Raw genomic sequence first — 72,089 nt, forward strand, 5'->3', positions numbered from 1 at the left:
TTCTAAAACTTGGCAAACTTAATTATCGAACTAATATAATGTGATTCGACAATTAAATAAATAGAATTTATAATATATGAAAACTGAAAAGTCATTTGATCGTAAGATAATCACACCCTAGTGTAAATATATTGCCCTTCTATATATAGAAAAATTCTAACATTCACTTATTTGAATAAATGTTAACAACCTTTTAACTAGAAAAAAAAAATTCCTTTTTATCTTTATTGTATAAGTCCAAATGTGCAATGACAAGTCTAAATTAGTCATTTTAAAGAAACTACTATATAATTTTAAGAAAAATAAAGTTGTTGTTTTTACATTATTAAATTGATAAAAAAATATTTGTCTTAATTAAAAAATATTTTTTTATTATTTAGTGTGTTTAATAAATTTCTAATAATAAAAATAAATTATTAAAAAAATAAAAAATTGAGAAGTTATAATTTATATTTTTTAAAATATTTTTTTAAAAAATTTTTTTTTATCTAATAAATAAATAAATAAATATTTTTATCTTATTTTATCCAAACACAGTTGATAAATAAATAAATTTTTTACATGAAATATCCAAATATAAAATTATTTTTATTTTTATAAAAAATTTTTTTAAAAACAGATTACTAAAAAAAATATTTTCTAAAAATAATGTCCAAATAAACTCATAATCTCCTTCATAATAGTTGCTATTAGAATAATAGTTTTCATCTTTATTAGAACTCCCTAGCGATCTATTGTAAAATAATAAAATTCATATAATAAATTGATAAAAATATATTTTATTCTATATTAAAAATAATTATAATACCGACCTTATCAAAAAATAAATAAAAAATAATAAAAATATTTATTTATAATTAAAAGAATGATATAGTATTTTCATATAAAATGTCACCGAAAAGAGGATTGTTCTTTTCAAACTATTATTTATTATTTTTCTCTAAAATTTGATGATGGTCTTGTAATTAAATTTAAAAACAATTAAATACAATAATTTATTATTATATTTGGAAGTTATTGATGAAATTAGCATCTTATATCTATAAGAAGAGGGAAAAATTGTCTTCCTGTGAATTGAGGTAGTAGGACGGGTATATTTCAATATTTTGTTCTTTACATCTGTCTATAATTTTAACTATATGTTTCATTATCTATTTTATTGCTGATATTTTATATATTATTCTAAATCTATACTAGTAGATATCTTAGGTAGCGTTTGTTTTCGAAGACAGGACACAAAGACATGAACAGTACATGTTTAAAATATGTTTGGAAGCAGAGACATGGACACGGAACACATTGTCTCCGAGACCGTTTTTCATATTTTTGTGTCCACTCTTTTACGAAGGACAATGATGGACACGGAAATTGGAAGAGTGGACACAGACCTTTTTATAAATTTTATTTTTCTTTTTGTCCATAGATATTTTTTATTATTCCACTATTATCCCTTCTTATTTTTCCTATAATTAGTCTTAAAATTTTTGAAAGATAAATATTATTAAAGGTAAAATTGATCTTTTAAAATGTTAAAAAATAATTTATAAGTTATAAAATTAATTTTATATAATTTAAAGAAAAATCAGTTTTTAGATAAAAAAATTGTTTTTTAAATAAAAATAAATTTTTATGTGAAAAACTTTTTTTTCATGTAAAAACGGATTTTTTTTAAAACTGATTTTTTATTTAAAATTAATTTGCTTATTAACCTAAACAAATTTTTTTATTAATCAGATCTATTTTTTTATTAATCTTAACTATATGTATTCTTACATATTAATAATAAATTTAAAAATAAAATAAATATATTTATAATTTTTATTTTAATATAAATACCATTATATATTTTTTTATTAAAATTTTTGGTCTCTTCAAATATTTTTTCAAGTTTCATCTGTACTCTTTTACCTACTCTCATTTTTTATTAAATTAGTTTGTATTTGATGTAAAAAATTTAGAATCATATGGTTATTTTAGTCATTTCATATAATATTTTAGTCTTATCCATGTGTATCCAAACATAATAATGGACATTACATTAGTGTCTTGTACATCGTATCCAAACACAATACACAAATAATTAACGTTATTACATTATAAATTCTAATTAATTTTAAAAAATATTTGAATTCATGTGAGTATGATAGACAGGTAGAATTAGAGTTCGAGTTGTATATCATTTGTATTATATATTATTAATAATTGAAAAAATCTGCTGTTGGGACTTTGTTTTTTTTTTGGTGGCTGGTTGTTGGGACTAGCTAAGCGATTCAGGTTGGCACAAATTGCTAATAGTTTATAAATTGAATACTAATGAGTAATGAATAATGTTAGAATTTTTTAACTAACATCGGTTAATTTTCTTAAAATTATTTTATTTATTATAAATTCTAAATTTTAAATTATAAATCTTTCATATTTTAAATTAAAAATATTAAACTAAAATTAATTAATATTAATTAAGTAAAAGTTAATTTTCTTCTCATCATCATCGTTAAAATATATTAATCCCGGTAGAGTTGTCGGGTGACACGTTAAAAGGTGCTTTATAAGACCCAATTATTATTAGAGTTTAGTTATATATTTAAATATTTTTATTAATTAAATTTAATTAAATTGATTGAAATTTAATAAAAATTATTTATACAAAGTATACATTTTTTTTGGTATATATATATTTTTTATTTTTTATTTTTTGATTTACTACAACATTTTAGGTTTAGAATCATAATTTTTTTGTTAAGGCAAAAAAACATGATTATAAACCTTTTATGGTCATAATTTTTCTTTCTTTTTTCGCTTTTATTCTTCTTCAAAGAATTTGTATTGGATGACTCTGATGCAGGTTGTGAGATGGATCGAAGATTTGCGGGTCGAAACGGCAGCCGGATCGTCTGACATGGAACAATGGAGGGTGATACATGCAAAGACACTCTGACGCTCAAGTCAAATTGGATCTAAGAAGTGTAGAGTGTGGAATGAATGACATCCTTGAGGGAGCCTGGGGCTCCCCTTTATATAGGTGTAGGTGATTTATCTTATCTTATCTTGTTTAACCAAGATAAGGGAGATACTCGAATTTGAATGTTGGTTAGAGGATCTAGTAGGTCGGTTTTGGGCCTTCTAGAAGAAGGAAGCGGTCCAACCCAGAAATCCAGGTTCGGAGGCTGTTTTGGGTGGGGGATCCGAAGGTCGGATCCGTAACAGTTGCCTCCGCAGCGGAAAAGCGAGCGAGATCAGTCTTCATCGCTGGAGGACTTGGGTTTTGCCGTTTGTGGCTCTATTTGGTGCTAACCCGGATAGGGTTCAGTGCCCAGGAGGTCGTTCTGCAGGTTCGTCTGGAGAGGGGCCGATGAAACGAGTCCGTGTGGGAGCAGGCGTCTTTTTGGGGACGTCATTCTCAGAGTTCGTGCTGGCTTGGGCTTTTCGTATTCCTATGTCTGTTGTGCTCTCCGAAGGATTTGTCAATTACGTTTTTAGAGGGTGCATTTATTGCGAAGGAACATTTGGACTGCTTTTTCGCTTCTGCCCCTCTACCTTTGTTGGTTTCTGATGGCACTTTTGGTTTTATGCCTTTTGCAACCGTTTTGATTTTCACTTATCTTTCTTCCCTCGTTTGCTTCATTTCTGGTGCACTCTCTGTTCTGTATTTTCTCTGCTCTTTCTGCTTCATATCTTCCCTTCTTCCCTTATTCATTTTGGTCTTTTTGCCCCACGCTCTGTGCTGTTTCCTACTTCAGTTTTTTCACTCGTGCTTGGCTTTATCAGGTTGGTGCTCTTCTCTTTTTCCTTATTCCCTGTTTGTTTCTGTTTCGCTTGTATGTGTTGGGGCTGTGTTTGCTTTTTTGTTTTCACTATTTGATATTGTGTTTCGGATAGGGGTAGTGGGTTTGTTTTGGAGGGGATGAGCACCACTGTGTTGTAGGCGTAGGACGTGGTGGATAGTAGTATTTGGTCATAGTTTTTTCTACCGTTTTCTGCCATGTAGCTTTGGTAGGCTGATGGTGGTGCTCTCTCCTGTTTTAGACGTGTCTCGGCGGAGGACTGAGGGTGTGGGTGCTCTGGTGGTTCCGATCGGGGAACGCCGTCTCGAATGATGGAGGAGGATCTTCAGCGGCTCCACGACAAAGGGGCTGTATGAGGGGGTGGTGATGCCGAGCATCAGTACAAGCTCGCCCGCCCCGGGGTTGACGAGAGGGTTTGCTACCTAAACCTCGACTCGCCGGCCGTCCCGAACTAGATGTGGGTTTATGAGCCGATGTATACTCGGCTTGGCGTGCGACTCCCTTTTTCGCCCTTTGTTCAGGCGTTGTTGAGCCAGTGTACCATGGCGCCATCTCTGCTTCATCCGAATAGTTGGGCGGCAATTCGCACTTTTGAGCTTGTGTGTGAGTATCTGGAGCTTCCGCCTTCAATTAACGTCTTCCTTTTTCTCTTTCTGTGCACTCTACCAACCAAAGATGTAGAGCATAAGAAGGGATATATGTCGTTTAGGGCTCAGTTTCACCGACGCATATTCGATTTATATGAGGATTCCTTTCATGGTTTTAAGAGAGAATATTTTAAGGTGCGTCCTACTCGGGAGCATCATCCCTTCTAGTTGTCGATAGAGGGGGACCGTCGGTTCCCGACATATTGGAATTTTGGTGCTGGGCCATCATATCTAACAAGGGTTACTTATGAAGGGTTGTCCCCGGAGGATAAAGACATCACTGGTGTCCTTTGGCACCTTTTTAGGGAACGTCCTTTGAATCCCCAGGACGTCATGGGAGACCCTGTGGCTTGTCGGACTTTCATCGGTGTGTGTTTTGTTATTCTTTTTGTTTTCCTTGTCTTCTTGATTTAGATACTTATGCTTTTATTCCTTTTTTCAGTTGAAATGGCCGATGGTTTGAGTACTCTGGCGAGGCTGAAAGCCGCCATGGATCAGAAGGTGGCGTCGGCAGCCTCTCCCTCTACCCCTTCATCCCATCCTGTCGAGGATTCTCGGGCCGTTTCTCAGGAGCTGGCCTTGGCTGGGGTTGGGGTTGGGGTCCCTGCTTCTCCGGGTTCGGTGGCTCTGGCTGGTGATGAAGAGGTAGTCATGGTTTCGGCTGCCGATGCTTCCCGAAAGCAGAAGAGGCCGGAGGAGGTTAGTTGTGAAAATTTAGAGGAGGAAGGTTCGGTGCCTTCTGTGATGAAACAGAGTTTTGACACTTCGGCCTTCATTGATCAGCACCTCATGCCCGGCACTGGGGATTTTTCCCATGACTGCAACGTGGCCTTCCAGGCGAAGTCGGTGTATCATGCCCTCCTACATTCTACTATGATAGTTCGGAAGGTTGGTCCTGTGATGGCCCAGGAGGTTCTTCTGGACAAGAAGCTGCGTCATTCTTAGGCCAAGGTGACCAAGATCATGAAGCAGCTTGAGCGGCGAAGACGGCTAGGGAGAAGGCTGTTAAGGCCTTCGAGGATGCTGGAGCTGAGCTGCTCCATTTATTCAAGGTCGAGACTTTGCTTTTGTCCCAGCTGGGGAAACGAAGCCGGGCGTCGGATACCGAGTCTCGAGTTGCCGTGCTTCTTGCCGAGGTGGATACCTTGAAGGCTGAGGTGGCCTCTTTGAAGGCTGAAGTAGAGGGAATAAAGCAGGAGAAGGGGGAGCTGTTGGCCGATGTGAAGAATGCGATCTCTACCACCAAGAAGACAATAAAGGCTCAGACTCTGGTTCTTATGCCAGATGTGGATGTGTCTGTGATGGGGGCGTTCAAGACCATCCGAGATGGCCATATTGTTGATATAGAATAGGGTTTTTATGACTTGTTTTGTAAACTTTACTTTTGCTTTGTGGTTGGCCTCTTGGCCGTGTTTGTGACTTAGATATTTGGATCTTTATGACTATTTTATGGTCTGGTCGTCCAGGCCATTCGTCATTTTAAGCCGTTATTTGACTTTATTTGGTGTTAGGATTGTTTGGACCGTTTTTCCTGAGTCGTTTCTTGACTCGAAGTTTTGTATGTAGACCGTTAGGGTCTTTCATCGGGTCGCTTAATCATGTTTTCGTGGATATCCGTATGTTTGGGCCTCGGAGGTGATCGGTCCCCGGTGGTTGTCGCGCGTTTCTTGCTGTTTCAGGAAGGGCAATAATTTTTGAAATAGAAAAAAGATAGGAAATGGAACTTTATTAAGATATTGGGCCTCATTAAAACCCTATGACGTGGGCAGAAAAGAGTACCCAAAAATAGTACCTAAATAAATAAGGAAAAATAAGAAACATAAACAAATCACCTCCTATCTTAAGACAGAGGGTGCTACTAAGTGTAGTATCACCATATGTTGGCGGCGTTCCAGGTTCTCGGTATCTCAACTCCGTTAAGTTGTTCGAGCTTGTAGGCTCCTTTTTCGATTATCGCCTTGATTGTATAGGGGTCTTTCCAGTTATGGGTGAGTTTTCCTTTCCCGGAGGTAGGGGCGCCGACGTCGTTTCATCGTAAGACGAGGTCATCGGGTCTGAAATCCCATCGAATTATGCCGCGATTTCTTAAGGCTAGCTCTTGTAGGTGGGTTATGCACCCGACCTCATTCGTGAGGTCTCATTCCGCGTCCTCGTCATTCCCCCGACGGTTCTTCTTGTATTAAGGTCACCGACCTCTACTAGGATGATGGCTTCGAAGCCGCAGGTTAGCCGGAATGGGGTTTCCCCAGTGAAGGTTTGGGGGTGGTTCGGTATGACCAGAGGACAGATCCGAGCTCGTCAGCCTAGAGTCTTTTGGCTTCGTCGAGCCATTTTTTGAGGCCCTTCACTATCATCTTATTGGCCCATCTGACCTGTCCGTTTGTTTCTGGGTGTTCCACGGAGCTAAAGCAGAGAGATATGCGCAGTCCCTCTAAGAATTCTTTGAATCCTTTGTCGGTGAATTGGGTTCCGTTATCTGAGATTACAGCCTCGGGGATCCCAAACTGGGTTACTATGTGTTTCTAGAAGAACTTCTGGCATTGGTTGCCATGATGGAGGCCAAGGGTTCAGCCTCAATCCATTTGGTGTAGTAGTCGATGGCGATGATGAGATATCGGAGTTGCCCTGGAGCCGTGGAAAAAGGGCCGACGAGGTCGATGCCCCATGTCCCGAAGGACCGATCTACCGTTATGGTGTTGAGTTGGTGTGGGGCAGCTTGGTGGAAGTTGGAATGCATCTGACATTTGCTACAGCTTTTTACCAATTACAGGGAGTTTCCAATGATAGAGGGTCAAAAGTACCCTGCTCGGATGACTTTTTGGGCCAGGGTTTTGCCTCCAATGTAGTGGCCGCAACATCCTTCGTGAATCTCACAAAGTATGTAGTCCGTGTCGCCGGGCTCGACGCATTTGAGGAGGAGTTGCGAGAATTCGTGCTTGTAGAGCTGTCCCACAATTGTAGTGTAGTTGGTGGCTTCCCGTTTCAATCATTTTGTTTCCCTGGGGTCCTTAGGTAACACTCCATTTAAGAGGTATTGAAGGATAGGGCTGGTTCATGACCCTTGGTTTAAAATGGGTAGTCGAGACTGATATGGATGGTGTTCTGACGACTTCCTGGATCAACGATCGGTTCTCTTTGCCTGGTTTAGTGCTAGCTAGTTTCGAGAGTAAGTCCGCCCTTGCATTCCATTCCATGGGAACGTGTTGGATGGTTACTTGCTCGAATTCCTTTGTCAACTACTTTACCTTGGTTAGGTATTGTAGCAGGGGGTCTCGTGCTTGGTAATCCCCGTTGATTTGGGAGCTGACTACCTGGGAGTCGCTACAAATCTCTAATGCCTTTGCTCCGACTTCTTTGGCTAACGTTAGTTCGGTTAGGAGGGCCTCATATTTGGCTTGGTTGTTTGATATCGGGAACTCGTATCGAATGGACTGTTCGATGACAATTCTGTTCTTATTTTCCAGATCACTCCAGCCCCTCCCGAGTTGATGTTGGACGATCCATCCACGTGTAGTTTCCAGATTTTTGCTGCGGAACTTCCTGGGGTCATCTCGGTGATGAAGTCTGCCATGACTTGTGCTTTGATCGCGTTTTGGGGCTCAAAATCGGTCTGGAATTAGGATAGTTCGACAGACCATGACAGCATTCTTTCTGCTAGATCTGGTTTTTGCAGTACTTGTCTGACCGTCTGGTCGGTTCGGACCGTAATGGGTTGAGCCTGGAAGTATTGTCAATGGCGTTGGGAGGCTGTGAGCAGTGCGAAAGCAAGTTTTTTTAGCTGGGGGTAATGTATCTCTGTGTTTTGGAGGAGTCTGCTTATGAAATAGATGGGTAACTGTGTTCGTCTGCTTGGACGAGTGCTATAGCTAGGGTTTCTTCTGTTATGGATAAGTATAGGTAGAGAGTTTCTCTCGTTTTGGGTTTGGAGAGAATAGGGGGTTCTGCCAGTACTTTTTTGAAGTGTTGGAATGCTTTATCGCATTCCGCCTCCCATTTGAAGAGGATCCCTTTCTTCACGAGTTTGAAGAAGGGGATGGCCTTTTGGGTCGAAGCGTTGAGGAAGCGGGACAGGGCGGCCAGCCGGCCGGTCAATTTTTGAACGTCTTTGAGGTTTTCTGGGTTGTTCATATCAAGGATGCCCTTGCATTTTTTGGGGTTTGCTTTGACCCCACACTGGGTGATGATGAATCCTAGGAATCTCCCGGCTTCCATTCCGAAGGCGTACTTTGTCGGGTTGAGGCACATTCGGTGTTTCCTTAGGGTGTTCAATACTAGTTCAAGATCGCTGATGAGTTGTACGCCAGATTGGATTTTGGCGAGCATATCATCTATGTAGACTTCTAACTTAGTTCCGAATAAGTCCTGGAATATTTTGTTAACAAGCATCTGGTAGGTGGCTCCTGTATTCTTTTATCCAAAAGGCATGATCGTGTAACTGTACGTGCCGTCGGGAGTTATGAAGGTCGGTTTGACCTCGTCGGGCTGGTGCATGGGTATTTGATTATACTAGGAGTAAGCATCCATGAAACTGTGCTTTTGGTGCCCCGATGCGGTGTCGACGAGTCCGTCGATGTTCGGAAGGGGAAATGTGTCCTTGTGGCAGGCTTTGTTCAAGTCTGTGTAATCGACGCACATTCGCCATTTTCTGTTTTCTTTCTTGACTAATACGATGTTAGCTAGCCAGGTCATGTAGGGTAACTCTCGGATAAAGTCGGCTTCAAGGAGGGCTTTAACTTGTTTCTTGATCTCGGCTGCTCGGTCTGGGGACATTTTTTTTGTCTTATTTGGGTTACAGGCTTGGCCTTCGGGTCCACGGCTAATCGGTGAGACATCAGGTCAGGATTTATGCCCGGCATGTCAGCAGGGGTGAATGCGAATAAGTCTTTGCTCTGTTTAAGGAGGTCTATTAGATCTTCTTTTAGGTTGTAGGGAAGATTTCTGTTGATGAACGTGTATTCGTCCTTGGTTTGTGTTCATACCCTGGGTCACGCTGTCCGATCCGGGATGTTCTACAGACAAAGCGACCGACCTCTTCAGGTCAGGACGACCCGACCTTTTCTCAAAGAGCTCGGCCAAGTCACCAGGAAAGCCCAAGGAAGGGTCCTAAAGGAGGGCCGCGTATCAAAGCCCAAGGTAGTCCGAGCCTGCAGGGAGAAGAGCAGTTCCCTTGAAGATAAAGATGACCTCACTCAAAAGATAAAGATAAGATAAGATAACTAACTTATCTTATCTAAGAAGGTCACTCTATACTATTATAAATATGCTGGAGCACCCAAGTATAACTCATACTCTGATTCTACTAAAAACCTGCTTAATACCCTTGCTAACTTAAGCATCGGAGTCTCTTGCAGGTACCCCCACCCTCCGGTAATGAAGGATCAACACCACCACCAAGTCCAACAAGTCGAACATAACAGCTCCGATCAGTACAGAAGATCTCTTCTGGGATCGACCTACAGTTTTAGGTAACCCTCGGAACATTGGCGCTGTTGCCGGGGACCCTGGAAGTCATCCCATCATCATGGCGGATGACCTCGACGACAACCACAATTCAGATCTAGAGGATAGAACGCCGCACAAAAATGCAGACACTACACCAAAGGATACTTCTCAACTTAACAACAAAAAGAATTTCCCAAACGTGGGAGCCATGGAGGCACTTCAAGACCGTTTGAAACAACTTGAAGAAGAAGCCCTACGTCAACGAGAGGCTGAGAAAGACCTACAAAAAGAAATAAAACGACGCCGGGAATTGGAGGATAAACTCCTAAAACTTGAAGCCGATCTCAAGACCAAAGCCAATTGATTCTCTCATGAGGATAGCTCCCGCAAAGAACAAGATCAATTCACCAAGGAGATCATGAAGACCAAGATCCCAAAAGACTTTAAACTCTCGGACATGACTTTGTACGACGGCTCTACAGATCCCGGCCATCATCTCAGCAACTTCAGAAGTAGAATGTACCTCACCGATGCCTCAGATGCAGTTCGTTGCAAAGCCTTTCCGACTACTTTAACAAAGACGGCAATTAGATGGTTCGACAATCTACCTCCTAGGTCCATCTCGAGTTTCGACGACTTGGCCAAAAAAATTTTGGCCAGATTCTCCATCCAAAAAGACAAAGATAAACACGCTCCAAGTCTATTAAGAATCAGGCAAGAAGAATGGAAAACTCTCCGCAACTACATGGAAAGATTCAATAAAATGTGCCTGGACATACAGAACTTACCAACAGAGGCCGCTATTATGGGCCTCATCAATGGCTTGCGAGAAGGACCTTTTAGTCAATCTATATCGAAAAACACCCCACATCTCTGAACGAAGTGCAAGAACGAGCAGAGAAGTACATCAACATAGAGGAAAACTCCCGACTAGGAGAGACCTTGAAATCCGGATTCGCCTCCCGGGATAAGGACAAAGAACCCAAAAAGAAGGAAGATCGACATGGAGAAAAAATAAAAAATACCACAATTACACCCCCCTTTGGGTGTCTCTTGTGGATGTCTTCAGAGAGGTTTGCAACACTGAAAAAATACCCCCAGTTCGACCACTCAAAGGCAAAAAAGGAGGAGGAAATTGGGCTGAATATTGTGAATATCATCGGATCCGCGGGCATTCTACCAATGAGTGTTTCGATTTAAAAAATGTCATGGAAAAACTAGTAAGAGAGGGAAAGCTAGATTGGTATCTGGCCACCCGTGACGATGAGCTAAGAATAAAAAGAAGAGCAGAAGATGTTGGACAAACCGAGCGATCACCTTGTACACTAGAAAGACATGTCCACATGATACATGGCGGATTTGCAGGGGGAGGAATCTCCAAATCATCTTCCAAAAGACATCTCAAAGACGTATATCATGTCGAAGGGAAGGAGGAGGCACCCAATATCCCCCGCATTTACTTTCACCAAAGAAGACGCATCCGGCATCATATCAGGACACGATAATCCATGGTCATCACTGTTATACTGGCAAACGCAAATCTCCACTGCACACTGATAGACTAGGGGAGCTCCGTCGACATCCTTTTCAAAACTGCCTTTGACAAGCTCGGCTTGGAAGAAAAAGAACTCAGAGCATATCCGAACAGCCTGTTCGGACTAGGAGATAACCCGGTTCAACCGCTGGGATATATCTCGCTACACACAACTTTCGGAAAAAGAAACCAGTTAAGAACACTTAAGATAGATTACATCATAGTCGACGGGGGATAGCTACGATAAAAGCAGATCAGAAGATGGCGTGTCGCTGTTACAACAAAAGTCTAAACCTCAGAGGCAAATGAGAAGAATTCCACACAATCGAACTCGGTGGATTTCAGAGGCGGGAAGAACTCCGCCCACAACCTGAAGGTGAAATAGAGAAAGTCCAGATCGGGGATACCCCGGACCAAACGACCAATATCGGTACACTCCTAAAAGGAGACATAAAAGAATCACTCATACAGTTCCTGCGAGATAACGTTGACCTCTTTGCGTGGAAGGCTGCAGACATGCCAGGCATAGATACCAAGTTAATGTGCCACAAGCTAGCAGTCTACCCAGGATCCCAGCCAGTGCAACAGAGGCGTAGAAAGCTCGGACCAGAACGCTCTCAAGCTATGGAAGAGCAGGTACAAGCTCTACTGGAGGCAGGATTCATAAGAGAAGTCAAATATCCACTATGGCTTGCTAACGTCGTCTTGGTGAAAAAATCAAACGGGAATTGGCGAATGTGCACCGACTACACCGATCTCAACAAAGCCTGCCCAAAAGATCCTTATCCACTCCCAAGCATCGACGCACTGGTCGATGCCTCCTCCGGATATAAATACCTCTCATTTATGGACGCATACTCAGGATACAACCAAATCCCAATGTACCCACTCGACCAAGAAAAAACTTCATTCTTAACCCCAAAGGCAAACTACTGCTACATCGTCATGCCCTTCGGTCTTAAAAATGCGGGAGCTACTTATCAGAGATTAATGAATAAGGTTTTTTCGGATCACATCGGAAAAATCATGGAAGTCTACGTGGACGACATGCTAATAAAGACACAAAATAAAGAGATGTTATTGTCTGATCTGACCCAAGTATTCGACGTTATAAGATGGCATGGCATGCGACTCAATCCCGCAAAATGCACCTTCGCAGTAGAAGCTGGCAAATTCTTGGGTTTTATGATCACACATAGAGGAATCGAGGCAAACCTGGATAAATGCCGGGCCATACTCGACATGAAAAGTCTGACTTGTGTCAAAGAGGTACAACAACTCAACAGGAGGTTGGCAGCCTTGTCCAGATTCCTAGCCGGATCAGCAATAAGATCTCTCCCATTCTATGCCACTCTAAGGAAGGGAAATGAGTTTGAATGGACAACGGAGTGCGAGCAAGCCTTCCAAGATTTCAAAAGATTCATGGGACAGCCACCTATATTAACTCGGCCACGGGAAGGAGAACCACTCATATTGTACCTCGCGGTAGGTAGTCGGGCAGTAGCCTCAGCACTAGTCCGAGAATATGACAGCGGGTTACAACCCGTATACTTCATCAATAAAGCATTACAAAGATCCGAGCTGAACTACCAAAAAATAGAAAAGTTTGCTTATGCTCTCATACTAACATCACGAAGACTTCGCCCATACTTCCAGACCCACACCATTAGAGTTCGGACCAACCAGCCCATAAAAGGGATATTATAGAAAATAGACCTGGCGGGCAGAATCTTGCAATGGGCAGTCGAGTTGTCTAAATTTGATCTTCAATACAAAGCTCGGATAGCCATCAAATCACAATACCTGGCCGACTTCATTGCAAAATTTACAGACACACCGGAAATCCCCACAGAATGGAATCTCTACATGGACGGTTCCTCAAATAAAATTGGAAGCGGCGCGGGTGTGATAATTGAAAGCGACCAGGAAACCCAAATCAAACTCTCCCTCAAATTTGGGTTCCCTGCCTCAAACAACCAAGCGGAATATGAGGCATTACTAGCTAGTTTGAAGTTGGCTAAGGAGGTTGGAGCTCAAAAGCTTATCAACTTCAGCGACTCACAGATAGTCACTTCACAAATAGCAGGAAGCTACCAAGCCAAAGATCCCACCATGAAAAAGTACTTGGACAAAACCAGGGAACAGCTCAGACAATTCAGAGAATATGAGGTCCGTCACATACCCCGAGAACAGAATGCCTGAGCCGACGCACTCTCAAAACTAGCCAGTACCAAACCAGGGGGCAACAATAGAAGCCTCATCCAAGAAATCCTGTAGAACCCATCAATCTCAGAAGGAGAAAAAATCCTGGCCATAACAGGTTAAGATCAAGGATGGATGACTCCCATAATTAACTACCTCAAAGCAGAAGCACTCCTTACAGAGAAAAAGGAGGCAAAGAGGTTGAAACGGGAGGCACAATACTACACTATTATAAACAATACTCTATACAAAAGAGGGATTTCAATACCATTATTAAAATGCGTGCCGACTTCCCATACAACGAAAGTTCTAGAAGAAGTACACAGTGGCATTTGTGGCAATCACCTCGGAGCGCAGGCACTCACCAAAAAAGTACTTCGGGCAGGATTTTATTGGCCAACTCTACAAAAGGAAGCCATAGAATTCGTAAAGACATGTTCATCATGTCAGAAACATGCCAAATTTCACATCGCCCCACCAGAGGAGCTCATCAGCGTAACCTCACCTTGGCCATTCACAAAATGGGGACTCGATCTTCTCGGACCCTTTCCTTAAGGATTGGGACAAGTCAAATTCCTCATAGTGGGAATAGACTACTTCACAAAGTGGATCGAGGTAGAACCCTTAGCTAACGCCACTGCTCAAAGAAGTCGAAAATTCCTATATAGAAACATTGTCACAAGGTTCGGGGTTCCATATTCCATCACCACAGACAATAGTACCCAGTTCACAGATGCAGGCTTCAGAAAGCTAGCGGCCGACTTGAATATAAAACAACAATTCACCTCCGTAGAACATCTCCAAGCCAATGGATAAGTTGAAGCTGCCAACAAAGTCATACTGGCTGGACTGAAGTGGAGATTATAGGATGCAAAGGGAGCCTAGGCCGAGGAGCTCCCACAAGTCTTATGGGCATATCGAACAACGCCACATTCCACCACAAAAGAATCACCCTTCCGATTAGTGTATGGAATGGAGGCAATGGTCCCAGTGGAGATTGAAGAAAGGTCGCCTAGAGTGATCCACTATAGCGAAGAAGCCAACTCCCAACTTCAAAGGGAAGAGCTCGACCTACTTTCGGAAGTCCGAGAAAGAGCTTGACCTACTTTCGGAAGTCTGAGAAAGAGCTCAGATTAGGGAGGAGGCATTAAAATGACGAATGGCTTCCAGATACAATCAAAAGGTAATACAGCGGACTTTTGCTGAGGACGACCTCATTCTAATTCGAAATGACATCGGAACAACTCAACCTGGAGAAGGAAAGCTGGCAGCAAACTGGAAAGGACCCTACCGAGTCATAGAAGTACTTGGGGAAGGGCTACTACAGACTGTCCGAACTCGATGGGCGAGAGCTTCCTAGGTCATGGCACGCCTGCAACCTAAGAAGGTACTATAGTTAGGAATGATAAAGGATCTTGGGATAAGGCGCACTCTTTTTCCTGAAAAGGTTTTTTAACAAGGCGCCGAGCCCAGACCTACAAATCACCCGACTTAGGGAATTAACCCCCCGCATGTATATATTTTCATTTTCTTTTGAAATAAAATCTGTTTAGATCTTCTACAAAAGCTCAAGCCGCATTAATCTGAAACATTCATCGTCCGATTATAAAGCTACAGATCGGCAGAAAGTGAAAATCAAATTCACTACGCGATCATGATAAAGACCAAAGATGAAAACCAAATTCATTAAAAGGTCAACCAAACGAGGGTTAAAACCAAATATCTATAAAATTGGCAAAGATGAAAACAGAATAATGCAAGAAGTTATAGAAAGTGATCCATAGAAAGGACCTGACGAGGTCCTAATAAAATGGATTTCTATAAAATAACTTAAAGACCGGCTGACATAAAGAAGTCAGACCAGTCACAATAACCGATGTTATAAGTAAAGCCCTAGAAAGAGGTCTGGCCAGCCCTATAAAAGAGGATTACTATAACTTAGAAGAGCCCGACATGATGAAGTCGGACTCCCACGAACAAGTTATAAAAGTAATCCCTGAAAGAGACCTAAACAAGGTCCAAGAAAGAGGATTACAAAAATAACTTAGAAGAGCCCAACACGATGAAGTCAGACTCCCACGAACAAGTTATAAAAGTAATCCCTAAAAGTGACCTAAACAAGGTCCAAGAAAGAGGATTACAAAAATAACTTAGAAGAGCCCGACATGATGAAGCCGGACTCCCACTAACAAGTTATAAAAGTAATCATTGAAAGAGACCTAAACAAGGTCCAAGAAAGAGGATTACAAAAATAACTTAGAAGAGCCCGACATGATGAAGTCGGACTCCCACGAACAAGTTATAAAAGTAATCCCTGAAAGAGACCTAAACAAGGTCCAAGAAAGAGGATTACAAAAATAAAGGAGCCTGACATGATGAAGTCGGACTCCCATGAACAAGTTATAAAAGTAATCCCTGAAAGAGACTTAAACAAGGTCCAAGAAAGAGGATTACAAAAATAACTTAGAAGAGCCCGACATGATGAAGTCGGACTCCCACAAACAAGTTATAAAAGTAATACCTGAAAGAGACCTAAACAAGGTCCAAGAAAGAGGATTACAAAAATAACTTAGAAGAGCCTGACATGATGAAGTCGGACTCCCACGAACAAGTTATAAAAGTAATCCCTGAAAGAGACCTAAACAAGGTCCAAGAAAGAGGATTACAAAAATAACTTAGAAGAGCCCGACATGATGAAGTCGGACTCCCACAAACAAGTTATAAAAGTAATCCCTGAAAGAGACCTAAACAAGGTCCAAGAAAGAGGATTACAAAAATAACTTAGAAGATCCCGACATGATGAAGTCGGACTCCCACAAACAAGTTATAAAAGTAATCATTGAAAGAGACTAAAACAAGGTCCAAGAAAGAGGATTACAAAAATAACTTGGAAAAAATTGAACACAATGAAGTCGGCCTCCCGAAAACCTTAACGTTATAAAAGAAATAGCTGCAAGCTAAAGAGAGAAGGCTGACATGCAAGTTGGACCCAACCTCAAAGAGTCAATCCACAAGTATAAAATACAAAGGCAATCCAAAGAGGTCAACAAGGCACCAACACTCCCAAAAGAACCTGAAAAGATACCAGACAAGTACGGACAAGCATATTACGGAAAAAGCATAGGATCTAATAATAACAAACTCAAGAGGCTACCAATGTCAGCCCCAAGAGCTTGGAAACTACTTTGTTTTTCAAAATAAAGTTGCTAAACAAGCAACTAAAGTAGCAGAAAGTCAGAACTACCAGTCACAAAATATAAAACGTTCAAAAGCCCACAAGCCAGGCCAACTAAACAAAACATCCAGAATAATCATTGAGGACCCAAAGACCTCCCAGCAGCATCAACACCAGGTGAAGGAGGACGAGTCTGGATAGGCACCGCATCCACCATCCCGTCATCTCGACAAGATTTGACAATCAGGTTCTGACTCAGGATGACCAACCTCGGCTGTAGAAGGTAAAGAAGTCGGTGCAACAGAGGTCTTTATGGAAGGCATTGAAGGAAGGACGACATCATCATCATCAAGGTCATCAGGGATGATTTTACTATCTCTCACAACGTTGTCCAAACTGAAGAGAGTAAGGTCGAGCTCGGGTGCCAGAATTCGAACCTGCTCCTTCAGGTTCTCATAAGCAGCATTTACACTGCCTACAAGGTGACCTTGAAGCTCAGCATAATCAGCTCGAGCAAACTCTAGATCATCACCGAGACGCATCATCTCTCTATAAGTCATGATATAGCTATCCTTGTGCTTCAATGCCGTATCCTCAGCCAATCTCACAGAAGCCGCCAAGGCAAGAGAGCTCACCTTTTTGTCCTCCAACTCCTTCTCCAGCTTGGTCACTTTTACCTCAAGTTCCTCCTTTAGACTCTTTATCCGATCAAACTCCGACTTAGCCTCCTCCATAAAAGCTTTCATAGCATGAATGGGAAGATCTTGGGTAGTCCGATATAAAGCCGCGCCCATATGCGCCATCTTGACACTGCTCCGAGTAATGAAGTCCAAATGGCGAAGAAGAGAAACATCGTCAGTAGGCATGGTACCATAAGGACCGATCTGCTGGTCCACAAACTCGACGGCGTCAAAATCAAGAGCATCAAGGTTAAAAGGCTCCGCAATTTTTTGCTTTTTCGGAGGAGGAGCGCCGGTGGAAGAAGAGGTAGCAACGAAAGTTTGTGAAGGATCGGCCAAATGAACCCGGGAAGTAGGGATCATCCTCCTCGGTCCAGGAGAGCTCGGGACAGATGGCATCGACAAAACCTGGGAGGACCCTTCTCCGACCACCTTGGCCGGGACGTTTTGAGCCGCGGTAGCCTTCTTCGCCTTCTTAAAGGCCTTCAGCGAGTCATTATTCTTCGACATCTCTGAAAAATAAAAAATACAACATTTTACAAAGCCAGAAAAAAAAGCAGAAAACAAAACAAATGGGGACACGGTTTATAATACCCAGCACGGTACGGATCAAGGATGGATCCCCCAAAAATTTCTTGGTCTCAAGATGGGGAGGTTCCCCCCAGATATCCTCCAAAACAGCTACAAAAGCCTGCTCAACTCCGTCCAATATTTCCCAGGTATATCTAGACACCACTACATTCCTCTGCCATTTCAAAGGGAAACGAGGCTCGCCATTCTCATCCAAAAAGAAGGGATGAGCTCCTTCAACAGCTCGGATCTTGAAAAAGTAATTCTTAAAATCTCGGAAAAACTCATCATACATGGAAAAACCCTTATGTCCCTGGGCCGACCTAAAAGAAATCCAAGAAGCTTTCTTTTTGGTAGTTCCAAGCTTGGTCAACATAAACAGATACAGGAAAAGAGTTAAAGAGGGCGTAACACCAAATTAATGACAAACCAGCTGAAAAATCTTAATAAAACCCCAGGAATTTGGATGAAGCTGAGATGGGGCTACATTACAAGACCACAATAGGTCGGTCTCAAAAGAGGTAAAAGGAAGGGTAATGTTCATCTGGCTAAAAAAGAAATCATATGCATAAAACTCATAGGTGCATTCTTGATTCTCACTACTACATATTTGATGGTGTTTCCTAAGCTCCACACAGAATTCCGAGTTAGCTAGAGAGACACATAGCAACACAAGGGAGTCCAACCAGTCGGACATCCCCTCAAGAACCTTAGAAGACGCCTCGACAATATTTTTGCGAGAAGACATGGCCAACTAATCCTACAAACAAAGAAAAAGAAACGGATTACTAACCCAAAAACAAGCTCAGGCAATATGGAAGCAACTCGGACAACATAACTTCGAGCACACAAACAGTAAAAGGAAGACCCCGGGACACACACCGATGTCCAGGGGCATCCTTTGGAGGCAGCAACAGAGTAAAGGCTCAGAAAAAATCAAAGGAAAGTCATCAAAAAATCATCATCTATATCAAAGAAAAAACCATCAACAAAGACAAAGTCATCAATGGAGCAAACAAAGTTATCAAAGGAGCAACCTTTTCAAAACAACAGTACGGAAATCAACGACAGCATACGAAGCCCTAAAAAAAGCCAAAACCAGAAAAAATCACCCAAAGCATACATAAGGACGAAAGAAGACCAGAAAACATGCATCACAGCAATAAACCAAGCACGGTAATAAGGAAAGGGTTCAAGCTTTCCAAACGTACAAAATTAGAGCTCCATCAAAGAATCAAATACAAAACAGAAAAAATAAACGGTGAAAAGAAAGCAAAACCAACCTGAAAAAAGGAGAAAGAACCCTGGAGAAGGACGGAAGCCGGAGCAAAGAAATCTTCCCTTGAGCAAAGGCACAAGACACAGCGTCGAAAAAAAGACAAGCTTCGGGTGAAACTGAAGAATGAAGAAAAGAGGGAAGTTACGGAAAAGAGAACCGTTTCTTGAGAACAAATTCAAAATAAAGCCAAGAGAAACGGAGCATCAAAAACCAATTAATGAGGGCATTAAAACCCTCGCGCATTTCCAAGGCTAGGACGCTAATGCAAAAGCGCGCGCTTTCAAAGGAAAAAGCGTTCCACATTCAAGAAAAGAACTCCACAGAGATAAAATCGACAAAATACTCGAGTTCGGCTTCGCCCGAGAAGGTTCGAAGTCCTAAGACTAAGGCACGACCTCCAAAAGAAAGACCGAGCTCGAGCAGGGGCACTGTTCATACCCTGGGTCGCCCTGTCCGACTCGGGATGTTCTACAGACAAAGTGACCGACCTCTTCAGGTTAGGACAACCCGACCTCTTCTCAAAGAGCTCGGCCAAGTCACCAGGAAAGCCCAAGGAAGGGCCCTAAAGGAGGGACGCGTACCAAAGCCCAAGGCAGTCCAAGCCTGCAGGGAGAAGAGCGGTTCCCTTGAAGATAAAGATGACCTCACTCAAAAGATAAAGATAAGATAAGATAACTAACTTATCTTATCTAAGAAGGTCACTCTACACTATTATAAATACGCTGGAGCACCCAGGTATAACTTATACTCTGATTCTACTAAAAACCTACTTAATACCCTTGCTAACTTAAGTATCGGAGTCCCTTGCAGGTACCCCTACCCTCCGGTAACGAAAGATCAACACCACCACCAAGTCCAACAAGTCGGACATAACAGCTCCGACTAGTACAGAAGATCTCGTCCGAGATCGACCTACAGTTTCAGGTAACCCTCGGAACAGTTTGTCCTATATGTAGTTTTTCCATGTCCCCTTCCATTTCTGGTATGGGCTGGGCGTCCTGTCGTGTATTGAGGTTGGCGAGAAAAATGCCAACTGTGTCTCTTGATTTCTTTTAGAGGGCCAAGTTGGTGTTGTCGCATTCCACTGCGATTTTTTGGTCTCCGTGGATTGTTCCAATAGTGCCATCATCAGCTTGGAATTTCATGAGGAGGAATTTTTTGAAAATTAACGGTGGAGAGGTCATTGACCGTTTTTCTTCTGAGGATGATGTTGTAAGCGGTGGAATCCTTGAGCACTACGAACTCGGAGAGGACCGTCTTCCTCTGGCGCCCGATTCCATAATGAGTGGGAGGATTATAGAACCGTCTAGTTTGAGAAAGTTATCTCCGAGTCCGGCTACTTCGTTGTGGTAGGTTTGTAGGTTCTCGTTTCGGAGTCCGAGTTTGTTGAAAGCTCCCCTCAAGAGGATGTTGGAATCTGCTCCGGTGTCGACCAGTATTCTTTTGATCAGTCCTGTCCCGACATTCGCGGAGATGACAAACGGGGTGTTTTCTGCCGAGGTTCCGTGTTGGCAGTCCTCGGGGGAAAACGTAATTGCTTTTGTGGCAGTGGGAGTCAGGGCTTGGTTCCTAACGGCCAGGATTTTTAAATCCTTTTTCAATGCTGATTTTGATTTTTTGGTGCGTCTTTCCTGGTGATGACGTTTACGACTACGGTGGGGTCTGTTTCTGGGCTCTCCTGAGGTGCTTGTCATTGCGTCCTTCGGTTGCGTCCTTCATGCTCTGGTGATCTGTCCCTTTCTGCGCGCTTCGGTTCTCTAATGAATTTGGTGAACTCAGGGAGCTTGCCGTTTCAGATGGCTTGCTCGAGGGCATCCTTTAGGTCGAAACTATCTTGTGTTTTGTGCCCATACCCCCTGTGATAGTCTCAATATAAGCTCTTGTTACCGCATGTCCTTTCCTTAAGCTGTCGGGCCTTTGAGAGGATACCTCGTTTTGCTATTTGATGGTAAATCTCAGTTATGGGGGATGGCAAGGGGCTGTAACTTGAAACTTTTCGATTATGGGGGTCGGTTGGTGTTTGCTGGTTTGGAGTGTTCCTTTTGACTTTCTCACGGTGGGAGGTTGTGATAAGGTGCCGTGTTGCCGTTCTGCAATTTGTTGGCGGCTACGACTTGGCTCACCTCTTCATCGTTTATGTATTCGCTTGCGACGCTCTGAATCTCGTGCATGGTCCAAAGCGGCTTGGCAGTGAGATGTTTTCGGTAGTCTTCGTTCATGAGACTGTTGGTTAGACAGAGAGTTCCAACTGAATCTGTTATTCCGTCGACCGTTAGGCACTCGTCATTGAACCTATCTAGGTATTTCCTCGTGGATTTGTCCAGTCTTTGGGTGAGCTTCAGCAAGCTGATGGGGTGTTTGGCTTTGGTGATTCTGGTGGTGAACTGGGCCATAAACTTTTTCGAGATGTCGTGAAAGCTGGCTTTGGAGCCGTTTGGGAGGGCATTGAACCATTTGATTGCAGGTCCGGCTAGGGTCTGGGAAGGCCCTTCATCGAACCGCGTCGGCGGCCCCTTCTAGGTTCATCCTGGCCTCGAAGGCCATTAGGTGTTCCTGGGGATCCTTGGTTCTGTCGTATTTCATGTCCACTGCGATCATGTCTTTTGCTGTGTCGTAATTCGGGCGACCTAGTGTATCTGGTCTCGCGGTGGGATTGGGTTTTGGAAGTCGCGTGGCTTTCGTGTTTCGCGTGATATCATTCTTTGGTTGCAATTCGGCCCTCAAGGTATTGCATTCAGAGGCAGAGATCTTGGATTATCTAGACTGCCTTTTCTCCCAGGCTGTCAGGGGCTCGGACTTCAGGCTATGGACGATTGTCCCCTTTTGATTGCTGCTAAGGCGGAGTCGGTTGACGAACGACACTTGTTACTCTGCAGTGAGCCAATGTACTTGAAGTCTCCAGTACGGGTTGTGAGATGGATCAAGGACCTGCAGGTCGAAACGGCGGCTGAATTGTCTGACTTGGAGCAATGGAGGGTGGTACCTGCAAAGACAATCTGACGCTCAAGTCATAATAGATCTAAGAGGTGTAGAGTGTGGAATGAATGACATCCCTGGGGGGCCTGGGGCTCCCCTTTATATAGGTGTAGGTAATTTATCTTATCTTATCTTGTTTAACTAAGATAAGGGAGATATTCGAATTTGAATATTGGTTAGAGGATCTAGTAGGCCGATTTGGGGCCTTCTTGAGGAAGGAAGCAGTCTGACCCAAAAATCCGGGTTCAGAAGCAGTTCCGGTTGGGGGATCCGAAGGTCGAATTCGTAACAGAATGAAAACAAGGAAAAATATGTGAAAGTGAAACAAGAAGAAACGGATAAAGAAAAAAAAAGTTGACGATGATAAAGAAGAAGAAAATAGGGGAGTTTTGAATTGTGCATAATTTATCAGAAAAATAACACCAAAATTTTTTAAGTTTGACATAATAAATTTCTAAATTTTGACATCAAAATTTCTTAACAGCGACGCAAAATTTTTTTTAACTAATTAAAAGCTATCAGAAACAAAAATAGCATCGAAAATTTTCAACTATGACACTGAAATTTCTCCTAATATATCTTTTTTTCGACTTATTTTTCTTTCTCCCAACTTGGGGTGGAAAAAGGCCAGGCGGCCTGCCAAGGGCCTGCAGCCTGGCCTATGTTTGGCCTGGCCTGTCCTGACCTGTTATAAAATAGGCACATGCTCAGACTCTTTTAAAAGCCTTAATTTGTTAATAGGTCAGACCCAAGCTCACTAATTAGCCTTATTGGCTTGTCGGGCCTGTTAAAATATAATTAAATATATAAATAATTTGTTATTATTAACAAAATTATGAGATATTTTAAATTTATTATATTTTATTATAAATATTTTTGTATATTTTAAATACTTTATAAGATTAAAAATTCTTATAAATATTAAATATGATATATTACATATAAATATTTTTATTAAAAAATAATTTTATTTAAATAATATTTTTATTTTTGTAAAAAAAAATTATCAGGCTTTTTAACAGGTTTCAAGTCAGGCCAGGCTGAATAACAAGTCAGGCCTAGTATTTTATAAAGAGCCTATAACAGACTGCAGACCAGACTCAAGCCAATTAACTGCATGACATACCAGGCCTATTAAGAACAAAGCTTGATCTGACTTGGCCTGTTTTCACCCCTACTCCCAATATGTCCTTCTTTTTTATGTTTTGTTTTTGATACAAATTTTTTTTTCCTTATTGTCTTATACTTTACTTCAAAAATGAGAATTTTATCTAGATAATTTGTTTTATAATTAAATTGTATATTCTTAAATTCTAAACAATAAACTGTCTTATAACGTTGAGATCAATTCAAATTATTTGTTTATCGTAGTAAAATTTGTATTTTATATAAAAAATTTCAATGTTATTTTTATTTTATTTTTGTTTTATATTAAAAATTTTGGTATTATATATATATATATATTTTATCATCATTTTTTGTATTTTTTTTATAATATTTTAAAAAATACACAAATAAATAAATAAATAATAAATAAAAAAAACATATAAAAAGAAAAAAAATAATGCTAATGATGACGATGCAACAATAATGACGAAGGAGGAGAAAAAAAATTATAATAAAAAAATTAACTGAAAAAAAAAGAAAGAGAGAACAAACGAATAAAAGTATAAAACAAAATACAAATATATTATAATTTAATTAAAATTTTGGATGTTATTAAATTGATAAAAAATATTATTTTTTTATTTTTTAATGTATTTAATAAATTTTTAATAGTAAAAGTAATAATATTAAAAAAATTTAAAAGAATTATTTTTGAGAAATTATTATTTATATCTTTTTAAAAAAATTAAAAAAAATATTTTTTACATAATAAATTAATAAAATATATTTTTATATTGTTTTGTCCAAATATATTTGACAAATAAAAGAATTTTTTGTATAAAATATTCAAATATAAAAATATTTTTATTTTTTTATAAATTTTTTAAAAAAATAAATAATTTTTTTAAAATTTATCCGAAGAAACTGTAAATAATTAATTATCTGTTATTATTATTATTATTATTATTATTATTATTATTATTATTATTATTATTATTGCACGATATTTTGTGGGGTTTAGGTGAGTGTCCAAAATAGAATTTGGAGAGGATTGCGATGGATGGGTTACGTTTGATCATGACACGTTATCATTTTTTTTGTACCTTTTAAAAGATAATCTGCCGGATATTTTGTACTTTTTGAATTAATTTGTTTGTGCTCTTTTTGGTGATTTTGTATCTATTATGATAATTTTGTTGTGCCAACAATAATTGTGATATTGTGATCGACAAATAATGGATAATTTATATTTTCTTAATTGATTTCTCTGTTTTAACATGATCTGTAGCTTTTTAAACATTTCAAGTTCTCCTTTCTCACTTCACTTATTTACAAATGTACTATGAATTTGTTTTATTTTAAGTTAGATTATTATCTTTCTTATATCATTTAATTTTTTTTGGGGGAGGGGGGGATAATCAACATAAACATGTAATTTTATAACTTTTTAAATGGTTGGATATATAATTTTTTTATTGACTGATTGTTAAATTATTTTATTATTTTTTAATAAAATTAATAATACATTGGATATTATTATTATTATTATTATTCTCTAAATTTTTGTTTTGGTACTTGCGGATATATGTTAGATATGCACTATAAAAAAGTGCAAACTACTGTCGGAACTATTGTTGAATGACAACGGATAGTAATAATCCTATCGGTAAATAGTTTCTATTAGATTTTTAGACTCCGACACTAATTACCATGGGATACTTATTTACATGGATGAATCTAAAAGATGATTATCATTAAAAAAAATATGACGATAATCTTTATAGCTATATTACATATATAAGTTTTTTTGGCTTACAAGTTTTATAAATTGGTTTAAATCTAATAAAATACACGCGTATTACACTTCCCACACTCGAGCGTAGGTACACGTGCGTTACTCAACTGTTTCATGTTTTCAAAGTGCGCTACGCACCATTATGAATGACTCTTCCTATTCATCCTCAATCAAAATCCCAACCCTCGAGATTGAAGCCACATTCAAAACCAACTGCAATTGTGAAGAAACTGTCAAACTCCTCGCAAAAACTAGAAGAAATCAAGAAGAAAACATCCAAATCTACATAAAAAAACACCAAAAAAAACGAAAAAACATCATTGAAGGTACTGTTTCAATGTTTTTCTAGGTTTTTCAGATTTTTATTTCTCATTTCGAGACGAAGCATTATATCGTCGTATTTCTCTTTCTGTTTCACTGTTCATGGTTTAGGTTTGATGTTACTGTTCTGATGAAATAGTTCAAGTCGTTTGCGCTGTTTTACATACTTCTAGTGAATGGTTTAACGTGTATTTTCGTCTATTTTTGTGCATATTTTGTGCGTGTTTGCATGTTTTAGAAGTGAGTTTGTATACATATAAACTCTGTATTGTATTTCTAGTGAAATCATTTTTGGATGTATATGGCAAATTTTTGGGTGTATATGTCCGAATTCTAATGTGACTGGCGCTTCTAGTGGCATTTTGAACTTAAATATCATTCTGAACTCATATAACGTCATGTAATAAAAAATAAAAGAGGTGTATGAAACTGATATATATATTAAGACTATTAAACTGTAACTGGTGCTGTTGTACCTTTGCATGACCTTGTAGTATCATTGTATGCAAGTTTGGTTGATTTGAATAGCATTTTTAACTCATTTAATTTCGTGTAATCAAAAAAATAATAAATGTGTATAGGACTGTATTTGGGTGTAGGTGGTTGGTATTTGGGTATAGTTGGTTGGTATTTGGGTGTATGTGTCTGTTACTTGCCTGGTATTTTTATCCATTGACAGTATTTCTTCTTCTTTACAGTAAGATATATATATATATATCTTAGAACAAATCAATTATTCCTAATGTAAATATGCCTTATTTAAGTAATTCTCATTTTGCTTTGTTTACAGCAAACCAATGACTTGAAATGTGCCACAAGACTATTGAGCGAAAAGTTTGAAAAGATACCATTGTTCGCGAATTAGGATTTGGTGGCCTCATACACATCCCACCAATGAATGTGCCACACAAACTGTTAAAGGAGTTGGCTAACTTCTTTAATTTGGACAAAAATAAACTGGACACAAGCTATGGTTCGATTAAAGTTAAACCCAAAACAATAGGGACTGCTCTTGGCATCAATGCATCAGGTAACTAATTCCACAAAACCTCTATACTTGCATTCTCTTTAATATCTTATTCTTATCTCATGTAATCAAGTAATAAATTTAGGTGTAAATGAGTGATGTTTGGGTGTATTTTAAGTGATTTAGAGTGTAAATTATTTTTTTTTATAGGAGATCTATTTTCCGATAAAGTGAGTTTTAAGGATCTTTCTGAGGAGAACAAAGTCATTTTCAGAAGATTCCAGGAAAAGACATTAACGAATTTGACTGATGAGATGATGAATATCGGTGTTGACAATGACGAAGATCGCCGGATATTTAAGAGGATTTTCATACTCTATATCCAGATGGCGTTCTTGTTTCCAACAACGATAAACAAAGTATCTCCTTTCCACTTAGCTCCAATTTTTCAGATGGACAACATAACTGAGGGCAATTGGGGCATCCATGTGCTCGATTTCATTGTGAAAGGCATAAGCAATTACCATTTGAAAAAGAAAAAATTGATTGACGGATGCTTCTATGCCTTGATGATAATCTATTTCCATCTAACAAAACACGCAAACAAGAAGGCAGAAGCAATCCCTAGGCCTCCCTGGGTTAACAACTGGAATAGAGACTGATGGTTCTAAGGATCAGAGCAGAGATTGATGGTCATATGGTAAGTGGACAGAATACTCCTCTCTAATTTGGGTATATTTAGCTAATAGTTGGGTGTATATGAATATTATTTGGGTGTATCTCATCTGAATTGATGCGTAGCTAATATTTGGGTGTATATGAATATTATTTGGGTGTATCTCATTTGAATTGATGTGTAATTGGTTTTAAATATTTTAAATGTTTCAGGGTATTGTCAAAACGGCGAAAGTGAAAAAGAAGTTGCAGGAAATGGAAGAAAAAGAAAAGAAAGAAAAAAAAGAAAAAGACAAAAAAGAAGAAGGCAACTGAATCCGAGAGTGATTTTTCGGAGAGTAAACCTGATTTTTTCTCTGAGTCTGAGTCTGAACAAAACTCAGAAGAAACAACAAAAAGAACAAAACAACCCAGCAAAACATCTAAAAAGTAAGTAATATTTTTGGGTATATTTTGTCATTTTTAGGGTAATTTTTTTCTAACAATTGTTTGCCCTCCAGAATTGTATCCAGAAAAAAGAAGCAGATTTTGTAGAATTCCACTATAGAAACTGAAAGTGAATCCGATAATGAGTAAGATTCTGAAATTATTATTGCATCACTTTATTTTCTGTTTATTATTTGAATAGTTCAATTTTATTAACAGAGTGTTTCTCATTAACTTTCAGAAGTGAAGAACCATCACCAATAAAAAAAACAAAGAAAAAAATTCAAACTACACCCAAAAAAGTATGCACTGCTTTCGATAGTATTTTATCATCAATTTTTTTGTGTTTTTCTTATTCATACTTTTTTATTTCCAGGACACAATCCAAAAAGAGAAAGCACATTATTGAGGATTCGTCTTCTGAAGAATAATTTCAATTCTATGATGGGTAAGATACTTTGTAAAGCTATCTTAGCGTTTATCATCAAAATTATATTTGTTAACATGTTCTTTTGCATGTACTATCAGATTTGAACTTGAAACTGAATTATTACAAGAATTCTTAAGAGAATAAAAAAGAAGAAAACCAATGAAAAGGCTGCTGCACAGGGATTTGTTATATTTGGGTGTATATTACCGATTTTATAGTGTTTTGGTTACTGATAATTGTTTTTGGTTTTTCAGGAAGAAGGAAGCTCAGCTGTGATCAACGGAAGGTGACTATGACTCATCCAAAACGTAAGAACCTTTATTTCATAGAATCTTGATATCCTGATTTAACTATATAGTATTTTTACTGAATGATGTTTATTCTATGCTTAGAATGCCGGAGGTGAACTTAGGAAGCGAAAGTGATCCTTTGTTTCAAGGACAAACGGATCAAAACAGCATAAACAACCATAGCATGTAATTTCTATTTCTAATACCAGTTGCTTAATTCTTTTTTTACCATCTACTTTTAGTTCTGTATATATTTTTTTAGAAAAAAAGCCCTTTAATATTTTATTCAAGAAAAAAAAAAGACAAAAAAAAAGAAAAATCTGCAAGTATGTAAGTTCTTAAAAAACAAAGCCTGTGTTTCTTTTCAATGCTTCATGTGTATTTTGACTTTATTTGGGTGGATTTCAGGTTGAGTCTGGTAGAAGAATCTGCCAGTGACTCAGCTCAACAAAAGATGATGGTTGTTCGGATGGAGACACATTCGCAATCCGAACCGCTTTCAACGTGAGTTTTACAACTAAATTTCAACCTTCTGATCAACTAATTTAATTGGCTTTCTTAACTTTTTATTTTTATCTTGTTTAAAGTTCCGATTCAAGTATGCATGCCTCGGTCCCAGACAATAGCACAAATCCCTGTGCCAGCAATTGAACCATTCCCCTCAAAGTCTCCCAGCGACAAAATTAATGAAGAAAGAACTAAAAAGTAAGGAATAATATTCAGGTGTATTTGGTTATTATTTGGGTGTATTATTTTCTTATTTGGGTGTATATCTTCAGAATTAATCTGTCACTAGTTTTTTATAATTTGATTTGTTTTTTCTAACCCTGCAGCACTCCCAACCCCAAAAACTTGATGAAAGCACACCTACGGTGCCACCAGCTCTATCTAAAGTGTAAGTTCAGCACAATATAACTCTATTTCGATATCATTCGTCTATTCTTATTCTTATAGTATCTTATATGTCAACACGCAGTAATACAACCCTAAAGCCACTGTTGCTGCACTGATGATGATGGCTCGCAAAGCATCCTACGTACCTAAAGAACTTCCAATGCCATCATTCAGCCTTGGCTTCACTGATTCAAGTCAAGAAGAAACACTGAGCCAAGAGAGGGAACCAGAATCTCAAAAGGGGAAAAGTCCTAAAACACAAAAACTAATCGAACAATTAGAAGAGCTGGTGGAAAAAATTGCAAACAGTGGGGTAAAGACAACACTGGATTTTGCAGAGGGTAAAAGTCCACCCCCATCGAACAGCAGTCTGTTGGACAAATTTTTGAAACTCTTGCAAGGAGCAAGAAATGTCGGGGGATATGAAAGAAAAGTGCTACCTATGGGCCACACGTGTAAAGACATACGGAGATGGAACCACTAATGAGTATGATCCGGTGTGCACCCTGAATGCCCAAGAACTATTGATATTGTCAAAAGTCCACTTTGCATCTCTAAAGGCTGCTACATATATCGAAGCTGAGGTAATATTAGAATAAGATTAATGATTTTATCATGAAATATGACTGCAATGTTGATTGATGTAAATTGATTTGGGTTTTTTTTCTAGATTGTCAATGCTATGTGTCTGATACTGAACAGACGAAATATTAAAAGATTTGAAGAAGAAATTTACTGTCTCCCCCCTAATATTGTGGTAAGGTGTACTGTAATAAAATTTGGGTGTATTTGTGTAATCTTTTGGGTGTATTAAATATTTCTTTTGGTGTTTCACAAATGCTGCAGAACATGACCATTAAAAATCATGCAGTTGGAGACTTCTTACAGCTTAAATCCAAAAAGCCATTTATAGTCGAAGACTATCCAATGTTTATACTCTTTTTGAACCTCAAAAAATTAGCATCACATCCATATGTAAGTTTTCGTTTCTAAAATTTCTTATCATAATTCTTTGGTTATGTGCCAATAAAACTAAAATACTGTTTAATTTGGACATGCTTCAGATTTTATATACTTGATCCATATCACAAGACGTGTCCCTCCGAACCTAGAATGAAGCTAAATAAATTTGTTGTAAGTTATTTCTGTGTTTTGTGTTTTAATATTTGGGTGTATTTCAGTTCAAAATAAAGTATAGTTTGTGATCTTTTGGGTGTATTCATTTATTAGATTTATTATTTCTTATATTTTTCTTTATTTTTTTGTATTTAGGGGTATGTAATTTCTAAAATGAGGGTATATGCCGGGGGCACCTCTCAGAAAAAAGATCGTGAAATTGAACCACCATACATTGGCATCTCAGGCCAAAAAACAAAGCATAAATCTTTCACTTTGGGAATTGTGTTTTCCCTTACTGTCCTATATTAAATTGCTAATTTATTTTTTATTTTTCAGCTATTATTGTGCTGTTTATGTATGAAATGGCTTGAAATAATTCATCCCGAAAATATTAAAAAGGAGAAGTATGAATGGGACAATTGGACTCAGGTAATTGTGTTTAAAACAATATAAGTCTCTATTACTTTACTAATTAACAGAGTTGATTAAAAAAGAATATTCTTTTAAACTGTAGGTGGAGGTGGACCACTTTAGAGTAGAATTTACTTCCCAGATTCTATTTCATGAGATGAATCGAGACAGAGATGAAGCCATTAGAGGAAGTGAAAGAGTGAGATTGTCCAAGCCATCTTCACTATTGTTGAGTCCATATTGTCAGATAGATTCATATGAACACTTCTTGTAAATTTTATGAATATTTAATCCAGTTTTATTATAATTTTTTTACATAAATAAACTGTCTGTGCTGTATTCAAAAGCTCTAAATTACAGGTTCAAAAAAAAATAAAGGAAAATAACACCAAACCTAATACGCCCAATTACTTTAATAATACACCCAAAAATAACCGGTATACATCCAAAATGAGTCCTCGCATATTTTAATTGAAAAACTAACAAAGATGTATGGGAATTCAGAAATTTAAATTGTTAACTTCTTTAGGATTTGATTGTATCTGTATAGTAAATTTAAAACAAACAAATATATACAAAACACTAATTTCTAACATAAATAGCAGCATCTGAAAAAAAATATAAAAAGAAAAATGTCAAAAACAAGAGAATGCAGAAATACACCCAAAAAACTAAGAATTACACCAAAATACTATCATTATACATCCAAAAATTTATTCCTTGCTACTGGATCCCTGAACTGATAATTCATAACATGTCTATGATATTGGCTGGAATTTGGTTGCACCGCTGATGCAGCATCAAAAATGTTAACTAGAAAAAATAAACTCACATATTACCAAAACTATTAATAAAAAAATTAAACTCAATTACCACCTATTTAAATAACATCACTTTTATCTCACTTAGAGCTTTCGTTTTCTTCTTCTTTGAGGCATTTGCAATCTGTTTGTCCAACTTTGAACCTTGCCTATTTTTGGGACGTCCTCTTGTTCTCACCCTCGGAGGGCTTTGAAGCTCGTTAACGGATTTCAAGTTTGCATCTTCGTGAGATAACGAACATGTCCCCTTCCTTTTGACTTTTAGTTCTTCCATCTCAACCACGACTTTATCATAGGCGCAGTGCAAAATGGTGGTGAGCTCCTCGGATTCTGATACAAATTCGCATATATTTTGCGAACGAAATACCAATTCGTCAAACCTTTTGCTTCTTGGCTCCAACAGTGGCTGCTCTTGATGTGTGTGTGTCTCCTCTTTACGTTCTTGCTCCATCGCTCCAAAATGTATCTTGGTGACACTTTGGTTACTCGTTCAAAGCTTAACACGCTTAGGGAGTGACGGCACAATATCCCTCTTGACTCGAATAATAAGTACTAGCATTTCACTTGGGCTGCTACCGAGTGATACGTAACTGTAAATTTGTTGAATGTTGAGCTGAAAATTTGTTCTGCAACTTCGTATACCGAATAGCCTAAAGCAGAGTTCGTTAATCGTGTGATGCAATTCGCCTTCCCTCTAAATTGTGCTTGGACTTTCCTGACTTTTAGTGAGTATAGACATGTTGAAATTGGACTTCTATGGAGGATTTTGTTGCACACGGTATGACGGTGTGAAAATCTGCAGCATCCGATTCTCTCTCTCTTTGCTTCCTACTTCCAAGGCAATTATTGTATTGTTTGACAAATTGAATAAGTGAGCTGTTCCGGGTAATGAACTTGTTAAAAAATGAATGCATGCTCTCGCTCCTTTATGTACTTCTCATCCCCACCCAGAAGTGGTGATCCAGATAAATTGGAACCCATATATGACGGTCTTCGTAAAGATCTACAAAATACACCCAACTCAGACTATAATACACTCAAATACATGCAATTTACACCTCTGTTGCAAATTTTAAAAGACATTACCAAAAAGCCACTTTTTGTCCACAAGACCATACTTCAGCAGAAAATTAGTCCAATTCCTATCAAATAATTCTTTGGTATGAGAGTTCCAAACAACATGGCTCATTTCTTGTTTGATTTCTATGTGTCCCTTGTAGCCATTTAATTTGCCTAGAATCTTCTTCATGATGTGCCAAATACACCGACGGTGAATTGTTGTGGGCATTCAGGCCTCGATAACCTTTTGCATCAGTGCACATTGATCAGTGAGAATCCTTTTCGGAGCCTTTCCTTCCATGCAACAAAACCAATATTGAAATAACCATTTGAATGATTCAATATCTTCATTTTTCATCAGAGCGCATCTAAGAAGTGTTGATTGATCGTGGTGATTCACCCCAACAAAAGAACCACAAAACAGATTATACCTGAAATAGACTATGACAAAACAGAATTAAAATCATTAAATACACCCAAATAATAATTTTATACATCCAAAAACTTCCAATTATACCTCTGCAGCAGTTTCATAAAACAACTTTAATTTAGCATCATAAACCAGAACAACATATTACCTGTTTGTATTGTAGGTGGTGTCGAATGAAATAACATCTCCAAAATACTCAAAGGTTGCTCGGCTCCTTGCGTCGGCCCAAAAGGCAAGCTTAATTGACTGATCGTCCTTGAGTTCGAGTTTGAAAAAGAAATTCTGATTCTTCTCTTTCATTCTTAATAAGTATTTCCTGAATTCTTTTGCATCGTCTTGTTCCGAAATATTCCGCACTTCTCTCGTGATGTAATTCCTCACGCCTTTTTCGATAAAATTTAACTCGTGGTGACCCCCGGCTGCTGCAACAAATGATTGGTATCGATAAAATTTAACTTGTGGTGACCCCCGGCTGCTGCAACAAATGATTGGTAAGTTTTGCTTGGTCTAATACCGGCTTTCTTGTTATGCTCTATTGTACGACACACGGACATGCTTAGTTCCCTGTGCTGTTTGAGCATCTCTGCTTGATTTGGACAGTAAGAATGTGAATGATTCAACACGACCTTCGAAATAATCCAAACACCAATGTCCTTCAACATGTGTATATAAATTCTTGCATGACATTTTAAATCAGCAGTGAGATTTGTCTTCTCGGTCAGAGATATTTTTTATTTCCATTTTTCCTCTCTACTACATGTAATCAATTCATTCTTAATTTCGTTTTTCTTCTTATTTGTGCTCTGAACTCTTGTAGAAAAACCTACAGCCTTCGCATAATCCATGTAGAATTTTGCAGCAACTTTAAGGGTGTTAAAAGTCATTCCAACCTTGGGAACAAACTGCTCATCAACAACACCAAGCGGCTGCAAAATACATGCAAAAATACCACCATATTAAAAACAAGCATATACCATAGAATGGAAATAACAATCATAAAAAATAACAAAAACCAGACTCATGAATCATCATTAAACAGAAATTAAAATAATTCAACTAAACGAATAAGACAATTCATCCTCCGTCAGATGAAAAGTCATAAACTGTAAATACACCAAAACTTTCCTAAAATACACCCAAATATTCCTGAAATACACCCAAACATCAACAATTCAACTAAAAGAATATGATAAGTCATAAATTGTAAATACACCTAAACTTTCCTAAAATACACCCAAATATTTCTGATTTATACCCGAACGTCTGATATAAAATGCACAAAATTCATCAGAAACTAGTACGTTATTCAAACAAGGAACAATTAACAACAAATTTCACATGTAATGTTCACGCATTATTCAGCTACACAATCATAAACTACCAAGTTGATCAAATTCAGATTCAATAATTAACTGAAATTAAATCACACCTCAGGAACTTCATTGGATTCAAATTCAAAATCCAATTTGCTCTGGTTCAGCCGACAATCTGAAGTTGAATCATCTATTATCTTCAAAACGATTTCAGACCTTGATTTCAGAAACAATGAAAATCGAGAAAAACGAAGAAAGAAAACAGAGAGAGAAATGCATGTAAATAACGAAGGAGAAGGTAGAGAATTAGGCACGTAAACGACGAAGGAAAAGGCAAAGAGAAACGCACGAAAGAGACCGAAGAAAGAGGATGAAAAATTTGAAAAAGGAAACGAAATCCTTTCAAAAAAGGAAGTTATATATTTGCGCGTTGATTGATTTAAAAATCTGTTAAAGAGACGCGTGAAACATACATGCCATAAGAGGCGCGTTTGAGGGTATTGACTTGTAATACTTGTAACTCAATTTCACTTGTATGCCGAAATTTTCTGTAATCTTTATACCACTTTAATTTATCGCGTCATTTATTATTGTCGAATTTTGTTTACACTAGATATAAAATTAAATATAAATTTTATTATTGGATTTTTTCCGTAAAATCTTATGGTAATAAACTATTTTTTTTGGGAAGATGCATATATACAATATCGTCATTATAAAATACTGTATCAGATTTAATATTTTGAGAATTAATAGTTATATTATAACTAATAAAAAATAAATATTATTTTTTAATTAAAACAATGAATGAAGATGTGAAATAACAAATATAAAAAAAATGTCAAATAAATGTGAGATAACCAATAAATAAACTCTAATATCAAAGAAAAGTAAAATAAACTTTAATGATTATGGGTCTTTAACTCTATAGTCATTCGCATCGTTGTACTTGTTAAAATAATTTTAAGGGATAAGTACTTTTTTTGTCTTTAAAGTTTTGGGTCAAAATCAAAATCGCTCAGACTTTTTTCTTTATTAAAATCATCTTCAACGTTACAAAACGTTAAAAAATCATCCTTTTGTCCATAAATAATATTTTTTAGACAATTTTACCCTTAAAAAAAAATTTTCCCCTCACCACTAACTCAGTAACTCCCAATTCTCTTCTTCATCACGAACCTCTTACCCCCTTCTTCATCACCAAGTCTCTTTCTTTCTCTCTCTCTCTAAAACTCTTACTCTCCCTCGTCATTTACCCCTAACCACAAAATAAATAAAAAATTAAGCAACAATATCAATCACAAAATAAATCAACAATCCAACATCAATAATCACAAAATTAGCAACAATCCAGCATCAATCACGTATATGTTCTTAAAAAATAAAAAAAAGAAAAATAGGAAAAATGAGAACAGAGAAAGAGAAGGAAGCCTTGGCCACCTCCATCACACCACTGCCTTGATCTTTTTTTTTTTCTTCTTACCGCAATAAAACCATCACAAGCCTAATCTTAACTCTATCCAAATCACTACCACTCACCCACCCACTATCCCCAACCATTTTCTTTCTACCTGAACCCTCTCTTTTTTTTATACTTAAACAATTCACTAGCAATAATTCAGCAACAGCAACAACCACAGTAAATCAACAGAAGTTTCAAATTAAACAATAATTTAACAATTATTACTACAGTTTCAGATCCAAAATAAGTAACAACAAAAATTATACGATTACAAATTAGTAATTACAATGAAATAACAACAAAAATTCAATAACAACAGAACCGATTACAACAAAGTTTTTTTAAAAATAAACCAATTTTTTGTTTTCAAACAAACCAGAAATTCAACGAGGAAAAGAGCAGAATGGAGGTAGAAAGAAGGTATAGCATGACAAAGAGGTAGAATGGAGGGGCGACACTACAAGAGGCAGAACGGAGGCACAACGCTGCAAGGAAGGAGAACGCAAGCCGGCACTGCGAAAAGGCAGAACTAGGAGGCACGGTGCGACACGAAGAGAAGGAAGACTGGAGGCCCAGCACTGTGAAGAGGCTAAACAAAGGCTAGCGTTGTACCTAGCCAACGAGCTCTCTTTATCTACGCCAGCGTCTTCGTCCCTCCTCCCCCTTTCTTTTCTCTCCTTCTTTCCCTCGTGTTCCCCTTCTCCTTCTGATTTTTGTTTTCTTCGTGTGATGAATTAGGGGCAAAAAGCTAAACAGGGGTGGGGTGGGATTTGGGTGAAGGGAAGAGAGATTTTTTAATTTTTTTTACCAAGGGCAGTTTAGTCCAAAATTAAAAAAATGATGATTTTATAACGTTTTGTAACGTTGGAGATGATTTTAATAAGAAAAAAAAGTTAGGAACGATTTTGATTTTGACCTCATATCTTAAGAACAAAAAAAATACTTAACTCTCATTTTAATTAATGTTCATTGATCTTAATATAAGCCATTAAATAAATTTTAAATTTTTAATGAATTAATATTGATTCATCAAAATATAATATATATTTTCAGAGTATGAGCATATGACGCGACTTTTTTATTTATATAAATTTTAAAATAAACATAAATAAAAATGCTAAAATACTATTTTTATCAATGGATATTTCTTTTGTTTTCATTTATGTTTCAAATGGTTTCAAATTGACTTAATGTTATTGGCGTTATCAACTTATCATTAATTTTGTAAAAGGTTTATTAATTAACTCATGTGAAGCTATATATGGGGACAATTTACATAAATAAATTATTACACCTTTAAAATTATGTAAATATATTGTTTTTAAAATAAAGACGTAAATACATTATTTTACGTATTTATATAAACCGTTACTGGCAGTAGCAGTTTACGAATACACAGAATTTACTACTGCCAGTCGCAGATTACGAGAAAACGTTGCAGCACAGAAACTGCTAGTATATGTCGCGGTTTATGTTTGATTTGGCTTGGTCATAAACCGCTACTACCAGTAGCGGTTTATACGCGTTGGTGTGCGTACGTAAACCGCTAGAGCCTATAGCGATTTATGTGGAGGGTGGCTGCCTATATAAACCTTGGAAGGCAGCCGCGGATTATTCATTTGGAGTGTTTGTGAAGTTGGTTAGAGAGAGAAAATTCTAGAGAGAGGTTAGAGCAACTTGAGAGCAGGTCCCAGGTATCTGAGTGGCGACCTCCGGCGAGATATCATGGCAGACGGAAGAAGGTTGTACCGACTAAACGGTTTTGCGCATATTGCCGGTTCCATTGGTGACAAGGTTAGTTAATATATTTTTTTAGCGTAAGCATTTGTTAATTAGAAAAATGGTATATAAGGTAGATGAATTAGAATTTATAGATTAATCCCTATAGTTTGAAATTAGGCTTCGCATGTTAGGATGTTAGTTTAGTCGGTTTAGATTGGGATTTCTTTTCGTTAATTTGTAAATATGATTAATTAACTGAATTTAGTTCCCTTCGATGAATGTTATTGTACATGTTGTTGGTTTATTTTATGGAAATGTTATTGGTTAGGTTCATATGATCCGTTTTATTTATGATTTGTCCCTTTTTATTTTTTACAATTATTTTGTTGAACATATTTTTGTTTACAGTTGCCAAAGTTTGACAGTTGTGCTTGTTATTTATTTTATTTCGGTTAATATATTTGTATGATATGAAGTTTTATATTTAGGTTTACAATATTTTTATAATTGTGGCTATTGTTTATTCTATTTAGTTTTCTATTATTTTTACTATTGTAATAAGTTTCTATAATATGAAGCTTTAAGGTTATTTGACGATTGAGTTACAGGCTCATAGATTAATTTGTTTATTGGTTCGTTATTTGTTGATGGTTTAAGATATTTGTTATTGTTAGATAGGAAAATTTGTTGTGGATAGTAGAATTTAATTGTTTCCTGTATTTCTTTCATGTTATGTGCAGCCAACCAGGTGTATATACAGTGTGAGACGGTAACAAAATATGCCCATGTATGAAAGGATCATCCTGTATTTAGAGAGAGCTAGATTGTACCATTTGACCAGGCTAAATAGCCAATGGTTCTGGTTGGATAAGCCACTGGTTAGTGCATTCGTTGAGAGATGGTGTCCTGAGACGCACACATTTCACATGCCTTTCGGAGAGTGCACATACCCGGCCCCATGAAGGTTGCCTCTACATTCTGGTGTTGGCCGATGGCTTCCAAGTTCAAGGACGACAAGTGTAGAGGGTACTCTTGTGTTCCAGAACCGGAACCTCCATGGGCTGTAGGTGTACCTCTTGGAATATCATCATCACTGTCCCCACCAATATCGACCGGCTCCTCATTCGAATCATCATCACGCAACACATTCTCAACTCGATTCGGTCTGACCTCAAATTCAAAATCAGGCACAACAGTAGGCACACTAGCATGAACAGCCCCAGCACATTCGGGCTCAGGAATCAGAACTGCCGCTGCTACCACAGGCATTGATGTCGACGCACCACCGACCGTGATAGTCTAAGGATTCGGTGCCGATGCCCCAGAGCTGTCGACAGCATCTTCCAACTTCGCAAGCAACTCAGGTATCCTCACCTCCAGAAAACTACGCCTGCAGTGAAACAAGACCTGCAGGTCTTCATCCGACCCTATCACAAAAGTCTCATATCTCACACCAGCTGACACAACAGCAATGGGAATCTTGTAAAATAAATTTTTTACCCACTTCGTCCCACACGCACCGAGCTTCTGTAATATACTGAGCTTAATCTCTGCCAATGTACCCGAAGATCGAATAAAAATACTAAGCGGTTCTCTATCCGTGAATTTCACTCCATGCCTTTTGCTCTTTTGAATTTTTCCAAAGCAGTGGACCAGAGCCACAAAACTATCCTCCCCCTCCATTTGTGAATAACACTCTTCCTCCACATTTGGCCCCTCCACGGTTTATATAGGCAGCCCCTTTTACACAGACTGAACGTAAACCGCTATAAGCTCTAGCGATTTACGCACGCACACCAACGCACATAAACCGCTACTGGCAGTAGCAGTTTATGACCAACCATAATCAAACAGAAACCGCGGCAGAGAACAGCGGTTTCCATCCATTCACATTCCAGCGTAATCCGCGGCTGGCAATAGTAATTTCTGTGTTTCTGTAAACCGCTACTACCAGTAGCGGTTTCATAGATACATGAAACAATGTATTTGCGTCTTCGTTTTGGAAATAATGCATTTGTGTAATTTTGAAGGTGAAATAATTTATTTACGTGAATTGCTATGTATATAGTAAATGTCTCTATGTATCAAATTTGAAAAAAAAAAAATCCTCTCAATTTTTTTAATAACTAAGAGAGTAAAGTATGGTCTTTAATTTTTTAAATATATTTTTTTTAGTTCATTTATAAAATTAAAAGTAAAAAATCACATATTATTTTTTCAAGTAAAAAAAATTTGAGAAGATTCATTCTCTATTAAATTCTGAAAATATAATTACTGTGAATAAAATTTTAAAAAAAGTTAAAAGTTATAATAAATAAATAACAAATGCTAGAAGATTATTAATTAGAATTTATTATTTTTGTCACCAGTTAGTCATTAATATTTAAAAATATGAAATAAAATATATTAAATTATTAAACTATAAAAATTGAATTGATGATTAAGTAATCATCATCGACAAAATTAGAATATAATCCATAACAATATAATTTATTCTATGATGATAATTTAAATAAAAATAATTATTTATTTAAATAAAAGAATCTTAGATCCTCACACCAAAATTACCTGTTGCAATATTTTGCAAATAGGTCTTATAATAAAATTAAAATTGAAATTTGTAATTTAGTGGCCAATTTAGATAATAAATAAATCAATTATATTACATGTATACTAAAATTAATTATTAAAATAATTTATTAATATAAAATATATATTAAAATATAAAATATATATTAAAAATAAATTAAATAATATATATTTATATATAAATATACAATAATTAATTTTAGTATATTCTTTTTTAAGTAAATAGATTCTGTAATAAACTCTTCCAACTTATATACCGACTTTTACAAAGGTACAAAATCAGCTCTATATGTCATGTTTTAATTGGTTACAACTCTTAACTTCGTGATGAAGTATCCCCCAAAGAATTAATCTTACTCCCGCTCTCCATGCTTTGCAAATTGTCCAACATCTTCACATAACACCAAAAATTTATTCATTTTTTTTTTCAATCTTCTCTCGGCTCTCCATCTCTTTGTCGTTTACTCACAGGTCATAGAAGTGGCAACTAATTAAGAATGGAGATTGGAGAATAACCTAATAATAAAGAGTATTGTGAAAAAGAGAGTACTATTTACTTTAATTAATTAAAAATAATGTTAATAGAATAAAACTATTATTTTTAGCAGAGTGCTTATTATGGTTATTAATTGTAGCAAAAGTATTTTTTATACTGATAAAAATAAGTGTTTAATTTTAAGAATAAAAAAATTCAATATTTTATCACACCACTTTAATTTATTTTTACATAAAAATAATTAAAAATATGAGTAAATATGAATTATTATATTACATGTTTATTTATATCCAAATTCTAAAATTTGACAAACTTAATTATATATTGAGTTATATATTATAATATGATTCAACAATTAAATTGGAAAAAAAATCATAATATATAAAAAGTAATTTGATTGTAAGATAATAATACCTGGTGCAAATAAATAGATTGCTCACTCATCATTTGAATCAAATGTTAACATCCTTTTTTATCTTTAATTACTGTAAAAGTCCAATTAATGCCAAATCTAAATCAGTCATTTTAAAGGAACTATTTCATTAAATCAAGAAAAATATATTCTCCTTCATAATAATTATATTGTTATTAGAATAGCTATTTTCATCTTTATTAAAACTCCCGACCGATCTATGGTAAAAAATAAACTTCAGATTATAATAAATAAATCAAAACATATTTTATTCCATATTTTAAAAAATAAAATATTTATTTATAATTAAAATAAAGATATAGTATATGTATATTCATATAAAATGTCATCGAAAAGATTGATGGTTCTTTTAAATTATTATTTATTATTTTCCTATAAAATTTGAAGCTATTATAATTTAATTTTAAAACCGTTTAAATATACAATAATTCATTAGTATATTTTGAAGTAATTTATGAAGTTAGCATCTTATCTTATATTATATCTATAAGGAGAGTGAAAATTGTCTTGCAATAAATAACATGTGCAGTCATTAGAATAGTTTATAAATTGAATATTTATTTGAAAAAGAAAACAAAATCATTAAAATAGATTAATCCGCGGGGAGTTGCCGGGTGGCTAACGGTGCTTTTGTATACGACCCAATTATTATAACTTCATGATATCTTGTGGGGGTTAGGTGAGAGTCCAAAATATAAAATATATTAAATAACATCGTGTGACTGGGGGATAGCAATGGAAGGGTATGATTATGACACATCATTTAATTTGTATTTCGTTTTGTTTTTACATTTTTTTTTACCAAAATTAAGATGCTTTATTCATTTCAATGGGAGACTTTGTGCCTTTTTAATAAAAATGTGATCTTTTTGGATGTTTTTGTATCTATTATAATAATTTTGTTGTGTCAATAATACTTGTGGTATTGTGATCTTTTAGCAAATAATAGTCAAATTCTCTTTTCTCACCACTTATTTACAAATGTATTATGAATTTATTCTATTTTAAGCTGGATTGTTATATCTTTTTACTTAATTATATAACATGTAATTTTAATAAAAAAACAATCAACATAACTTTGTGCTTTTTTACTTTGGAAGGTTTACTTTTAAAATTTTGGATATACATTTTTTTTTTTGATTGATTGTTAAATAATTTTTGTTGTTCTCATACAAGAAGGATAGATAAATCGATATCTATAATTTGTAAAGTATTGACAGGAGATATTTTATTATATATATATTTTTTACGATATTTTTTATTCCGATAAATCAAAAATTAATCTGTTGTAGTATATATTAAGTTCTATTTAAAAATTTGTTATTGACTAACAAATTACTGTATGCACAAAGTAAAATTTAAACTTTTCACCCTTATCACTAAAATAACTCAACTTAGTTATTTTACTATATTAGATGGGATTCATGGGAATAGAGGCAAGTACGCTTATTCCTACATAGAACAACCAAGTTCTATTGCCGTTGTTCCACACTATTAGTTAAACTCAAAGTAAAGTAAAATGTATTAAATTGTAGCATATCTTAGTTTTTTGAGGGATCAAAGTGTATATTTCTAGAAATATTGATAGAAAGTGCATGGAGATTATTGGAGGATGTGTAAGATTGAATAGAATGTATTTTGATTCAAGTTATATTCCTTTTTCTAAGTATTATATTGGATTGATTAGGTGGTAAGGTAACTCATTTATTAAAATAAATGTTAAAATTTAAATTTTAATTTTTATATATAATAATTTATGAAATTTTTAAATAGAGACGGAATTTTGAATAAATTAATTTTTTATTATTAAAATAGATGATACCGTATATGTATAAAAAATATAAAATAATATTTTGTTTCTACATGTTTAGAATAATTATCAGCATTGTTCCTTAAAGTTCTTTTGTTTCATTTATGTTTTATATATTTTAAAAATAACTCAAAATTATCAACGTTATCTTTAATTTTGTAAAAAGTTTATTAAATGTCTCATGTGATTCTGATATGATAATATAATCCTTGTAAACAAATTTTTAAAAGAAGTAAAAGGTTAAAATAAATAAATAAATTATAAAAGATAGAAGATATTATAATTTTTTTTTCTTCTCTATGTTCTTATATTGTTACTATGTCTTTGTAATAATAAGTTCATCTATACTAAATGGTGAGTTTTATGATATATTTGTTATGATGCCTAAATTATTTAACTTCTCTTTTAAAGTAAAAAATAAAATGTTTAAAATAAAAGTAAATCATATAAAATTTATTAAATATTATTTATTTACTTTTTTTAGTAACTTAAGTAGAAAGTGATAGACACTATAACATTTATTATACTAAATTGCATGAATATATCAAAAATACTATTTATACATTAAAATTATTCACTAAAATCAGCTATTAATATATTTGTATATAAATACATGTGTAGTTTAATTTATTTTCAATATGTATTTATATTTTAACATGTATTTTATACTGATGACTGATTTTAGTAGCTAATTTTAACGTACACGTAGCATAAGTATGAATATATATACATCCTTTTCTAATAGTGTTTTTTTATAAAATAAAAAAATGCTAACAATATTTTAAAAACACTATCTAATAATATCATAAATAAAAAAATTGTTAAAAATTCAAATTAAATATTAATATTTTAGATTTCTATGCATTGACTACAAAAAATTAAAACCTCTTTTATTTTGAAATTTAACTAATATGTATTTTAAGATTATATATTAGTATTATTTTAGAATATATTATATAAAACCTTTTTCAATTAATATATCTACATTCTTTTCTGGTGATAGTAAAAAAAAAATAATAAAAAAATATTAAATTTAATTTTGATATACTAATAATATAAAAATTTTATATAATGGTATAATTTTATGTGTTTTTTTATGATTATTCTTGTAATTAATATAAAATATAATATTTTTACTAATATAATATTATATCATATTATATATATATATATATATATATATATTAAAATTAAATTCAAAAGTATTAAGCAATAATGTTAAGGATTCATTTTAGTTCAATCTAGAAGAATTAAATTACTCTTGAAATTTTTATAATTATTCTCCACGTACAAGTTCTTTACATAATTAAATTCATATAAGTTATTTACATTTACACGTTTTCTATACGTTCTTCTCTTGACACTTCGTTTTCTTCTTTTTTTTTATCTTTTTTTTGGTTTTTTTTCTTTTATTATCGTCGTCACCAACACCACCACTTCCTCCTCCTCTTCTTGCCTTCTTTTTTTATTGGATTTTTTTTTCTTTTTTTTTTCCTTCTCCTCTATCATCTTCATCATAATAATCATCATCATTATAGCATCATCGTCTTCTTCTTATATATATCGTCGTTATCGTTATTGTCGTTATTGTTATCATTATCGTAAAAATTTTGCAATATTGATGATGTTGTCTTATCCAAAATTTTTGTCATAGAATTTTTGCCATAGAATTTTTTCAATTTGTGTAGTTGCTGTAAATTTTGGAATAAAACTAAGATATTTAAATGTATTGTTTAAGAATTTTCGATAAATTTGTACTGATAAATTATGCATAATTTAAAATTCTTCCTTTTTTTCTCACCATTTTTTGTTGTTTTTATTCACTTTTTTTTTGTTTTACTTTCTAACAAATATACATAGTATTGCAAAATCAATAGAAAGAGAAAGAAAAAAAGTGTAATAACAATAATAGCAATAAAAAGAATTAAAAAAATAAAACACACGAAAAAAAATGAATACGAAGAAAAAAACACAAAAAAAAAAAGAAGAGGAAAAGAAAAATGCGAAATACAAACATTAAAAAAACGTAATAATTTCACGAGTATATTATGAAAATGGATTTTATTGAATTAAAATTAATTTGTATAAATTTATATGTAAAAAAAAATTATATATCGCATTTTTCAAACTTTTGAGGCATAAATAAGACGGAATAAATGTCAAAAAGAAACATTAATATTTATCAACTTAAACAAATTTTTGTTCCGTTGACAATTAATTAAACAAACTAACCACATGTTAAACACTAAAAAGTAAAATAAAAAAATAATTTATAAAAATAAAAGACTTATTTAAATTATTTATTTAAAAAAAATTAAAAAATTAATAAAATTTATTATTTTTAATTAATAGTTAATTAATAATATTTAAAAATATAAACTAAAAATATATTATTAAATTATAAACTAAAAAGTTAAACCGATCATTAAAAATATTAGCCAAATACAATAACTTTTCTCATTTATTTATCCTAGTCTTTTTTTATTAACTATTTTTTATTCTTTTAAATAATATTCTTAGGACACTTTTAAGTTAAACCTCAAAATATTAAATTACTCTCAAAATTTTTGAGATATATAAACAGAAAATATATTATTAATACATTAGGTTTTGTTCCGTTTACACGATTACGTAAGCTAACACATCAGCTTTATCCTTTATAAAAATTAAAACTTATTCAAGCCATGTTTATTTATCCTACACATTCACAACAACCTTGCTAACGGTTTAACTAGATAATTCATTTGCCACCTGTTGAATGAAGTAACATTTTTTTACTGAGCTCACTGTGCATTGAACCTTCGCGGTTGCTTCTTCTTCTTATATAATTTGAAGTAGTCGCACATGCTCGCCAAGCAAAAGTAAGAAATACTCACCAAGTCACTATAAACTCAAAACCAATGGATACTACGCCGGCGAGGTTTAAGTGCAGCTACGGCGGCGAGATCAGGCACCACGACGACGAACACCACCGCTACCCCTACTATGCTGGCGGCATCCACAGGATGCTCCAAGTTCAAGGCGACATAAATTTTGCTGTTATGACCGCCGAGCTCTCCTTACTCTGCGGCGGCGCTGCCGTAACCTCCTTTAAGTACCTTATCCCCGGCGACGACCTCGACACCCTGGTCACCGTCTCCGATGACAGGGACTTCTGTTACCTTATGCGCGAATACGATCTGCACTACCGCGGTTCCGGTTCTCTCGACCCGATGAGGATCTTCCTCGACATCGTCGAACAAGGCGGCGGCGCTGTTGCTCCTCAGGCACCTGCCCCGCTGAGTGCCTCCGACGAGGATCGATGCGTGAACATGGAGCTGGAGGGTCAATTGGAGACGCAGTGGGGGCGCGTGGGAGGTCGCGTTTCGTTTTCTTTTCCCGGGCCGTTGACTCCTGCATCGGCCCTCATACTCTTCGCTCTGATTCTTCTTCTTTCGCTACCAATCGCATTCGTACTTCAAAATTATTTAGTTACGAATGCTGTTGCAGAGTTCAGGGACTTTGAACATCATCGTGACGGGATTATTCACTTTGAGAAGCACATGAATCAATTACCTGGAGCATTGGTACTCATCTAAAACTTTAGTGTTCTCCTTTAATTACTATTCCGTGATTTATTTTTTTTGTAGTTTTTTTTTTCAAATTTTTCATGCCTTTGACTGTGTGTTGGGGTTTTGGCGAGTGAGTTGTCAATTATAGAAAGTTTAATTTTGATACAATATGAAAAATTACTATTTTCTCTCCTGGATCCTCAATATTGGTTCTTGAATGGGAAGGGAGAGAGTATCAAGGTCCCTCCCCAATCATTTCGTATTTTAATTTCTGCTTTCATATTATTTCATCTTGAGAACTCATTGTTGTGTGCCATTTGTTGAGACCATTTACAATTCTTACCTAGGGTTGCATAGATCAGGGCTGAGCTCAAGTTTTTTTCAACACGTGTAATATTTGCCAGTTGCCACAACAACATTTGCTATTTGGTTGATTTATGAGGGCAATTTAATTTGGATTGACATTTTACTCGATATTAGCAATGCATGTTTTGATTGGCATGGACTATGAATGTTTCATAACGTGGAATCATTATTATAGCATTGCTAGATATTTGTTCTTAATCCTTAGAGATAGGACTTGCTGTGCAATTTCAATGCTTAGAAACTTGGCTTACATTTAACAGTATATGTTGCTTGTTTATAGGAGGTTCCCGCTAAGGATACCATTGAAATGGTGTTGCATGATAAAAAGGTAAGGTTCAATTGCAATGGTCATTATGTTTTTTGTTTTTGCACTTGAGTACTATATAAGACATTTTACTAACTTCAGTTTGTTATAAAAAAAACAAAATACAGGGTAGCAGAATACATGCTTCTCTCCCAAAGGCATTGGTCAAGAAGTTTTGTCCTGTTGCTAACATCATACAAAACGGCAATATAGATGACAAGGAACTCATTGGTAAGAATTTAATGAACCTTCCTTTATTGGTATTGAATTTTGCAACTTTAGGTAGATAAATATATGCCTTTCCACAGGTTTATACATGTTTGGTTTATCTTTTCAGATATATTTGTTGAGGTGGTTGGTAACAAGGGAAGACAAATTGTCTTTACTTTTGAGGATTTGGAGTAAGATTTATATTGTGTTGTTCCTTTCACTTTATTCCTAGTTTGAAAACTTATACATGGCCAATTGTTTTCTATACCAATTTCAGCAAAAATAGGGTGACCTGTATTTTGTTTGGAACACTAGTGGATCATATTCTTCCCCACCTTGATTCAATTGGTCCTGGACCACTCATTGTTGCTAAAAGTTTCTTAGGTAATGTTCTTCTTGATTGTATTCAGGTGGTTATTATGCAACTTTAATTTTCGTTCTGTTTTTGGATACAAATCTTTTCTAGATCCTATGTTAACGTGGGATGTTTGTCCACCAGGCTATTTTTTTTTTTTCAAAGAGACTAATCTTGTTTCGAGGATAGTGAGACCTGCTCTCTCAATTGGTAGAACATGGGTTCTCCCTGGAGCTATAGTGTGCTTATTCCACTGCATGAACACCCTTGTTATTCTACAACATCACTATCTTACTATAACTTCTATTTTTCTTAGACAAGGTGCATGTTCAGAGCAGTTACTATGCATCAAAGCTCCATGTGAACGTCTACATAAAGGAAGTTGTGGATTCCAAAAATAGGTCATTTTATTGTTTTGTTATGCTTTTATGTCAATTTTTTAGTTCATTGCTATCTATGTCCTTATTTTTTTTCCCTCTCTTTATCTGGATAAAAAGGTTGGGGAGTACTTGCCAGATTACTTCGCAGTATATAAGTCATCTCTCATCGCAACCTAGCTATTCTGTGAGTGATGAGATTAACGGCGCATTAGTAAGATTGAAGTCAATAGAGGAGCTTCTGAATTGTGCAAATGTATAGTAATTATAATTATGTATTCATAATGTGCTGTAATATGTTTAATTCTTTTTAATGCATTATGACTAATAGTTTGTATTACAGGAGGGTTCTTATTGGATTCTGGCTAGTATAGTGTGTTTGGATGTTGGAAAAGATGATTGGCTTTACAAGGAATGTACCCGATGCCCCCAGAAGCTAGAAGGTGCTGAACCATTTTATTGCAAGAGATGTGATCAAGTGGATTCCAATCCTCTTTTACGGTTGTATTCAATTTCTTATGTTGGTATCATATTTATTTTTTATTATCAATTTTGGAGTATACCCTATGAGAATTGTTAGAGGACTATAATAATTTATTGTTTTTAGCCATCATTTTTAGTTATCAATCTAATTCCTTTAGCTTAGTAATCCAACGATATACTTTAACCCACACTTTCAAACATTGATGGTTAATTGATGACCAAAAACAATAAATTCTGATGGCCCTCTAGTATTCCTCGTACACTACTTCTATAATAAGATTTTTTTCCCTTCCTCTTTTTTAGGTTTAGGCTTCAAGTTATAGTGTCTGATGGCACGGGAAGTATAACATTGGTTCTGTGGGATAGGGAAGCCATGCAAGTTGTTGGGAAGACAGCAACAGAGATAAAAGAAAACTCATTTGTGAGTCTTCAAAATTATTTTGTTGTCTTAGAAATCCATTCATGAGTTATGAAGTGTTTTATAATCTCTCTTACTTCTTTGCAGGATGATGGTGATGCAGACACTTATCCTAAAGCTCTTGATTCAGTGATAGATACAAAGCTTCTGATTAAGGTTGCTGTGTCATCAAGGAACATTAACGGTTATGATGATGTCTATAATGTTATGAGGATATCCGGTGATGAAGAATTGATTACAAAATTGGGCCATGATGCTGCTGTAAGTGAATTTTTTAGAGGACACAATGCATGTGTGAATCAATTTATTCATTGTCATGATTTTCATTTGTATAGGTAGCATCACAAGAATTGGAAATGCAGGGTGTTGATAATAATGTTAATTGTCAATAATTTATCCACAAAGTGACTGGTAGCAAGAAAGGATAGAGAATAGAAGACACTAATATTATTTCCAACTTCGGTAACAGACTAACAGTATACAAGTTAAACCAAGTGGGTCTCAACAAATGATCAAAGACACTCTTTGCTACTAATTAATCCTAACTAACTCATATATTCTTAATCTTAACTACTAACCTTACTCTCACTAATGGTAACTAATTCATATATACTAACGTGGTCCTAACATACTGTTGGCAATAATGACACAAGTTGGATCAAGGTAATCTATTCATTTGTTTACTTTCATTTGTTTTAAATAGCTTTTGATATTAGTTGCTATACCCGATTGCCCTAATTGATTCGATTTAATTTTGATTCACCAATATTATAAAATGTTTAATTATACCATTATTTAATTAATTGTATTTTTTTATATGACTTTTTAAATAGTGAGTGTTAAAAGTAGTTTTTGCTTTTGTAAGAATAAATGATTGAATATTGATGTTACATTTTTAGATTTACATTTAATAGTTTAATGCATAGAAATTAAATCGTAATTGATTTTATAAACTTGCTTCTTTCAGGATTCAGTTGATGATGAGTTTCATACAACTTCTAGTTAGAAGACTCCAGCAAAGTGTGCATCTTGAACTGGGCCCTAATAGTTAGCTGTCAAGAAACAAGGTGAAGAGACTGAAACTAAATAAAGACAAGTAATTCTATGTTATGAGTGATTAGTGTTGTTAGTATTACTCTTTGTTGTAGAATATTGGAGATATTATTTGTAATCTAGTTATTTCACTCATCAGTCGTACTGTGGTTAACTTCGCCTTTTGTTGTTGTATGTGTCTTTTAATTTGGTGATTTGGTCCAAGCTATCTTGGAAGACCAATATTGTAATAATGTCTATTCAGGTTGTGTTAACTTTTGTAGTATCTATCGGTGTGAACGCTTTTAATAATCCTATTGTTGAAGTTTAGAACTTGACCTCTTTTATTACATGATTACATCCATTTAATTACTATGGTTAACTTTATTTATATTTTATTATAAGTGTGATTACTCAAAGCAGCTTTCCAACCAGCTGTGAAAACGATTAGTCAAATATGTTGAAGTTGGACTCAATTCCAGGACACATATACCGACTTTGACATATATAGCTTAGTTTTGCAACGATTATTCTATAGGCAAATGACTGTGTAATAACATTGATTAATATTTTTAAAGTACAGGCATTAATTAACTCATGAAAAATTTTCAAACTTATCTGACTAATCGCTAATAATCATTGCTAATGTCACTTGGATTGATATTATAGCCAATCAGTGGAACATGACAAATTATTAATTTCCTTTTATTGATTAATGTGAAGTTAATTAAGATGGTAAAATTTTTTCTTTCCAATAAAAGGTTTTGAATTTTGATATGTCTATAAAAATTGTCAACAAAAAATTATTAGTATACTTTTATAAATTGAAATTAAATTTGGTACAAATGATATTTATAACAAGTAATTTTAATTGAATGATTAGATAGATAAACATTAATATTTAAAAATAAATAAATTTTGTCATTCAGATTTATTATTTTTAATATATGAGGAATTATTTTCAAAAAATAAGTAAGAATACATAATATATCTATCATCTATAACTAGTAACCTATCACTAATAATATATGAAAAATTAAATTTATAAATAAGACATTAACAAGACGCTCTCTTAAAAAAATATAAAAATTTAATAAATATTAGATCTTACTAACATGTGTCCAGAGCACATTTTAAGGATATCATAAAAAAATAATATAAAATTTATTTATTATTATGTATTTTAAAAATACATATTAAATTTATAAAATAAATTTTTTTTATTAAAAATATAAAAAATTTAAATTTTTAATATATTTATTTTATATTTATTAAACAAAAATATTTAAAATTTTTTACTAATAATAAATTTATAATGTGCTATAGAAATACATGTAAGATAAACTCAAATTATATAATGAAATTAGAGATAGTAACATTGTTTAAAATATTCATTATTTATGTAAAGAAAATAAACATCTATTTATTTGTCGTTACTTCGTATGATATGATGAAAGCGAGATTAAACAGACATTAGAAATTAAATAGCTCATTGCTTGGAATAATTCCAAGCATGCATCACAATAAACAATATAATAAGCAAAGTTAAAGTGAACTTTCAAAAGTTCAATAATTAATTCAATCTTAGGGGAACTGATAAATAAATTAATAATAAAATTTTTCAAATTATGAATATAAAATATCTCTAATTTTCTCATATACTACTATTAATTAGTAGATTACATATATAGTAAAACTGTAAGGAAATTTATGGCGATTAAAAAATGTGACGTTTCAAATGCTAAAGAATAATGACCAATTCTTAATATTATATTAATTGAATTATAGTATGATTATGTTATAATAATTAATTATTATAATGATTATGTAAGTATGGTTAGAATTAAAATTATATTTTTATATTTTAATAATATTTTTTAATAATATTTTTTAAAAAATATTATTTTAATTTTAAAAATTTTTTAAAAATATTATAATCATCGTAGACACCAAAATATAATTGACCTACTATAATTACTCGTTATATTATGCACATGTAGATTAGGCTTCCAAGGATATAGTGAAAATGGAGCTAGCTGGTAGGTGAGTAGCAGCAGGTGTTTTAGGGTTGGTTTTCCAAAAATGTTTTGGAACATTGGTTTTTTTTTTTTTTTTTTTTTATACCATCTGCTTGAAAAATAATTCCGCTAATTCTTTCATTGGTCCTTTGCAACCAAATTTTGTACGGACCAGATGGAAAAAAGCTTATTTTCAATTATCCATGACTTAATTTAAAAAAAAAAATCACAATCCATTGACATTTAGTTTATTTTAATTTATTCTTTATTTTTTCCTCTTTTTATTTATTTATTTATTTATTTTTACCAAAATAATTATATTTTAAATTTTTATTAACCGAGTCAATGGCTAAAAAAATAATAACATACAGCTCCCTAGCTAGTTGGAGTGTCTTAATCATATCCTTTTCAAAGTATTTTTTTATTAATATCTAAATTTTATTAGTTATTATTATAGATTCACTAAGATTTGATTTGATAAATTTGTTTTAAAAGAAATTTATATTTTTCAAAAGCATAAACACTTCATTTTGTGTTTGATAAATTAAAAATTTGTGTACTTATATTTATAGTTTTTAATAGTTATAAATACTTTTAAAAAAACATAAATTTTTTTAAATTAATTTATACTTATCAAAATTAAAAAATTTAATATAATATTATATAATAATAAATATCCAAAATTATTTTTATTAATTACTAACAACAAAAAAAGTAATTTTTATTATATACATATATATATTGTGAGTTTTTTTATTTTTAAAAATTATTTTATCAAACATAATTATAGTACTTATATTTATTAAAAATTATTTTTAATTTAATTTTATCAAACGCAGATATGATAATTTTTAAAAAACTGACTTTAAAAAATAATTTTCATAAACTTACTTTTGAAAAATAAAACTTTACTAAATTAAATCTAATTTAATTAGTCGGCGTTCTGATGATCTATTATATCCTTATTAAAAATTTAAATTTAAGATCACAAAAAACAAAGAAAGAAAGAAACAAGGTGTATTCTTATACCGCTAGATCAAGTAATAGTAATGTATGTTATTAATTTCTTAGATGTCATAAAAAATGTATTTTCAAGAACTAATCATTATCAAGAAAGTTATATATATTTAGAACTTCCCTTCCATAATAAGTTTTATATTTTCATGAATAGGAATGAAAAATATTCAAGAAAATGTTAAAATATCCCCAAGTAAATAATAACAATAATAATACAGATAAATATCTTAGGTAAATTTTGAAAACTATCACATAAAATATATAAATCACCAAACAAATGTGTAATTTTTTTTTACAATATATAATACAACCTTAATTATCGGTGAATGATATTTCTGTATGAATTTAGATTTTCTAAAATAAAAAGTTTATAAAATGATGAAATAAAAAATTAATTACTATTAATTTTATAATTTTTATAAAATATATATTCTACTATTTTAATTTAAAAATAATTAACTGTTCACTTTATTATTTTACCAACTTTTTTGCTTAAAAAGATTTTCATCCTTCTTCTATAACACTCACTAGAATATAATTCCTCCTAATAATACAATTTCAAATTAAACTTCAAGCACATTGCTGATAATCCTTCAAACCCTACAATAGAGAAAATTCAAAGATTGCTTTATTTTAATTTTAAAACATAAAGCACATATATTTGCTAATTGTGTTTATATATCCACGTCGTCCATGACGACCGAAAGCTTCAGAATCGTGAATAATTCTCAGCTCAAGCCTTGGATTTGCAATATTGATTCTTCTTCTCTAAAACATCTTCCACTATCTGCTGAACAAGATCATCATCATCCCTAACATAATATAAAATAAACCAAAATTAAAAAGCATGTTAGACTTAATTCTTTTACTAAAAGCAATTTAATTAGACTTAGTCCATATTAATTAGACTGACTGACTTACTTTTAATCGAATAATAATCATTTTATTTTATTTTATGTTCCGATAACTAATAAATAATAAGCCGTCACCTAATGTAGGGTGACTTTGAATCCCAACCAATCAAATCTGCTGCTTCAGTGAGAGCCGTCTTCCAATTTTGAACCACAATTGGGTCAAATTTCTGCACGTGCTTTTCGAATGCTTGTTTAAAACTTCCAAGCTGGTAGCGCACATGTGATGGATCTATATTATAAAAAACAGGGAGAACAACCTGTCCTTGTTGCTTCATGGTCTCTAATATTTTGACCAATTCTTGCAAACACCACTTGCTGGAAGCATAGTCCTGTGAGAAAATGACAAGAGATAAATGTGAACTTTCAATAGCCTTTAAGAGTGAAGGCCATATGCTGTGTCCTTTTGGGAGCTTGTGATCTATGAAGACTTTGATTTGTTGTTGGTTGAGAGCTTGGTGAAGATGACACACGAAGTTGATGCGCGAGTCCTTGCCTCTAAAACTGATAAACACATAAAAATCTGCAGCATTCGACGGATCGAAAGCCTAACATTTAAAGACAAAGTATATTAAATGATATTTAAATTATTTTATTTGGGTGCAGATATGCGTCACATAAGAAGAAAAAATGAAAGAACATAAGAGTTATGAAAACAAACAAATGAAGGTCAGTAGGTCACACTTGCATACCATCGATGATGAAGTTGAAAGTAGACAATCAAACGAGATTCATGAAATAACATGATTTAAAATTAAACAAAAATGTTTAGTAAAACAAAAAATTAGTCCAAAACAACTAGAATTTATCTTATTTAATATTTATTAATTATTATAATAATTAATAAATATTAAATAAAACAAAATTTAATTATTTTTTTTAATCTTTCTACCATTACTAAAATTAAAATAGTTACAAAGATTACTATCTCAAATAGGGAAAGAACAAAAGTTGAGAACCTTTAGGGAAATGAGATGGTGGAATATATATAATCAATTCAATCACTAACTAACAATCCCGAGAATAAGAATTTAATTAACATCCAAACGGTGGAAGCCCGATCCGTTGCATCCCTTTGAGCTCTATTTTATTCCTTCTCAAACCATCAATTCAAACATATTGAGTAGGTTTGGAATGATGAAATCTAAAAGAGTGGAGTAGATGATGTTTTAAGGGAGTGAAGTAATGCAACGGAGTCAGAAAGAGTAGAATTATGTTCCATTCCGTCACTGTTTAATTGGACAAAATATGATTTCTCTCAAACTGGAAGAAACAAGAATGAAGCTTTTGATATGGAACCAGATGGAATCTATCTCATTATGTATAGCAATGAATTCCGTCATCAATTTGTCAATTTAAATGATAAAAGTTTATTAAATCCCCATTAGACTCTAATTCATTCCTCCCTATATCATTAATTCAAGCAAAGCCATATAGGGTTAAGTGAAATGGAATTCAAGAGAATTTAATAAACTGATTTGATCATGATGAGCAATTAAGTGCTTTATAATGAAATAAATTTCATTATAGCCTCCATATGTTTTCCATCTAATTTGAGGTGTATAAGGTGAAAGCCCATATTTGGTCCATAAAAAACAGTGCCTTCATTGTTTTATTTCACTCTCTTGAAACCACATTCCAATCCCTCTTTTTACGAGGAATGTTAAGATGACATTGCCTGTCATATAAAACACACTCTAAACTCATTACAAAAAAGTTTAGACTGTATTTTAAAAAATGGTTGTCACACAGAACAATTTTCCTCGATCATTCACCAAAAGCAATCAATCCAAGGAAATTAAATTAACTAAAATTTCCATGCTTGATTTCATTCAATAAACTTTAAAATCCCTTATATAGCGGCATGGCCGCCTTTATTATATTCTCTCTCCTTGTAGAAGCCAAAGGAAAATGGATTCATGAAAGAGAGGGAAAGAAAAACCAAAAACTAGAAGAGCAAAACAAAACCTTTTAACGGCATTGTGAGAGCACCGTACTCCTTCTCCATCGTCCTGGAGGACATTGAAGTTGAAAATAGACCACAGATTCATTGGTCATATATGTCAACGTGTGGACTAAGCTAGCGCGTCGGATCCACGTGCAGCTACAATTCCCACGCACGATCTCGACGACAAGACCGTACCATAGGAATTGTTGACATATGCTATACCCTTAATGATGAAGAAAAAACATATCTGCTAATAGTAATAGAAGAAATCGGTAGGTTCAATCATAATCATATACATGGTAATATTGACATCCACAAAATAGAACAAAGAGAAATATTAGTATATGTGTAACCATAAAAGAAAGAAAAAAACAGAGAGCAAAAAAATACCGGTACTGCTGCAGCTTTGTCGGAGACAGATTGATCATCAAGATCATCAGATCCAAGTGGTGCGATAGTTCCAGTGCTCTTGAGGTCGTCGTTAACGACCATAACTGAATGATTCTGCGGTTGAAGGGTGAATACGAAGGGTACCAAAAAAAGTAGTACCGCTGTGAAGAGTAAACCGGCCGATACAAGCATCAAGTAGTGAACCACGTGGTTCACACGCGGACCTGCAACTGCCTCCAGCTCGGACGCGTTCTCAGCGACTTGCAGCGGTGAATCGACGCGCTCCAAGCGCTGCGGAGGAGGAGGAGAGGGTGAAGGATTTTTCTCAGGGAAGAGGAAGATACGCTTGACGTCGTCGGGTATGTTCGGATCGAACTCCCGCATCAGGTTGCGGAGGTCTCTGTCGTTGGTGACGCTGACGAGGGTTTCTAGGCCGTACCCTGGGATCTGGTACTCGAAGTAGGCCACGTCGGCAGTGCCGCTGTTGTCGGCGAGCTCGGCGATCAAGTCATTGAAATTGATGCTGCTGCGAACGCGGAGTTTCTTGTTTTTGCCGCCTTCGTACATGTGTTGGTTGGTTCCGTCGTGGAACTTGATCTGCCCACCGTAGCTGCATAAGAAAATCACTTCCGTCTCCATTTCTCTTTTATTTTTGTTAATCTCCGTTGAGTGTTGAGTTTCGAAGGTTTCGTTTAGGAAGGGTATATAAAGGCTGTCCGCTGTATCAAGTATCAACTATCAAACAAAAAACCCCGTCAGCAACCCCTTCTCCTCCCCTTTTTACTTTTTATTTTTATCACATTTTATAATTATTTTTGTTATCAATAAATTAAAAAACATGCTTCTGTCTAATCCGGAAGCATTTGGTGCCTTCTAATTGGTGGCTTGCTCCCTTCTAATTTTAATTTAATTTTTTTATTCCGAGATCTTTACTATTTAGTAGTTTTCTCCTTTTTAATTTGAATTTTAATATTTGTTATTCTTTGTTGGTCACCCGATCGAACTCATTGTTCTTCATGTTCACACTAGCAAACGACGCTTGCGAAGCTACAATGAAGGTTCTTAGTTCTTACTTCTCTCAGAGATGGCTAATTTATTCAAAGCTGTTGCTATACCACCTCTGCTCAGTTGCTATTTAGTTTATGAAAGAAGAATTTGAATCCTGTAATTGTTAACATTTATATTTTTTATTTTTTTTAGTTTTTTCTCTTTTAACTTCATTTATATACAATTTTATTAATTGATTGTTGGTTAAAAAAAATTAATTTCTTAACAAATTAAAATTAATATAGAGGGGGAACTGCTATTTCTTACTAACACTACTAGTAATCTAGTATATATGTGTGTGCTCTCCGATCCTCCTTGTACACACATGATAATCACATATTTTACAATCACAACACCAGTCTTTCATTCTTTACCTTCATCTTGCTAATCATTTCTTGCATATGTTGTGCTCTTTGTTTATGTGTGCTAGTCTCTACATAAACTAAGTTTAATTTTTATTTTAGTGTTCCCAAACATAGCTTAACATAATATAATCTATCTTTATTTTCTTAGAAATATTTAAATGGAGAAAAAAAAAAGGTTAGCCAGAGTCCAAAATGAATTGATGATGAAAGGATCCTATTCTGAGTTCTGCATGCATATATCATCTATGTTTTGTCATTCCTTACGTTATAATACCCTAAATTAGATCCCAATAAGTTTTAGCAGGACATTTTAACTTTTAACAAATTTTAATTGTCAAATTAATTTTTTATTTTTTATTTTATTAGATAAATCAATCTTTACATCAAAATTTTAGTAATTCTCATATAAATTTTTTTATATAGACGAATAATCTAATAGAAAAATTTATTTGTCTAACGAAATAAAAGTTTAAAAATTAACTTGATAATTAAAATTTATTGAAGAACAAAATCTCTAGTTTAAAATTTATTAGAAACTGAATTAATTTGAGGTATTCCTCTTTCTTTTATTTATATTCTTTATATATTCTCTAAATGTTTAAGTTAAACTAATTTGATAAATGTTTAAGTCACTAACCAGAATTGGCTTGAATTTAATAAATGGCTCAATTAATAAATAAACCGAAATTGTGTGTGTAAATATATGACTTCTAATAACTGGTCAAAGAGTAGAAGTTTCTTGTACAGTACATATTAATTATTTAAAAAAAAGAAAAAAAAAACAAATGAAGGGTGAGGTCGAACACAAAATTAAATGTCAACAAGTCTAGTCACCAAAAAACAAATGTCAACAAGTCTAATCTAATCCAGCTTTGCATCTAATATAAGAAAACAATAAAACAGAAAAGATGCACAAACTTGCTCTTCTACTGCTATCTTATGTGTGTACAAAAAAAAATTACTAAATTAGACGTTCGTATATATAAAATATATATTAAAAATAAATTAAATAATATATTTATTTATATATATTGATTAATTCAATAATTATTTTTTTTTTATATTCATAGCATTTTTTGCCTTGTAAGAGAAACATGATTAACGAGAGTAATAGATATTCTTTTAAATTAAATTTCTGGATATGAAAGAATTATTGTTAAAAAGGTTGTAACCCCATAAATTACTAATATAATGATAAAATAAATTGCATCTAGAATATAGATGGTTCTAACAAAAAAGGAGCCTACCCTTGTACCAAGCAGCTTACATGAGTTATTTGGAAGAACCTATCCATTATATTCATAGTTTATTACTAAATTACTAATTATACATTTATAAATATATTAAAAATTATTCTAGTATTATATAATAATAATGCATTAATTTAGGTTGCATAGTAATATTATCTTAAAATTACTATTGATTTTAAGTTTTTTAACAATGGTACATTCAAATAAAATATCTTTTAGTACGTATGTCATGATCAGGAAATATAATAATATTAAAAATTATTCTAGAATTTTTTTTTAGGTCATTCATATTTATTTTTAACAAAAACACATTTTCAAAAAATATTTAATTTTTTATTATTATTATATATTTTATATAAATGATTGATGATTTAATAGTTATTTTTTAACATGTAGCATAACAATTTTAAAATTAAAAATATTCAAGGATAAAAATTTTTTTTATTGTTTTTAATTAGTACTTTAATTATCAGCTTATTTTTTTTAATTTAACAATCTAATAACATATTTTTTCTAATATTTTTAAATATTATTAATAAATTATTGATAAAAATAATAAATTCTATTAATCTTTTAATATGTCTCTTTTAAAATAATACTGTATAATAACAAGTCATTAATATGGGGTTAATATATAGTTAAGTGCACCGGAATACCGATGCACCAATTATTTTAACCGTTGATTTGAATTATAAAAATATATATAATATATATTAATTAAAATCAACGGTTAAAATAACTGGTGTACCGATGCTTCCTGGAACACTTGAAATGTTTCCCGTGAAAATTTAATTATTGTGTAGAATAACATTTTCATCATGGGTAATGCTACTATGCTGAAAGAAAAAGTTTTCCTCACGGTACTAGTGCAAAAATGACACGTATTAGCATTGTTTTTATCTTGGTAGACAACTTCTGTATCAAAGCAGAATGAATAGATGTCAATATCATAAATATTAATTACATTAGATTAATTTACTTTTAATAATGATAATTTTATTTGTTAGGCTTTATTGGTTATGTAAAGGTTTAGCTTTAAATTTTTTGTGAATATTATCTAGAGCTAAAAATTGGTCCATGAAATAATAAATTAAAATAATAATAATAATAATAACAACAATAAAATCCTTCTATAATAATAATAATAATAATAATAATAATAATAATAATAATAATAATAATAATGCCTAATAACAAAAAAGAGTTAGGATATCACCACCCAAATTTTTCTTTTTTTGCCAAAATTTATATATGTATATTCATATTTAACTTGTATAATAATAAAAAATAAAGATATTTTTAGTTTTAAAAAAATATTCAAAATTAATTGCTAGTATTATTTTTATTATATTTTTTATTTTTGAGTTTATATTTTTTCATGAAATTAGTAAATGAAAGTCTATTAGATAATTAAAATTTATGCTGAAAAATTTTGGTTTTGTTAAATTAGATGAAACGTATTAAAAATATATATATATTTAACAAAACTAAAATATTCCAGAAAAAAATTTAATTGTTCAATATATTTTCATCTAATTTTACAAAAAAAATATACTCAAAAATAAAAAAGAAATAGAGTAAAAATAACATTATTCATTATTTTTGAATAATGTTTTTCTTTTGAAGCAGGGACGAATTTAAAATAGAGCAAGTATAATTTTTTTGAACAAAATTAACCATTTAAAGTATTTAAAATTATTATATATTATATAATTTTATTTAAAAAATAGAATAAATAATTATCTTAGATAAATAATTAAATTATTAAACTCAAAAGTAAGTAATAATCCTTAAATTGAGATAAACATTATTTTCAATCATTTTTCGATTAAATGAATTTCCAAAATTTTTAAAATTTAAACTTTCTTTTTCTCTTTTTAAATATTTTTCTCTTAATTTTCACACCTATTATCATATAAAAATACTTTAATATTTATAATAACTAAAAAATCTTTACATATTATAGTACATGCATGAAAGTAAATTATTTTAAACTTTATTTATTTTTCTCATGATATTAAAATTATAACATATTAAGTAACTTTATTAAAATAATTATATTTTATATATTTTATTTAAAAATATATTTTAAATACATATAACAAAGTTATTAGAATAATTTATTTATATTATTTTATAGCATATTTATTTATAATATAAAACATAAAAATATAATTTACTGCTACAATAATACTCAACAAAGTAAACTAATAAAAAATAGATAATTTTTTATATTTTATTGAATCTAAAATAAAAAAATTATAAGAACTAAGATAATTTTTTATATAATAATAATAATAATAATAATAATAATTATTATTATTATTATTATTATTATTATAATAGAAGGATATTATTGTTGTTATTATTATTATTTTAATTTATTATTTCATGGAGTAATTTTTAACTGCTAGATAATATTCATACAAAATTTAAAGCTAAATCTTTACAAAAACTAATAAAGCCCAACAAATAAATTAGAGAAAATTTCACTCCTCTCCCTGTGAGATGCTAAAATGACACTTTCCTCCCCTCTATTTTATAAATGTACATTTTTTTCCCTTCTAACTTTTAAAAAACCTCATTTTTAATCCATTTAAAACTTTTTGTGTTAACTAATGTTAACTTTATCCATTTTTTAAGAAAAAAATTATTTTTTAAAAAAATATTCATTAGCAAAAATTTTATTTTTTATTATTAAATTTTGCTTAATAAAATATTCTTTAATAAATTATTTTTTTATTGATTAAATTATATTTTTAAAAAATTTAATAATTATGTTATTTTTTTAAATACCCTTTAATAATTTTTTAATTATTAAATTATAATTTTACCAAAATTTTTGTTAACAATTTATTTATATTTTACTATTAATTTTTCGATATCTATATATTATTTTAACATTAAATAAAAAATTTTAGTAAGATTATTTTTCAATATCAATAAATATTAATTGTTATACATATTACCAGTGGTAAGATTTTTTTATTTAATATTAAAATAATATATATTAATATAAAAAAATTAATAGTAAATATAAAAATAATTGTTAACAAAAATTTTTGTAAAATCACAATTTAATAATTAAAAAATTATTGAAAAATAGGTATCTTAGAAAAAAATAATTTAATTATTAATTTTTTTGAAAATATTTCGTTAAAAATACAATTTAATTAATAAAAGAATAATTTATTAAAGGATATTTTGGTAAGCAAAATTTAATGATAAAAAATATAATTTTTGTTAATGGATATTTTTTCAAAAAATAATTTATTTTTTTTTTCATAAAAAATGGATAAAGTTAACATTATTAACACAAAAAATTTAAAATAGATTAAAGAGGAGATTTTTTAAAAGTTAGAAGGGAAGAAAATGTACATTTATAAAATAGAGAAGAGGAGAGTAATATTTTAGCATCTCGCCGGAAAGAGGAGTGGCATTTTCTCAATAAATTATTATTGTTAAAGTAAATTAATCTAATATAATTAATATTTATGATGTTGATATCTATTCATTCTGTTTTGACACGAAAATTGTCTACCAAAGTAGAGGCAATGCTAACACGCCTCACTTTTGCATTAGTGCCACGCTTCGTCAGCACACGAAGAAAATTTTTTTCTTTCAACACGGTAGCATTACCCTTCTATTCATTGGATTAGAACCAAATCTGTTATCTGTCATAACGAAATAACGAATGCGACAGAGACACCAGAAACGTTTAAGAATAATTGATTGCGTGTCATCGTTTGCGTCTAACTTTTTTTTTATATATGACAAAGATAATAATTTATTGAATAATTGAGAGATAAATGAGTACATTTTCAATTATTTTAATCGTTTAATATGGACATCACACAGAAAAAGAAAAAATCCAAAGAAAAAGCTCTTCATGTTGTGATATATGAATATGGATTTCCATTAATGATTTGGGCGACTTAACTTCTCAACAGGGAGAAGGTTCAAGTTTTTAAAATGGATTAAATTAATAAAGTTTGAGAATGAAACTTTAGTACGTGCATAAATATTGAAGAGGTTTTGGATAATACATGCACAACAAAAATACTCTTTTCTTTTTTTATATATATATGTACACTATAAAATAATATAAATATATATAAAAAATATTTTTATTATATTGAAATAATAATATTAATAGATATTAATAGTAGAATTTTTTATTTATATTTTTTTATATTTATTTTCTCTTTCTTACTATTTATTTTATAACATGTTATCATTACAAGATTCTGATAAAAATTTAAAAAGACTCAGAGAATAAATTTTTATTATGTTAAAGTTCTTTCATCTTAAATTTAATACTCTTAATATATTTGAAAACAACTAGTTATTATAGATATTAGATGCCGAAATTTATCTTGATTCAATGGATTTTGAAAATAGCATTAAGACTAAAAATAAAGCATTTGAGAAGGATAAAGCCAACATAATTTTAAATCAATAAATAAATAAAACTCAACAATGTTCCAAATTACTTTACGAATGAAATTATGTGGGAAAAAGATAACTGATAATGACATGTTAGAGAAAATTTTTTCGATCTTCCATGCCTTGAATGTGCTCTTGCAGCAGCAGTATCGAGAAAAAGAATTTAAAAAATATTTTGAGCTAATTTCTTACTTTCTTGTTGCTGAACATAACAATGAATTGCTTTAAGAAATCATGAAGCGTGCCCAGCTAGCGCCACCCCATTTTGCTGAAGCAAATGTGGCAAATTATATTATAACCACATAAAAGGTAAATGACAAGGTTTTGGTAAGAAGAAAAAATTATAGAAAGAAGAAAAATTATGTTCATAAGAAAGGATCTCACCATAAGTGGGATAAAGAAAGAAATAATAGACGAAATAAGTCAACGGAGGATAAATGTTTTCGTTGTGGTGAAAAGGGCCATCGGCCATATACCTGTTGTGCTCCAAGATATATAGTTGATCTTTACTAAGCATCCTTGAAAAATAATGACAAAAGAAAGAAGACAAAATTTGTTTCAAACGATGTTGCTAAAAATTATATCACTCATTTAATTTTGAAGTATCTGATTTCTTTGAGAATCTTAAAGAAAATATTGGTCATTTGATCAATGATAGAAAAGTTTTATATTTGGGTTCGCTAAATACTTATGTAAATAAATAATTATGCATTTGAATTTTAAGTATGATGTATATAAATAATGTTTCATAAAATATTAATATTTATATTTAAGAAATTTAAAATTACTAAATGTGTCAAGTTCTAAAAAAAAATAATAATTATAATAATAGTAAAACTTTTAGTATATGATATTATCCTTTTGTACAATGCTACTTAAACAAACAGTTCTATTCAAGAATATAATTTGACTGTGCATGCACTTGTACTTATTATCTTATTATTATTATTTGCCTTTGAAAAAAATAACAAGGACATATAACGAAGATATTTGCCTTGTGGATAGTTAAAGTTCGTATATCATTCTTAAAAGTAATATATATTTTACTCATCTTATACCAAAAGAAGAATGTGTTAATACTATTATTATCTCAGACAATGTGATAGAAGGCTCCGAAAGAGCTATAATTATGTTTTTCGGAGGAACAAAATTCATAATAAATAATGTATTATTGTCTACTAAGTCCTTAAAGAACTTGTTGAGTAGTTTTAAAGATATTCGCCGAAATGGATATCATATTAAAACAATGAATGAGGAAAATCATGAGTTCTTATATATCAAAAATTATGATTCAAACAACAAGGTTATATTAAAAAAGTTATCCTCACTTTCTTCTGGATTATACTATACCAAAATCAGTGCAATTGAATCACATGCTATTGTAAACCAGAAGTTTACTAGCCCAAATGAATTCATAATTTGGCATGATCAATTGGGACATCCTGGAACAATCATAATGCAAAAAATTATTGAAAATTCCCATAGACATTCACTAAAGAATCAGAGAATTCTTCAATCTAGTAAATTCTGTTGTATTACATATTCTCAGGAAAAGTTAATTGTAAGGCCATCACTAGTAAAGATTGGATTTGAGTCTCCTTAATTCTTAGAAATGATTCAAGGCGATATAGGTGGACCAATTCATCCACCATGTTGATCTTTTAGATATTTTATGGTCCTAATAGACGCATTTTTTATATGGTCACATGTGTGCTTATTCTCTTCTCGTAATCTGGCGTTTGCGAGATTACTTGCTCAAATTATTCTATTAAAAGCACAATTTTCAGAAAATCCAATCAAAACAATTCACCTTGATAATACTGGTGAATTCACCTCCCAAACTTTCGATGCTTATTGTATGGCCAATGGTATAAATGTTGAACATCTAGTAGCTCATGTTCATACACAAAATAAACTAGCAGAGTCACTGGTTAAATGACTCCAGTTGATTGCTAGATCTTTACTTATGAGAACAAATCTCCCAACCTCGGCTTGGGGCATGCTATTTACATGGCGCAGCATTTATTCGCTTAAGGCCAACAAATTTTCACCAATTCTCTCTTTTGTAGTTAGCTTTTGGCCAACAGCCAAATATTTTTCATTTGAGAATATTCAGGTGTGCAATATATATTCCAATTGTCCCGCCTTATCGCACCAAAATAGGACCACAAAGAAAATTGGGGATATATATTGGATATAATTCTCTTTCTATCATGAGGTATCTTGAGATAAAAATTCAAGATATATTTAATGTCCGATTTGCAGATTGTCATTTTAATGAATCGAAATTTCTAACATTAGGGAGAAAGAATAAGTTTCTTGAAAAAGAACTTAATTGGAATGCGTCATCCTTGACGCATTTAGATCCTCGATCAGGGGAATGTGAACTAGAAATTCAAAAAATCATATATTTGCAAAGAATAATAAATGAATTGCCTAATGCATTTTTTGATACAAAAAGGATAACTGAATCCTATAAACCAGCTAAAAAAGCTCCAATTTGAATTGATATTCCAATTGGACAAATGGTCACTGAAACAAATTCACGTCAGACGCATGGTTGACCTGTTGATTCTAAAGATAAAAATCCTCAAAAAAGAAAAGAGGTAAATACTATTCTTGTCGAAAAAGATAAAGACACGGAAAGGACACCAGTAAGTGTCCAAAATTCTGATATAGTTTTGACGCCAGAAGACATTTAAGTACCTGAAAATTGTGAAAATAATGAGATCTCAATAAATTATGTCTTTACATGAAGAAAACGAAACCGAAATAAAATGATTGTCAATGAGATATTTGCATATAATGTGGCATTACATATCATGCATAAAAGTAAGGATCTTGAGTCAAGAATAGTCGAAGAATGTCGACAAAGGAATGATTGGCTAAAATGGGAAGAAGCTATGAAGGCTGAATTTGACTCACTTGCAAAACGAAAAGTCTTTGGACCTATAGCCCATACACCAGAAGATGTAAAACCTATTGGATACAGATGAGTATTTGTGAAAAAACGAAATGCGAAAAACAAAATTGTACGCTACAAAGCTTGACTTGTACACAAAGGTTACAATTAACTGTTTTTCAAAATGGATAGAAGTACAACCACTAGCTAAGCTCAGAGTTGAAAAAATTATATCATTCCTTTGGAAAAATATCATCTGTCGCTTTGATTTACCTAAAGCTATCATAACTGACAATGGTCGGTAGTTTATCGACCAAAATCTTCAAACATTCTTACAAGGTTTTCAAATCAAGCATCATTTTTCTTCAGAAGAGTACCCACAAACAAATGGATTGGCAGAAGCTGCTAACAAAGTCATCCTTCAGGCTTTAAAGAAAAAATTCAGAGACGCTAAAGGACAATGGGTGAAACTCATCCCAGAAATTCTTTGGAGTTACAATACTAAAATTCAAACTACAACACACAAAATATCTTTTCGACTTGTCTATGGCTCAGATACAATGATACCAATAGAGATCGCTCAGAACTCAAGACGATCCGAGAACACTACCCCATCCGAGAATGAAGTCACCAGAAGATTCGAGTTAGACACAATTGACGAAAAAAGAGAGAAAGCAGCAATCAAACAACGTGCCATGCAATCAATCATCCAAAGGAAATATAACAAGAAAGTTCAATTCTGAGCATTCAACGATGGAGACCTTGTTCTCAGACGAACAGTGGACGCTAGAAAACCACCAACACATGGCAAGCTCGCTGCAATATGGGAGGGACCTTATTGAGTCATACAAGTCCTCGGTAAAGAAGCATATAAGCTACAAACACTTCAAGGAAACAATGCACCTGGTACTTGGAACATATCTTCACTCAAACATTATTTTATTTAGGCACGATATAGACAAAGAGAGATACTCTTTTTTCCACTGTTGTAAAAATCGGACCGGACCGGCCAGTTCAACCAAAAAATCGGTGAACCGGAGCCTATACCAGTCCGGTCCGATATTTAAACCGTCTAAAAAAGAGAACCGATACGAACCGGTCAGACCTGCCATAAACCGTTGAAAACCGGTCAAACTCGGTCAAGACCGGTCCGATTGAAAATACAAATTTGTTCAAAATGTAGGAGGGAGGGTTCAAACCCCTAACCTCTGAAACACTCTCACAGTCGCTAGGCTGTTACGTTTCTTATGCATTTATACGCAAATTATAATATATATATATATATATATATATATATCAAATAATTTACTTTTATTTAATTTTTTTAAATTTTAGTTATAAATTCGATCTTTTTAATTATATTTTTATTTAACAAAAATTATAAACTCACTTATTCTTTCTTTTCATAATTATATAATATATATTAATATTATTTTTTTAATAAATACTTGTAGTATATAATAGTATAATAGATATAAATTAATTAATAAATTATTGAAATTTAAAAATAATAGTTATTTTAATACAAAAACAAAATAAAAATATTTATGATAGAATAAAAATAACAAAATACTTATTATTCCTGTTCCATATTATTTAAAAATAGTTTAATATTCTTAAAATGTTAGTGAAATTATGTATTTTAAATTTTTAGTTATTTTTTATTTATATAGGATCGGGTTAAACGGTTCAACCAGTGACTCACCAGTTGAATCAATAACCCAGTGACCCAATAACCTAACTGATTCGATCACCAATTCGGTTCTGACAATTATGCTTTTTTTTACTCTCAAACTTTTTCCCACATTGAATTTTTCTTGAAAAGGTTTTAACGAGGTCTCCTACACTATATCTACCATGTATATTTCATTCAAATTTAAATATGACTTACAATATGTCATTATATGACCATCTATCATCAAAGCCAAACAAATCAAATAAAATTCCTTATGCGAATAATATAAATCAAATACGCATAAACAAAGCCTGAGTTTGGCAAAACAAACTAATGTCCAACCAACAATAGCAAACAATCCAAATACCAAATACGATTATACAGCGTAAGCAAAACAACTCAAAAGACTCAAAGACGAGTACTACTCTTCTTCACCACCGCCTACGCTTTCCTCTTGGTTATCAACTAACACATCATCATCTACTAACTCACCATTTGCTACAATTTTGATAACGTCAAATTTCGAAACATCAATATCAGGAGCAATCACTCCTATCTGAGCCATAGCACGGTCAAAGCCCCGTGTGAAGGCACTTAATACCTCTTTCGCAATTCTAGCCTTCAACTTATCACCTTCAACAACAGTTGCCTCTAGCTCAGCCCTAACCTTTTTATCCTCCTCTTCTACTTTTCTCAACCCCTTCTTCAGGCTTTTCACTTCGGCTTTTAACTTGCTCACTAGTTTACCTTTTTGTTTAAGCTGATTCTTTCAATCTCTTTATGACAGCAACATTGTCACCCTCCAGAATAGCATCTAACTCTTATGTTCGTCCTATTGACATCAATCGACCAACTATCACCAAGATATCACAAATAACAAGTTATTATAACAATTTGATACTACTACTACTATAGTTTATAATAGAAAGACCCTTACTTGCAAGAAGCGAGCCACACCAATCTTCCCCGCCTCATGAACAACCTTTACATCAGCATCAGTCTGAGCAAACTCATCAGCAATAGCCATAAAGGGGTAACCCTTTGTCAAGAGTGAATTCATTGGCCTATCCCGATACCCATGAAGACCTTGCTGACTTTCATAGGCGGCATTAATCTCCTCGGCCGTGAACACCCCACCACTTTCCTTAGGGTTCGTCCTCTATTTTCTCTTAAACCTCACTGCCTGGTGGGCAGCGGATTGAGCACCATCTGCTTCACTATCTTTGATCACATTAGTAGAAGAATCCTCTTTTTCATTCTTCTTGACTTTATTCACAAAAGCTTTCAAATTCGTTAGGGTGGGAGCTTTATCTCTTCCAACAACAAACCAAACACATCAATTCAACCTCTCACCAAAACACTCAGCAGCTACAACATAAAACACACATATACAAATTACCTAAATACTCCTCAATCGCCTCCCTATTACCTTCAAGATCCAACAAATTAGGAATAGATAACAACTCTGATGACGACATCACCGAAATAAAAAAATCCAACACATAATCCTCACTCTTTACTCTATTCTCACAATCCAAAATCTGCTTCAGTTCCGACAAAATCTCACTCTTTAATCTATATCTTGCACCTCACATGGCATGTTAACGACCACATCACCTTCTTGATGGCCGTGTAGAGTGGGAGTAGATCCTCTCCAATGATAAAAAAAAAATTGAATGATGTCAAGTGTTTAATCTCACTCTTCCTCTCTCTCTCCTATTTATTTAGACCTACTTATAGAATTAAAGGTAAAAAATCACACTTTATTCTTTTAAGTGTTATAAAAAATGAAGAGGATCCATTTCCGTATAGAATCCTCCATTAATAGTCAAAGTCTCAAAGATGCTGACTAAAGAGACCTATTTGCCTTATAGAAGTAAAGTTTAGAGAACTAAAACATAAAATAAAGCTAAAAGACCCAAAAAATGTCTAAAAAATCTTTCTTTTCTATGGCAGTCGAGACAACAGTGTCTACAATACCTATTAGCGGCAAGGGCCTCAGGCCTCAAATAACAATGATACAGAATATGAAAGGAAAATATCAATTTCTCTAAAATTTTATAACCAATATATTTCAATAAAATACTTTTAAGAAATCGTTCTTCTACAAATATTATCATGATATAATGATAAAAATCATAATCTAATACTAAAGAAAATCTAATTTGCCTTATCGATGTGCTCCAAGAGAACCTGATCTTGCTCTATGGTTGTAGAACTTCAACCAGTGCAATAGAGTCAAGCACAGAGGATTATCATTCTCTAAACTGGAGCATCAATGCATCATCTAAAGAAGAATTTGAACAAACGGTTCATAGGTTTGTGAAACCCAATATTAGCAAGAATACCAATCAGATTATCAGTATGCATCAATACTGAAAATTAAAACGACAGCAGTAATACTGTAATAGATGGGTGATACTATAAAAACAAGCAAAGATAGAAAACTAATTGATGGAGAGCAGCAATGGAAGAGATAAATTTGATATTAACAGAAGTACAATATAATGAAATATAGTAATAATTATCCCAGAAAATAAGAAAAATATTCACAATACAAAATTAATAACAGACCACTTAAAAAAAACCACATCCGCTTTTCAACCAGAAACTAAAGCATAGATTATATACATCTGAATATATATACAAACTTGCACCCATCCCATAGTCGTTTTTTTAACTTTTAAGTTGACCTTTTGACATGCAAAGTAACAGGCTTCTGAGAGCAATAGTTTTTTTCTTTTCTCTCTTATTTATTAAATTTTATTTTCCTTCTTTTATCAGGAATCGACTCCAAACCACATAGGAAGCTGCAGATCACCGGCATCAGTGTTTATTTTGGGGAGATAACAACCTTGAGATATCTTAAATATCTTTTTGAAAGTTCCAGCACTCGAGCATAGATTTTATCTACTTTGGGACATATGTAACTTTATGGCTTCAATTGAACACTCTCCTTGATGAACATAAGAAACAGAACAAATAAACAAAATCACTAAATCAGAATAGTGCCTAGGAATTCAACTAAATTAAAAATGTATTCTACTAAATTTTATTCCTGAAAACATGGCAAGCTACACTAACTTCCCTGAGATAAGGCAAACATAAATCTCCAATTTATAAAAGAGAAAGTATAGATCCAAGTGATACTAAACTCACTACCTTTATGTTTTGCAAAAAACGTGACACTTATCTGCCTTGTATTTTGTGATATATGATACCAACATCTATAATGTATAAACATAAATAATATAGAATTGAATTGAATTCCAGCGTTTGAAATGTTTATCAAATGAATTGAAATTTTATAATGGAGATCTTTATCCTTTATTAATATGACATCATATTTAAATAATAAATATATTTATTTATTAAATTATATAAAATAATTAAAAAATTATTTGTCAATTAAATTTTCCTTCAATTAAAATTTGTTTACCTCTTTTAAAAAATAAAAAAAAATATTATTTTTCATCCTTATAAGATAGAAGACCGAAATCAGAACCTACAATTAATAAAGTCATTGACACAAAAATAAACTAAGTTAATCTTGTAACAACACACAAATATTTTTATTTCGTCAAACTCATTCATATTACCTACAAGTATATATATATGAACATAAGCAACATGTTCAAACACAAACAAAATATATATAATTGATTAAATATATACATATAAATTCACATAAATTATATTATATATATACATAAATTGGGAGTTCAGGACAAAATTTGGGCAAAAAGTTCGATGCAATGATTGCATATATAAATTATATATAACAATTGAAACAAAGCAATACACATATATTAAACTGAAAGTGTACGTACTTTATGCTAGTCGGTGAAGCATATATATAAATTATATATATAAATTGAAACAAAGCAATACACATATATTAAACTGAAACTGTGCGTTGTTGTTGAGAAGGAGGAGAAGAGTGGAGGTGTCGAGGAAGACGTATATGTTGAAAGGTGGGAAACTTTGAAAATGAATGGGTAAAAAGAAAAGTAATTAGGTCATATGGATATTTTAGACATTTTATATTTTAACTGAAATTCTAATAGAATGGAATTCTAAATCCGACCCAATTGGGTAGGAATTGATTTTAGAAGAACAAAGTGGAATTGAATTGAATTCTATTTAAACTAATTTAATTTTTTT

The 72,089-nt window shown here is 33.2% G+C and overlaps 3 protein-coding genes across 8 annotated transcripts in view; 1 reads left to right on the plus strand and 2 right to left on the minus strand.

The window, feature by feature from the left end:
* The first annotated feature begins 45,584 nt into the window (after nucleotides 1-45,584).
* LOC112710174 (uncharacterized) lies at nucleotides 45,585-50,289 on the plus strand. 4 transcript variants are annotated; one of them, XR_011865313.1, is made up of 12 exons: nucleotides 45,688-46,426; nucleotides 47,058-47,105; nucleotides 47,210-47,312; nucleotides 47,419-47,482; nucleotides 47,569-47,675; nucleotides 47,963-48,047; nucleotides 48,144-48,279; nucleotides 48,367-48,524; nucleotides 48,810-48,927; nucleotides 49,012-49,185; nucleotides 49,260-49,587; nucleotides 49,892-50,289. XR_011865313.1 is itself a non-coding variant. In XM_025762294.3 (11 exons), the coding sequence occupies exons 1-11, from the start codon at nucleotides 45,761-45,763 to the stop codon at nucleotides 49,928-49,930; spliced, it is 1,698 nt and encodes a 565-aa protein (XP_025618079.1). In that variant the 5' UTR covers nucleotides 45,585-45,760; the 3' UTR covers nucleotides 49,931-50,289. The 4 variants fall into 4 exon arrangements, 1 of the variants encoding a protein (XP_025618079.1); XR_003811604.2 differs by having other exon boundaries at nucleotides 45,694-46,426; nucleotides 48,367-48,543; XM_025762294.3 differs by lacking the exon at nucleotides 49,260-49,587 and having other exon boundaries at nucleotides 45,585-46,426.
* A 3,308-nt stretch (nucleotides 50,290-53,597) lies between these two features.
* Nucleotides 53,598-57,198, minus strand: LOC112710175 (uncharacterized). 2 transcript variants are annotated; one of them, XR_003156737.3, is made up of 3 exons: nucleotides 56,241-57,198; nucleotides 53,913-54,450; nucleotides 53,598-53,803 (listed from the first exon to the last, which is right to left on the minus strand). XR_003156737.3 is itself a non-coding variant. In XM_025762298.3 (3 exons), the coding sequence occupies exons 1-3, from the start codon at nucleotides 56,877-56,879 to the stop codon at nucleotides 53,725-53,727; spliced, it is 1,188 nt and encodes a 395-aa protein (XP_025618083.1). In that variant the 5' UTR covers nucleotides 56,880-57,198; the 3' UTR covers nucleotides 53,598-53,724. The 2 variants fall into 2 exon arrangements, 1 of the variants encoding a protein (XP_025618083.1); XM_025762298.3 differs by having other exon boundaries at nucleotides 53,981-54,450.
* A 13,184-nt stretch (nucleotides 57,199-70,382) lies between these two features.
* The window catches only part of LOC112710176 (disease resistance protein RPV1), a 4,206-nt gene continuing 2,499 nt past the window's right edge, over nucleotides 70,383-72,089 (minus strand). For both annotated transcript variants that reach the window (XM_025762299.3, XM_025762300.3), the window contains exon 3: nucleotides 70,383-70,881. In XM_025762299.3, coding sequence (XP_025618084.1) covers nucleotides 70,866-70,881 — 16 coding nt within the window. In that variant the 3' untranslated portion in view covers nucleotides 70,383-70,865. The remainder of the gene's footprint in view (nucleotides 70,882-72,089) is intronic.

The sequence above is a fragment of the Arachis hypogaea genome, chromosome 9 (assembly GCF_003086295.3).
Source record: "Arachis hypogaea cultivar Tifrunner chromosome 9, arahy.Tifrunner.gnm2.J5K5, whole genome shotgun sequence".
Taxonomy (NCBI): domain Eukaryota; kingdom Viridiplantae; phylum Streptophyta; class Magnoliopsida; order Fabales; family Fabaceae; genus Arachis; species Arachis hypogaea.

Bases quoted from the DNA above. Each gene is read 5' to 3' on its own strand.
- LOC112710174 (XM_025762294.3), top strand. From the start codon at position 45,761: ATGGATACTACGCCGGCGAGGTTTAAGTGCAGCTACGGCGGCGAGATC. The intron at 47,483-47,568 runs GTAAGATTTATA...TACCAATTTCAG, and splicing joins TTTACTTTTGAGGATTTGGA to CAAAAATAGGGTGACCTGTA. The intron at 48,525-48,809 runs GTTGTATTCAAT...CCTCTTTTTTAG, and splicing joins GATTCCAATCCTCTTTTACG to GTTTAGGCTTCAAGTTATAG.
- LOC112710175 (XM_025762298.3), bottom strand. From the start codon at position 56,879: ATGGAGACGGAAGTGATTTTCTTATGCAGCTACGGTGGGCAGATCAAG. The intron at 54,451-56,240 runs GTATTTTTTTGC...TTTAAATGTTAG, and splicing joins ACAAAGCTGCAGCAGTACCG to GCTTTCGATCCGTCGAATGC. The intron at 53,804-53,980 runs GTGACGGCTTAT...ATATTATGTTAG, and splicing joins TCAAAGTCACCCTACATTAG to GGATGATGATGATCTTGTTC.